This window comes from Rhipicephalus microplus, chromosome X (genome assembly GCF_043290135.1).
Source record: "Rhipicephalus microplus isolate Deutch F79 chromosome X, USDA_Rmic, whole genome shotgun sequence".
Taxonomy (NCBI): Eukaryota; Metazoa; Arthropoda; class Arachnida; order Ixodida; family Ixodidae; genus Rhipicephalus; species Rhipicephalus microplus.
The window spans coordinates 345,478,908-345,539,855 of record NC_134710.1 but is presented as its reverse complement, the minus strand read 5'-3'; the positions used below and the strand labels follow the sequence as shown (position 1 = coordinate 345,539,855).

The 60,948-nt window shown below is 42.7% G+C and overlaps 1 protein-coding gene and 4 pseudogenes across 1 annotated transcript in view; all 5 read left to right on the top strand.

Moving 5' to 3' along the window:
- Window positions 1-4,550: 4,550 nt before the first annotated feature.
- On the top strand, window positions 4,551-5,896 carry LOC142777273 (CCR4-NOT transcription complex subunit 7 pseudogene; annotated as a pseudogene).
- A 12,279-nt stretch (window positions 5,897-18,175) lies between these two features.
- Window positions 18,176-19,386, top strand: LOC142777272 (CCR4-NOT transcription complex subunit 7 pseudogene; annotated as a pseudogene).
- Window positions 19,387-31,638: 12,252 nt separating this feature from the next.
- Window positions 31,639-32,985, top strand: LOC119162336 (CCR4-NOT transcription complex subunit 7 pseudogene; annotated as a pseudogene).
- A 12,182-nt stretch (window positions 32,986-45,167) lies between these two features.
- On the top strand, window positions 45,168-46,450 carry LOC119182235 (CCR4-NOT transcription complex subunit 7 pseudogene; annotated as a pseudogene).
- Window positions 46,451-58,623: 12,173 nt separating this feature from the next.
- Window positions 58,624-60,948, top strand: part of LOC119182236 (CCR4-NOT transcription complex subunit 7) — an 11,354-nt gene continuing 9,029 nt past the window's right edge. Inside the window, 3 exon segments of the mRNA XM_075876707.1 lie at window positions 58,624-59,053; window positions 59,055-59,244; window positions 59,246-59,423. Of these exon segments, the coding sequence (XP_075732822.1) occupies window positions 58,887-59,053; window positions 59,055-59,244; window positions 59,246-59,423 (535 nt within the window). The 5' untranslated portion in view covers window positions 58,624-58,886.

Genomic DNA, 60,948 nt, shown 5'->3' with positions numbered 1-60,948 from the left:
CTGCATGATTTTTCGTGGGTGATGTTTTGTAGGGCTCTATTCCATTCTCTCAGGGTAGGGTATCCAACGAGATTTGTTCCTGCTAGGCTTCTGATTTTATGTTCCTTTCTTTCTAACTCTGTTTATACTCACTCATAGAATTTAAGTGTTTTGTTAAACTTTGGCTTCTTTCTCTGTTAGGTGGCTTATTCATGAGCTGTAGTAAAAGTCTTCTGCCACCTTACTATAGATGTTGAGACTTCTTATTATGTTACTCTATCTGTTGGAGTGTGCATTCGTAATTAGTTTCCTGTTGTCATGCTCCATCCTTTCTTTCAATTTTCCATTCATTTCTTTGGTGCTATAAATCCCCATGTCGGCAATTTTCGTTTTGTTAATCAGCCAATTTAGCTCAGTTAATTCAACTTTAGATCTTGAGTGGGTAGCTTTTGTAGATTTTTTTCGTTTTTTGTGATTTGGGAGAGTTTGCTTACTTCTTGCCCTGGTGCTTTAACCAACTGCAGTTTCATTTATAGAATCAGTGTAGTTATGGTTTTGTTTATTTCCTCTATGTCATGATTTTTCTCTTGTTCTAAGACCTCGCATACGCGTGTTCTAAGGCAGTGCTGAAAATGGGCGTGACTGTGGCTCTGCTCCATTTTCAAAGGAGCCTTGCAATTTCTCTGCAAGTTATAATGTTAAAAATAATAAATATGGTATTTTTGGGTGCCTTAAAGTTCCGCATTCAATTTTGGTGGGCTTACTAATGATGATGACTATAGAGTTCAAGCATGTGAAGAGATCGTTTTGGTAAAACATATAAAATGAATAATTAAAGACGAAAACGTAATAATTGTATAGTTTGTATAGAAACGAATTATATAGTTTGTAAAAAACCCAGACGCGTGCCAGATGATGATGATGATCCATGATACTCTGGCGCACACCCACAAAGGGGGATCGGCCAAGAACCGGACGGCAGGATCTTAACTAAAAGGCTAATGGTTTTTCAAACACAACGTAATTTTGGGCTGAAAAAAAATATATAAAGAAAGCCGAAAATCGAGAAAGGAGTATATCTGAGCAGGGAGCGATGCAGTCCATCAGATGTGCTTTGAGACAGAGGTAATGGTGGGTCTAAAATGATATATATATTTATATATATATATATATATATATATATATATATATATATATATATATATATATATATATGCAGATTAACTTGGCAATCGCTTTGTTTCAATTATGTATTCAAATACCACAGAGCAGACGTCCCTGTGGCTATAACCGAATTTAATGCTGCCAAATGACAAAATTACTGCCACATTTATTTCTAATCCCAATTTCCTAAGTGGAGCTACCAGGTATCTTATCCGCTGATGAGAATATCGGCGACAGAACAAAAAGAAGTGATCTATCGTTTCCATTTCTTCGCAAGTCTGACATAAAGGTGACGCCTTTAGACTAACTTTATGCAAAAAATATTTCAGTTGCGGAATTCTGCAACGCAATCTTGTAAAAGTAACTTCCAAGTGCCGTGTTGCACACCACTGTCTATTCCAGCGGCATCTTAGATGTGCGAAATATCGATATTTATCCAATGAGTAGCAGTCGTATTCATTCAAACAGAGGTTACTAAACCTTATTGCTGCCGCGTAAGCCGTATCAGGGAAAATCGGGATAAGGGGACCGCTAAGAGATACTGTGGCTTGTGCATCCGCCATCTCATTGAGATATATGCCACGATGGCCTGGTACATGTAAGAGCAGCAGTTTTTTCAAGTTTGTCGGTATGAGTTGTCGGAACATGCGCATAAGTGTTAAAAGACGTGCAATCATCTCGCGCTTGCTGCGTCGTCGTCGTCGGTAGTGCCCGAATGCCGTGTGCTTTGTCGCTGAAAGTCAAGCTGCTCATCAACGTCCGTGAAGATATGGTTACCGTCGACCGTTTCAAATTAAAACTGAGTACTTGGGTATACCGACGCTTCGACAACGTCTCATAATAAATTCACTTCCGTCTGCCATACTCGCCGCGTGCATTTCGCGTCTCAGTAGTGTGCTTCTGGCCACATTAACACGTCACAACTTCCTCGCTCGAAGGGGGGCCCTGCAGCGCGCCAGTACGTGCCAGAAGAATCAGGCGCTAAGAAGACGACGACGCACCAAGCATGCACGAAATGGTTGCGCCTGTTCTGGATCGCGTATGCCAAAATAGATTCCGACAAAATAAATATAATGTGTGGCATAACATCGACAACGTCTGTCTGCCTGTTCCCGCAGAGCGAAACTGGGTCCTAAATGGCACCGTTGAACTCGCCGAGATGATAAGGTGGACGTACGTATAGATGCATGGACGGACACCCGGATGGATGGACGGACGGGAAGATACAGAGTTGAGTACAAGGGTCGACGGACAGACAGATATGGTCGGACGAACAGAGTACGGCCTTGTTTTCAAAGCATATAAAGCATACGCGTGCTATGAATGCTGCAAATGCGGTATATGCCACAAATGTTTTCGGTCCGACGAAAAGCTAGCTACGACGACGGCGGCGACAGTGGACATCGTGAGAGCTTATGCAGATTCCCTTTTAAAAATTGAAGCATCACATGTGTATTAGTCGTTTCCGCTACGGTTGCTGAACGACATTTTGATGCTTGCCGTATTTTCGACAGTACTTTCTCGAAATGTAAAATGCCGCCATAGTTTAAATAGACATTCAATAAGAGCACACGAAGATCAATATGTCAGTCACATAAAACAGGAGCCTCGGAACCTGCGTGCGAATCACAACGGGTTTAAGATTTAGCTATAAACAGTGAACTACAGAGTTCTCACGTCGGCAAACACATCACTGCTGATGGTGGGGAATTTTGTTTGTATGCTGTGTCAAAAAATAATAAATAAACACATAGGTATAACACTGGCTAGAAATGAAACTGAATGGTGGTGTTTTTAGCACTCGGCGACTTAAAACGGCTGTGAACCACTCAACCGCAGCCAGCAGTCCAGCGGCTGCTCAGGCAGTGAGGGCTATTCTCTCTGTAACACCTTTAGGCGAGACACATATGGTTACTTGTGTTAATATGGGCTTACAAACCTATAACTAGCAACATCTGCGAATGATACAGCGTTTGCGAAGGCAAGTCCAGTACAAAGTGTCTTTACTCATGATTAAGAGGCTGCAAATCTGCGCGCTGGCAGTGCGCGCATTGAAGATTTGAATCAGTAAGGGCGACCGCTGTAGCAGATGATGCGCTTGTCTCCAACCTGAACGAAGCAAGCACATCGAGGACTGTAGCTTGCCTTATCCCACTCTGCTGTGAAGGCGCGCTCGGCATATCTCCACACTTGCGCGAACGAAGAGGACGTTTTTTTTTTTCCATGTGCATTCGTTTATTCTAAAACGAGACTCAGCTGCCCGCAGCAGGATGCCAAAGCATTTGGATGTTTATGAACCATCACGACGACGATGACGCCAACACAACATTTTCGCTGCCAGTGTTCTCCTTATTTACTGCACTTATTCAAATGTAACGCGAGTTTCTGTCGAACGTATTGCTACCTAATGTCGACCCTCACGCACTACAATTGAATACCGAAATTTATTTTTTCCTCTCGCGCGTAATTAAAAATTCCTCGCATTGCAACAGAGTATATACTGTATATTGTCGTACCAACAAATACTTGAACAAAAGCCCGAAATTTATGGCCAAATAGCAGGACTTAGCCGCAAAATAGAAGAGGACAACGGATGGTGTAGACAGAAATCTTTTTCGAGGTGCGGCAAGCGATGCGTGGACCTGGTGCGCAACCCCTGAGGTAAACCACTGGGATTGGGTACAGCTCATGCGGCCCTAGTTCCCTGCAGATGAAGTCTTACTGCCTGTAGAGTTCTAGCCAGCAGAGTAGAGTTTACACACGCAAAATAGCCTAGTAGCTATGATTTTTATCGTGGGGGGGGGGGGGGGTACTTGTTGAAGCCTTTGAAAACACCCATTTTTAATAATTGCCCTAAAGAAACACCCCGTCCCCCCCCCCATCCAAATATGGGGGGTGGAAACATCACCGTCCTGGCTACAGGCGTGCACAGGATACTTTAATCTACTAGAGACAACCGCGAAACTATACAAAATACACTAAATTTAAAATACAATTCCAGTTTCGCGCGACAAAACATAGAAGCAGATCATTGATTCTATGTAAGATTTGTTTGTAATTCTTTATATAGTGCAGCCCGTTCGCGCTCCCTTGTCCAATTTTCTTTTTTTAAAGCTACAAAAAAAAAACATTAAGTTCTGCGCTCAGAATTAAAAGTGAAAAATAAACACCTTCGCCGACTGCTTTCATTTAGTCTTACAATATGGTTATTGTTTGAAAGAGCTGCGAAAACGAAACTGCCCGTCCATTAGCGCCACTAATACTTACCAGACGTTTTCATAATAAAGTGATGACAAACTACTCTTTTTTTTTCTTTACAACAGTCAGCAAGGACAACTAGTGAAAATCAGGAAAATTTGGCAAATAAAGTAAAAAAATGAAATATTTTGTTTTCGCGCCAGGTAACCAGCTCGAAGTTTGTAAGAAGTCTCCCTCTGGAAGGCTAACTGAAGAGGAAGAAACGCCATTCGCATCTTCCACGTTGGCGATTAGGATTCAATGCCTTCGTGCGTGTGCACCGTGTGTAGTCTCAGCGAAGCGTTCAGTGAGCTGAGATTGAGGCCTATAGAAGCTCCAGCAGCTCCAATATCAGGCAAAGCACTCTGTCCATAGATGACGATCCCTACGAAATCCGCGATGTTTGGGCCTGCAATCAAGGAAGAGTTCTGCACCATGAGTGAGTTTGAGGCCTATAGAAGCTCCAGCAGCTCCAATAATAGGCCAAGCACTCAGTCCATAGATGACGATCCCTACGAAATCCGCGATGTTTGGGCCTGCAATCCAGGAAGAGTTCTGCACCATGAGTGAGTTTGAGGCCTATAGAAGCTCCAGCAGCTCCAATAACAGGCCAAGCACTCCGTCCATAGATGACGATAACTACGAAATCCGCGATGTTTGGGCCTGCAATCGAGGAAGAGTTCTGCACCATCAGGCGCCTGGTCCAAAGGTACAACTACATCGCAATGGATACTGAGTTCCCTGGCGTCATAGCGCAGCACGTACGAAAGTTCAAGAGCCTCATCGACTATCAAAATCAAGCGCTGCGTTGCAACGTGGACTCTCTCAAGATTATCCAGGCGGGTCTGAGTTTTTTTGACAAGAACGGCAACCAGCCGGAAGGCCTGTCCACCTGGCAATTCAACTTCAAGTTCTGCTTGTCGAAAGACGTTTTCGCGCAAGACTCGACCAACTTCCTGGTGAGGGCTGGTGTAATGTTTCGCAGGCATGATGAGAAAGGCATTGAGGAGTTTGAGTTTGCCCAGTTACTTATGACTTCAGGATTTGTTCTCTCTGACGAAGTTAAGTGCCTCACTTTTCACACTGCCCACGACTTCGGTTACAGGATGAAGACACTGACCGGAGGGAGCCTGCCCATAGCTGAGGCAGATTTCTTTGAGACGCCAAAGTTGTATTTTCCATCTATTTACGATGTCAAGTACCTAATAAAGGGTTGCAGAAACCTCAGGGGAGGCTTGCAGGAAGTGGCTGTGCAGCTCCAGATACGGCAGTCAAACGTTCCAGGTTCACGCAAATCGAGGTCTTCCCGTCTCCAGGAACATCGTGAACTATCTTATAGAGGCCTGCTCTTACTAGACTATCGCTCGTGGTGCATACCCACAAACGGTACTTACCTTTGCAAACCTTTTCGTTCTCGTTACGAATAGATATATTTTGTTTTGCTACATGTTCCATCAGCTGATGTTTTCATATGTACTTTTGTCACCTTGTTATTAAAACTTTTCCCTGCTGTGTAGTTCGTATGTCATCCCACTGTTGTTACACATGCCATGTTTTTGATTGCTCCTTAGTTTTCTATTCTGTCTATAGATAATAAGGCCAAGCTTGAACACTGCAAGTGTTTAAACATTGGCAGTGTGAATGATCTTACGTGAATGAATTTCATTTCGGCTTCAAGCAGCATTCGTCGGGCTTTATCTGCCATCATAAACTTTGTTAAAAAAGTATACCTTCCTGCTTCGGCGCAGCTCTCTCTCGGGCTCTCTTCGATTTTGTCATATGCAGAGAGAGGGAGACAAGCACAGAAATTTTTTGGCGGGGGAGGGAGGGGGGCGGCTTTGCGAGCGCGCCGCGAGATGGCGCAGCATGTACAGCAAAATTAAAGTAACGTATCTTAATCTTAAAAATATCGTTCTTCAGCTAGTTTGTAACTCGTCATATTGTAAGTAATTCACCGAAACTTGGCATCATTAAAAATGTTTATACATTCACACATGCTACCACTCACAAATTTGTGTTGCGGCGTGCTTTTATTGAGTGGTAGCGTGCGTGCATGAGTGAGTGTTTCTATAGGCACACCAAGTTGTTTATGTATATGTTCCCTTTAGGGAACACCCCGAGGCGGTGGTATAGTGGCTAAAGTACGCGGCTGCTGACCCGCAGGTAGCGGGGTTGAAACCCGGCTGCGGTGGCTGCATTTCCGATGGAGGTGGAAATGTTGTAGGCCCGTGTGCTCAGATTTGGGTGCACGTTAAAGAACCCCAGGTGGTTGAAATTTCCGGGGCCCTCCACTACAGCGTCTTTGGTACTCATATGGTTGCTTTGGGACGGTAAACACCACATATCAATCAAATCCCTTTGGCGAACCTGAGTTGCCCAGTTTCCCCATGCCGCTCTTTCGCGATTCTTTACAGCTGCGAAGAAGCCAACTTGTCGATCGCTCGTTTCTGGGCACCGCCGGTCCGCAGGTGCGCTCGCATTTCGAGCTCATTTCGATTAAAAAAGAAGCGTATTACGAATAAATTTTCAGGAGCCCTTACCTTATCGGGAGAATAGAGGTTTTTAGCAAGCTATACGGAAAAAAGGTACGGAAATACGACACGGTACCGTTCCGTATGCGCGTACGATGCTCGCGCATGCGCATTTGTCAGTTGGTTCCGTATTGCCGCCATTCCGTAACATGTTTCCGTACTTTGCTAAAAACCTCTATTGAGTACAAGTTCTCGGCGGAAGTGAGACGGCTGATTGATTACGTGCGTGGTTAGAGGGCGCGCTTACGCGCTGTTGGCATCCGGCCTAACGACTCGCGGTCTGCTCCGAAACTGGAGGTCCTGCATTTATGTGTAGGCAAGAATGTGGCAACGACTCGCTGTGATTAAACTTAGCTTGCTGCTTGGCGGCGACGCCAGCGGGTCATGCGTGGCACGGTGGACATGACTCTAAAAGTTCTCGGACATTTTAATGCCATTAGCGTATAACTTTAGTCTTTATTTATTACGCAGCTTTAGAATACCGTTTGCAAGCGCTGCGGGCGTTGCGGGGCGAGGCGGGCGTGATAAGAGTTTTAGAATAGTGTTTGCCCTGCTGCAAACCGCAACGCACGATCGCATATTGACGGCTGGTTCATGTGAGCTGTAGTGTTGAATAACTCCCGCCTAGGCGTGATCACATTTGTGCAGACATACTTCCGAATGAGATTTAGGGTCTTATGCACTGTAGTGACAACACCACTGTGACACGGGTTCTTTTTGTTTGCTATGTCGTACCCTTTTATATTGCATTTAGGTGACGGCTGCATCGTATTTGATCCGATTAGTTTGGGCTGTTAGCAGTGACTAATACTGGTGTCACTCAAATACATTTGATCGAGATCGACAGGTAAGTCGCTGCTGCACCAGATCGAGTTCGGCGCAGACGCCCTGGCTGATTGCAATCGAAAATGCCCGTGTGACACGGGGTTGATCGCACGTGCGAATGCTCAAACCCTTTCTGTGCGCTCTTGTGGTCTCTAGCTTCTTGGCTGCTGGTTGCGTGAGTGGACGAGCATGCACGAAAAACAGTTTACTACATATACAAAGCTTCTTTATCAAAATTATGCAGAAAAGGTGCATCATACTGGGTAGCTAGGTCTGTAATAATGAGACGTACACAAATAAGCACATGTACACACAACGACTGAAAGCTGGGCCAGTTGGTTACTTGAACGTAATTTAACACAGCGCACAACTATGCGGGCACAAGAGCAATTTGTCCTTTCTCTAGTGTTCGTGTGGTCCTCCTGCCCTGTGTTACAATACGTTAAAGCACATGTATGTGTTTGGTCTTGCTAAATTAAGTATCACATGGAAAATTGAAGAACTTTTCATTCTTTGCGAAGTACAATGTCATTTTGGGTCTTATTACTTGTTTCCCTACGTGTTATTTTTTAAGCAAAAGGATGTGATGTTTACTTCATTATCAGATTAGCACATTTGTCGCCGCTTAGTAGTCAGTGCACGGTACAAGCTTTTGGTCTTCGTTGGTGCGTGTGCGCAGTAATAAATAGCATCAAGTTATATTTCTCAACAGTTCTATATTATAAATAAATTCATTTCTTGAGATAGGCACAATGATAAAGTAATATGATTTTTGTATTGAACGAAATTTCTCAAAATTTTGTTGAGCCTTGTAAAAGACAAGTCCACTTGTGAAAATGTCGTCTTCAGCACCCACCCCCCGTTACCAAGTTTTCATTGCTCCTGAATGTGCAGTTTTTACTAATAAATACTAATAAAACTCTACCTAGCAAAACCATCTTGCGAATTTCTAATCTAACAAAGAATTTCCATTCACCTGCAAAAATCTGTAAATTGCAATGTTGTCTAAAAATCAATTTAAAGTTTTTTTAATGCGACTAGATAAAAAAGCAGTGATTTTTTTTATAATTTTGTAGCAACAAATTTGAGCATGCACTTTGACACTACCACATTGAAATATTTATGTGCCCTCGCTTTACTTCTATGGAGCTGCACGCCGTAACCCTGTGCAGAAGAACAATGGATACAGCTTTTGGTAGTGCTCTTACATTCCAGATGGTGGCAGAGGTGTTGGTGGTTGCTTTCGTTATTTAATGACTTATGCAACAAAAGGCACTGATCACTCCTAGCCTTTTTTTAGCTTGGAATGCTCGCACAAACACTGCATTCATTCTCCTTCTCATTGCATATCGGTCACTTGTCAAAGCCTCATGTCTCCCTGGTCTGCATCACCCACACACGGTGTCCTTCTACTATGTCAAATTTGCCCCTACGAATTTTCAAGACACAAAGGTCAGGCTAGAAGTACTCTTTGCTATTCTAATTGGTCCATGTTTTTGTAGGAGCCACAAAGATATGGCTGTTTTTAATCACAAAGAAAAGTGAGAAAAGGGGTCTAGGGGAGCTCAAAGTTTTGACAATTGATTCACCATATCCTGCATTAAAATTATAGGCACACGAGTGGAGTAAGCTAGGGTCACATTGAGAGTATACTAACTAATCACAATCTGGTAAATTGTTCTCTACCTACCAGAAAGACAAAGTATCACTGGTACCTAATGAACCTCGTGATTTTATACAGAATGCATCCATGCATTCTCGAGTAGTAGTGTCCCTGGTTCTGCCAACAGTCCGAACCATATCCAGGTATGGCTCACACTTATGAGAATCGCAATGAGTCAGCAAATGTGCCCCATCTTTATCTTTTAACGAAAGCTCATGTTTGTGTGCATGCTCATTCACGCATATTTTTGCCCGGCCAACATTCATCTTTTGCCGTAGGGTAGTCGCAATTCATAAACGACCAGGTTGACACATTTTGTGCATGACTTGGCGTGCCTCTTGCCGTACCAACCTTTGTTGCTTCCATTAGGTAGTATACTAGTATACATGAGAAAGCTGAGATGATTTTTGTGGCACAGAAAAAAGAATCGCATGCCATCTCTGTTTGCAACTATTTTTAGGTCGTGTGCAGCTCGGTGCATACACGGTACAACCTCAGGTCTTACTGTTCTGCTCTCTTGGTCTACCCCAGTACCGTAGTGTTCTCTCATGATAGTCTGGTGGAGCAACTCAGCTACAGCGTTAAGGAACATGCAAAGAAACCAACCACAGACGACCAATTCAATTGGTTTTGAAAAGTTTTCTGCATAACATGTGAGCACGACACTGCACATGCATAGCCTGGGCATTGTAGAGCTGTGGCCCTTTTCACAGTTTTGGAATGCATCAACTTGTATGGAAGCGATTCTTTTGCACACCTAAACAAAAAAGCCAACAGCCGTGATGGCTCTGCAAGGTAATGCGCTAAGCCGAAAACTGCAAAGAGCCACAAGCCTTCAACTCATGTGTAAACACCAATCCTTTTTCAGTCTGCGAAAGCCTGCTAGAACATTGTTAACAATGGGCTAATGTGTGACGGTTGATAGTTGTTTCGAAATAATAAAAAATTTATCATCACACACAAGAACTTTCAAAACCTCCCACTAAACAAAATGTTTGTGTAATGTAACAAAACAAGTTACGGTCAAACATAAAAATTTGCACAACACAAGAGCAACATATGAGCCTACGAAAATGCCTCGTCTTTGAATATAAAATCGCTAATAAAGTTGACCTTAACACAAAACTTGAGAAGGGCCATAAAAGCTTATAATGCTATGCCCGCAGCATTCCTGAAGGAAACCCCACCACTCTCGTTTATGAAACTTGCTATGTAGAAAAACAATTCACTGTGCAGGACAGAGTAAAATAGGTCCTCAACTTCAACCAAGAACAAGTACTCATCGATGGATTCTTTGAAGAAAGTGGATGATGCAAGAGAAATTCTCAGTTTAAAATGAGTCTCTCCTGACGACCGAGTCTAGCCGCTTTATTAAAAACTGACTAATACATTCTGCCAGATAACTCAATCACTCATAATTGTACTGAATGAAACACTCGGCTTATGCATCTTGGCCATAAAAAACACAGAAAGGGTGTTCTTTTTGCTAGCTGCAGTATGCGATAGACTCTGCTAGTTGTGTAAGTTTCAAGTTTTTACTCAGAGCCACTGCCTTGCTTTTCAAAATTCTGGTTTTGATGACTTTTAACTTGATGAAGTTCATGTAGACTGCTTGTCCTGCCACGAAGTTGCACAAATCTACATACATTGCAACGGAGCCACTACTTTTATCCACTTAAAATGGACACAAAGTTTTGCACTTGAAGAATAACAACACCCACCAATGTATGCTCCTGACGAAGAGGGTTTTTTCCCTGCTCTTGCTAGAGCTTAGATACTGTCTTGTGAGCAATAGCCCTAACTGCGGCATCGATGTTAGCCGACTTGTTGATGCAATACCAGTAATTAGTGAGCCAGCAACAGAGGTTCGTGGCTAAGTTTTGGGCCTTTGTTGAGTACATAGCGTAATGTTTCTGCAATGTCAACGTTTCCCAACCCAGTGAGGCCTTGCCAGGTCGTGCTAACCGGCTTCTTCAGTATGAAGCAAAAAGCATGCCTCACCTTCAGGTTCCACTTTGCCTGGGTGATGTAGGCTGCCGAACGCTTGGCATCGCCAAACTTCTTCAGTGCCAGCCACTCCAGGTCCAAACTGAAGCAAAGTGCAAAGAGCAGGTAAAGAAAGCACACCTGCTGCCACAAATCATGATTTTGTATACTTTCGTAACATGACCAAATGTAGGTGTGACTTCCCCAAAAAAAGAGCATGGCCTTTCAGGGAAGTCATGCCTTCATTTGGTTGTGTTAGTAAGTATGTAAAATTTTCAAATTCGAATTGTGAAGGCAGGTGGGCTTATTTTTTTACCTCCTTCATGCAATGTGCTTTAGTTTAGAACTGGAGTGGCTGGTGTTAAAGAAGTTTTGCAGTGCCAACCGTATCATAATTGACCAGGCACAATAACAACTGCCTAGTCAGGCATGCGTTATCAGTTGAAACGCGTCATCATTCAGAATTCACATGCTGAAAGCGCCCTGAGGAACCATGCATCTTTGGTTAAACAGGCACACCTTTCAACATGGTCACTCTTGTGCAAAGCAGCCCAGCATGTCTATTAGGTCACGCGGGTTCTTCGGCACACCACGTCATAGCCCACAACTTCCACAAGGTACCACAGATCAAGCATGGCTGCAGATGCACTATACAGAGTCAGAGTCATGGCTGTATATGGTTCTGCTAAATGTTCCAGATATGTTTCAGCGTTGCTAGAAACCTGTTGAAAAGCAGTTGGTAGTAACTCTACAATACGTAAGCAGTAGCACTGCAATGGGAGTTGAATAACTTGTTGGTATTGAAACCAATCTGTGATGTGCAACAGCTCGATAACACATGCTCTTCTTGTATATCAGCCTTTTTTTATGTCCAATGCTATACGAAGGCTTCCCCCATTTACCTACAATTTTCCCAACCCTGTGCAAGCTTATTCAATCTTATGCGTGCAAATTTTTAATTCATCATCCTATCAAGTCCTCTGCTTTTTTCAGCAATATTTTCTATCTTTTCGTAGCCACACAATCTCTCTGATTGGTCTTTCCCTCGCATTGCTCGACCCGCCTAGATCCAATCTTTTTTTTTCTTATGTCTGCTAGAATGTCATCTACTAGCCCTGTTTGTTCTTCATTCAGCTCTGCTTTTTTAATATCCCTATGTTATGCTAACCATTCTCTGTTTCTATTTTGCATAGCTCTTGATTTGTTCTAGACTTTTTTTTTTCTTCTCTTTTTTTTTTACTATCATTCAAATTTTTGCACCATATGTTAGTACTCGCAGCATATAATAGTTGACCACTTTCTGCTTTAGGGATAGTTCTAAATTGCCTCTTGTCATTTGGGAATGTCTGCCATCAAAGCTTGAGCCCATCCATATTGTTCGGTGAATTTCCTTTTGATGAATTGCGTGTCCAGTGAATTTCTGACTTAAATACAAATAGATTGTAGGGATTTTAGTGTGCCGTTGCAAACTCTTGCCCTCTTGTTTTGTCTCTTAACATTAGATCCTTGTCTTTTACCTATTTATCTGTAACCCTACTTAAACACTTTCTCAGTTTAGACCCTCAGCTCATTGTAGTTCATGGGCACCACTGCTGAAAAGCAAAACATCATTTGTAAAGTGTAAGTACCGAGATATTCCTTGTCAATGTTTATTCATGTTTCTTATCAACATGGTGGCTCAAATACTTCTGCTGAGCAAGCTGCAAATATTGCTCAGATATTGCCTCCTTGCCAGATCCACTTCAGAAATAAAATTTTTCTGCTCTGCGACAGCTCCTCCCCCATAAAGGGGCTTTTCTAGTCGCCCCTCGAGACCTTAATAAAGTTCACTGTCTGTATGTCTGCTGTGGACTCTTTGTTGATGTTGGCTAGGGTATTCATGCATGCATTATGCACTAGCTACTCTAAAACTGCTGGTATCTGTACCGAGTCGAATGCCTTTTATTAGTCTTTGCAAGCTAAGTAAATGGATGTGTTTCGTTTGGCAATTTTTACAGTTTGACAGCGCATGGCTATGATCCACAGTGGGACATCTGTTGATCTGTGTATAATTCTTTAAATCTTTCATATTTCTTTTTTTCTGTATTTGTTTAGTATTCACATTTTTACAGTTAGGTTGTACATTTGATTCGCCAGTACGTGAGGCATTGTGCAGAAAGTGTCACAACCTTGTTAAACAGGAGATCTCCTTCATCTTTGATCGGGTCAACAATTTCGCTGCATGATTTTTCGTGGGTGATGTTTTGTAGGGCTCTATTCCATTCTCTCAGGGTAGGGTATCCAACGAGATTTGTTCCTGCTAGGCTTCTGATTTTATGTTCCTTTCTTTCTAACTCTATTTATACTCACTCATAGAATTTAAGTGTTTTGTTAAACTTTGGCTTCTTTCTCTGTTAGGTGGCTTATTCATGAGCTGTAGTAAAAGTCTTCTGCCACCTTACTATAGATGTTGAGACTTCTTATTATGTTACTCTATCTGTTAGAGTGTGCATTCGTAATTAGTTTCCTGTTGTCATGCTCCATCCTTTCTTTCAATTTTCCATTCATTTCTTTGGTGCTATAAATCCCCATGTCGGCAATTTTCGTTTTGTTAATCAGCCAATTTAGCTCAGTTAATTCAACTTTAGATCTTGAGTGGGTAGCTTTTGTAGATTTTTTTCGTTTTTTGTGATTTGGGAGAGTTTGCTTACTTCTTGCCCTGGTGCTTTAACCAACTGCAGTTTCATTTATAGAATCAGTGTAGTTATGGTTTTGTTTATTTCCTCTATGTCATGATTTTTCTCTTGTTCTAAGACCTCGCATACGCGTGTTCTAAGGCAGTGCTGAAAATGGGCGTGACTGTGGCTCTGCTCCATTTTCAAAGGAGCCTTGCAATTTCTCTGCAAGTTATAATGTTAAAAATAATAAAAATGGTATTTTTGGGTGCCTTAAAGTTCCGCATTCAATTTTGGTGGGCTTACTAATGATGATGACTATAGAGTTCAAGCATAGAAGAGATCGTTTTGGTAAAACATATAAAATGAATAATTAAAGACGAAAACGTAATAATTGTATAGTTTGTATAGAAACGAATTATATAGTTTGTAAAAAACCCAGACGCGTGCCAGATGATGATGATGATCCATGATACTCTGGCGCACACCCACAAAGGGGGATCGGCCAAGAACCGGACGGCAGGATCTTAACTAAAAGGCTAATGGTTTTTCAAACACAACGTAATTTTGGGCTGAAAAAAAATATATAAAGAAAGCCGAAAATCGAGAAAGGAGTATATCTGAGCAGGGAGCGATGCAGTCCATCAGATGTGCTTTGAGACAGAGGTAATGGTGGGTCTAAAATGATATATATATATATATATATATATATATATATATATATATATATATATATATATATATATATATATATATATATATATATATATGCAGATTAACTTGGCAATCGCTTTGTTTCAATTATGTATTCAAATACCACAGAGCAGACGTCCCTGTGGCTATAACCGAATTTAATGCTGCCAAATGACAAAATTACTGCCACATTTATTTCTAATCCCAATTTTCTAAGTGGAGCTACCAGGTATCTTATCCGCTGATGAGAATATCGGCGACAGAACAAAAAGAAGTGATCTATCGTTTCCATTTCTTCGCAAGTCTGACATAAAGGTGACGCCTTTAGACTAACTTTATGCAAAAAATATTTCAGTTGCGGAATTCTGCAACGCAATCTTGTAAAAGTAACTTCCAAGTGCCGTGTTGCACACCACTGTCTATTCCAGCGGCATCTTAGATGTGCGAAATATCGATATTTATCCAATGAGTAGCAGTCGTATTCATTCAAACAGAGGTTACTAAACCTTATTGCTGCCGCGTAAGCCGTATCAGGGAAAATCGGGATAAGGGGACCGCTAAGAGATACTGTGGCTTGTGCATCCGCCATCTCATTGAGATATATGCCACGATGGCCTGGTACATGTAAGAGCAGCAGTTTTTTCAAGTTTCTCGGTATGAGTTGTCGGAACATGCGCATAAGTGTTAAAAGACGTGCAATCATCTCGCGCTTGCTGCGTCGTCGTCGTCGGTAGTGCCCGAATGCCGTGTGCTTTGTCGCTGAAAGTCAAGCTGCTCATCAACGTCCGTGAAGATATGGTTACCGTCGACCGTTTCAAATTAAAACTGAGTACTTGGGTATACCGACGCTTCGACAACGTCTCATAATAAATTCACTTCCGTCTGCCATACTCGCCGCGTGCATTTCGCGTCTCAGTAGTGTGCTTCTGGCCACATTAACACGTCACAACTTCCTCGCTCGAAGGGGGGCCCTGCAGCGCGCCAGTACGTGCCAGAAGAATCAGGCGCTAAGAAGACGACGACGCACCAAGCATGCACGAAATGGTTGCGCCTGTTCTGGATCGCGTATGCCAAAATAGATTCCGACAAAATAAATATAATGTGTGGCATAACATCGACAACGTCTGTCTGCCTGTTCCCGCAGAGCGAAACTGGGTCCTAAATGGCACCGTTGAACTCGCCGAGATGATAAGGTGGACGTACGTATAGATGCATGGACGGACACCCGGATGGATGGACGGACGGGAAGATACAGAGTTGAGTACAAGGGTCGACGGACAGACAGATATGGTCGGACGAACAGAGTACGGCCTTGTTTTCAAAGCATATAAAGCATACGCGTGCTATGAATGCTGCAAATGCGGTATATGCCACAAATGTTTTCGGTCCGACGAAAAGCTAGCTACGACGACGGCGGCGACAGTGGACATCGTGAGAGCTTATGCAGATTCCCTTTTAAAAATTGAAGCATCACATGTGTATTAGTCGTTTCCGCTACGGTTGCTGAACGACATTTTGATGCTTGCCGTATTTTCGACAGTACTTTCTCGAAATGTAAAATGCCGCCATAGTTTAAATAGACATTCAATAAGAGCACACGAAGATCAATATGTCAGTCACATAAAACAGGAGCCTCGGAACCTGCGTGCGAATCACAACGGGTTTAAGATTTAGCTATAAACAGTGAACTACAGAGTTCTCACGTCGGCAAACACATCACTGCTGATGGTGGGGAATTTTGTTTGTATGCTGTGTCAAAAAATAATAAATAAACACATAGGTATAACACTGGCTAGAAATGAAACTGAATGGTGGTGTTTTTAGCACTCGGCGACTTAAAACGGCTGTGAACCACTCAACCGCAGCCAGCAGTCCAGCGGCTGCTCAGGCAGTGAGGGCTATTCTCTCTGTAACACCTTTAGGCGAGACACATATGGTTACTTGTGTTAATATGGGCTTACAAACCTATAACTAGCAACATCTGCGAATGATACAGCGTTTGCGAAGGCAAGTCCAGTACAAAGTGTCTTTACTCATGATTAAGAGGCTGCAAATCTGCGCGCTGGCAGTGCGCGCATTGAAGATTTGAATCAGTAAGGGCGACCGCTGTAGCAGATGATGCGCTTGTCTCCAACCTGAACGAAGCAAGCACATCGAGGACTGTAGCTTGCCTTATCCCACTCTGCTGTGAAGGCGCGCTCGGCATATCTCCACACTTGCGCGAACGAAGAGGACGTTTTTTTTTTTTTTCCATGTGCATTCGTTTATTCTAAAACGAGACTCAGGCGCCCGCAGCAGGATGCCAAAGTATTTCGATGTTTATGAACCATCACGACGACGATGACGCCAACACAACATTTTCGCTGCCAGTGTTCTCCTTATTTACTGCACTTATTCAAATGTAACGCGAGTTTCTGTCGAACGTATTGCTACCTAATGTCGACCCTCACGCGCTACAATTGAATACCGAAATTCATTTTTTCCTCTCGCGCGTAATTAAAAATTCCTCGCATTGCAACAAAGTATATACTGTATATTGTCGTACCAACAAAGACTTGAACAAAAGCCCGAAATTTATGGCCAAATAGCAGGACTTAGCCGCAAAATAGAAGAGGACAACGGATGGTGTAGACAGAAATCTTTTTCGAGGTGCGGCAAGCGATGCGTGGACCTGGTGCGCAACCCCTGAGGTAAACCACTGGGATTGGGTACAGCTCATGCGGCCCTAGTTCCCTGCAGATGAAGTCTTACTGCCTGTAGAGTTCTAGCCAGCAGAGTAGAGTTTACACACGCAAAATAGCCTAGTAGCTATGATTTTTATCGTGGGGGGGGGGGGGGGTACTTGTTGAAGCCTTTGAAAACACCCATTTTTAATAATTGCCCTAAAGAAACACCCCGTCCCCCCCCCCATCCAAATATGGGGGGTGGAAACATCACCGTCCTGGCTACAGGCGTGCACAGGATACTTTAATCAACTAGAGACAACCGCGAAACTATACAAAATACACTAAATTTAAAATACAATTCCAGTTTCGCGCGACAAAACATAGAAGCAGATCATTGATTCTATGTAAGATTTGTTTGTAATTCTTTATATAGTGCAGCCCGTTCGCGCTCCCTTGTCCAATTTTCTTTTTTTAAAGCTACAAAAAAAAACATTAAGTTCTGCGCTCAGAATTAAAAGTGAAAAATAAACACCTTCGCCGACTGCTTTCATTTAGTCTTACAATATGGTTATTGTTTGAAAGAGCTGCGAAAACGAAACTGCCCGTCCATTAGCGCCACTAATACTTACCAGACGTTTTCATAATAAAGTGATGACAAACTACTCTTTTTTTTTCTTTACAACAGTCAGCAAGGACAACTAGTGAAAATCAGGAAAATTTGGCAAATAAAGTAAAAAAATGAAATATTTTGTTTTCGCGCCAGGTAACCAGCTCGAAGTTTGTAAGAAGTCTCCCTCTGGAAGGCTAACTGAAGAGGAAGAAACGCCATTCGCATCTTCCACGTTGGCGATTAGGATTCAATGCCTTCGTGCGTGTGCACCGTGTGTAGTCTCAGCGAAGCGTTCAGTGAGCTGAGATTGAGGCCTATAGAAGCTCCAGCAGCTCCAATAATAGGCCAAGCACTCAGTCCATAGATGACGATCCCTACGAAATCCGCGATGTTTGGGCCTGCAATCCAGGAAGAGTTCTGCACCATGAGTGAGTTTGAGGCCTATAGAAGCTCCAGCAGCTCCAATAATAGGCCAAGCACTCCGTCCATAGATGACGATAACTACGAAATCCGCGATGTTTGGGCCTGCAATCGAGGAAGAGTTCTGCACCATCAGGCGCCTGGTCCAAAGGTACAACTACATCGCAATGGATACTGAGTTCCCTGGCGTCATAGCGCAGCACGTACGAAAGTTCAAGAGCCTCATCGACTATCAAAATCAAGCGCTGCGTTGCAACGTGGACTCTCTCAAGATTATCCAGGCGGGTCTGAGTTTTTTTGACAAGAACGGCAACCAGCCGGAAGGCCTGTCCACCTGGCAATTCAACTTCAAGTTCTGCTTGTCGAAAGACGTTTTCGCGCAAGACTCGACCAACTTCCTGGTGAGGGCTGGTGTAATGTTTCGCAGGCATGATGAGAAAGGCATTGAGGAGTTTGAGTTTGCCCAGTTACTTATGACTTCAGGATTTGTTCTCTCTGACGAAGTTAAGTGCCTCACTTTTCACACTGCCCACGACTTCGGTTACAGGATGAAGACACTGACCGGAGGGAGCCTGCCCATAGCTGAGGCAGATTTCTTTGAGACGCCAAAGTTGTATTTTCCATCTATTTACGATGTCAAGTACCTAATAAAGGGTTGCAGAAACCTCAGGGGAGGCTTGCAGGAAGTGGCTGTGCAGCTCCAGATACGGCAGTCAAACGTTCCAGGTTCACGCAAATCGAGGTCTTCCCGTCTCCAGGAACATCGTGAACTATCTTATAGAGGCCTGCTCTTACTAGACTATCGCTCGTGGTGCATACCCACAAACGGTACTTACCTTTGCAAACCTTTTCGTTCTCGTTACGAATAGATATATTTTGTTTTGCTACATGTTCCATCAGCTGATGTTTTCATATGTACTTTTGTCACCTTGTTATTAAAACTTTTCCCTGCTGTGTAGTTCGTATGTCATCCCACTGTTGTTACACATGCCATGTTTTTGATTGCTCCTTAGTTTTCTATTCTGTCTATAGATAATAAGGCCAAGCTTGAACACTGCAAGTGTTTAAACATTGGCAGTGTGAATGATCTTACGTGAATGAATTTCATTTCGGCTTCAAGCAGCATTCGTCGGGCTTTATCTGCCATCATAAACTTTGTTAAAAAAGTATACCTTCCTGCTTCGGCGCAGCTCTCTCTCGGGCTCTCTTCGATTTTGTCATATGCAGAGAGAGGGAGACAAGCACAGAAATTTTTTGGCGGGGGAGGAGGGGGGCGGCTTTGCGAGCGCGCCGCGAGATGGCGCAGCATGTACAGCAAAATTAAAGTAACGTATCTTAATCTTAAAAATATCGTTCTTCAGCTAGTTTGTAACTCGTCATATTGTAAGTAATTCACCGAAACTTGGCATCATTAAAAATGCTTATACATTCACACATGCTACCACTCACAAATTTGTGTTGCGGCGTGCTTTTATTGAGTGGTAGCGTGCGTGCATGAGTGAGTGTTTCTATAGGCACACCAAGTTGTTTATGTATATGTTCCCTTTAGGGAACACCCCGAGGCGGTGGTATAGTGGCTAAAGTACGCGGCTGCTGACCCGCAGGTAGCGGGGTTGAAACCCGGCTGCGGTGGCTGCATTTCCGATGGAGGTGGAAATGTTGTAGGCCCGTGTGCTCAGATTTGGGTGCACGTTAAAGAACCCCAGGTGGTTGAAATTTCCGGGGCCCTCCACTACAGCGTCTTTGGTACTCATATGGTTGCTTTGGGACGGTAAACACCACATATCAATCAAATCCCTTTGGCGAACCTGAGTTGCCCAGTTTCCCCATGCCGCTCTTTCGCGATTCTTTACAGCTGCGAAGAAGCCAACTTGTCGATCGCTCGTTTCTGGGCACCGCCGGTCCGCAGGTGCGCTCGCATTTCGAGCTCATTTCGATTAAAAAAGAAGCGTATTACGAATAAATTTTCAGGAGCCCTTACCTTATCGGGAGAATAGAGGTTTTTAGCAAGCTATACGGAAAAAAGGTACGGAAATACGACACGGTACCGTTCCGTATGCGCGTAGGATGCTCGCGCATGCGCATTTGTCAGTTGGTTCCGTATTGCCGCCATTCCGTAACATGTTTTCGTACTTTGCTAAAAACCTCTATTGAGTACAAGTTCTCGGCGGAAGTGAGACGGCTGATTGATTACGTGCGCGGTTAGAGGGCGCGCTTACGCGCTGTTGGCATCCGGCCTAACGACTCGCGGTCTGCTCCGAAACTGGAGGTCCTGCATTTATGTGTAGGCAAGAATGTGGCAACGACTCGCTGTGATTAAACTTAGCTTGCTGCTTGGCGGCGACGCCAGCGGGTCATGCGTGGCACGGTGGACATGACTCTAAATGTTCTCGGACATTTTAATGCCATTAGCGTATAACTTTAGTCTTTATTTATTACGCAGCTTTAGAATACCGTTTGCAAGCGCTGCGGGCGTTGCGGGGCGAGGCGGGCGTGATAAGAGTTTTAGAATAGTGTTTGCCCTGCTGCAAACCGCAACGCACGATCGCATATTGACGGCTGGTTCATGTGAGCTGTAGTGTTGAATAACTCCCGCCTAGGCGTGATCACATTTGTGCAGACATACTTCCGAATGAGATTTAGGGTCTTACGCACTGTAGTGACAACACCACTGTGACACGGGTTCTTTTTGTTTGCTATGTCGTACCCTTTTATATTGCATTTAGGTGACGGCTGCATCGTATTTGATCCGATTAGTTTGGGCAGTTAGCAGTGACTAATACTGGTGTCACTCAAATACATTTGATCGAGATCGACAGGTAAGTCGCTGCTGCACCAGATCGAGTTCGGCGCAGACGCCCTGGCTGATTGCAATCGAAAATGCCCGTGTGACACGGGGTTGATCGCACGTGCGAATGCTCAAACCCTTTCTGTGCGCTCTTGTGGTCTCTAGCTTCTTGGCTGCTGGTTGCGTGAGTGGACGAGCATGCACGAAAAACAGTTTACTACATATACAAAGCTTCTTTATCAAAATTATGCAGAAAAGGTGCATCATACTGGGTAGCTAGGTCTGTAATAATGAGACGTACACAAATAAGCACATGTACACACAACGACTGAAAGCTGGGCCAGTTGGTTACTTGAACGTAATTTAACACAGCGCACAACTATGCGGGCACAAGAGCAATTTGTCCTTTCTCTAGTGTTCGTGTGGTCCTCCTGCCCTGTGTTACAATACGTTAAAGCACATGTATGTGTTTGCTCTTGCTAAATTAAGTATCACATGGAAAATTGAAGAACTTTTCATTCTTAGCGAAGTACAATGTCATTTTGGGTCTTATTACTTGTTTCCCTACGTGTTATTTTTTAAGCAAAAGGATGTGATGTTTACTTCATTATCAGATTAGCACATTTGTCGCCGCTTAGTAGTCAGTGCACGGTACAAGCTTTTGGTCTTCGTTGGTGCGTGTGCGCAGTAATAAATAGCATCAAGTTATATTTCTCAACAGTTCTATATTATAAATAAATTCATTTCTTGAGATAGGCACAATGATAAAGTAATATGATTTTTGTATTGAACGAAATTTCTCAAAATTTTGTTGAGCCTTGTAAAAGACAAGTCCACTTGTGAAAATGTCGTCTTCAGCACCCACCCCCCGTTACTAGGTTTTCATTGCTCCTGAATGTGCAGTTTTTACTAATAAATACTAATAAAACTCTACCTAGCAAAACCATCTTGCGAATTTCTAATCTAACAAAGAATTTCCATTCACCTGCAAAAATCTGTAAATTGCAATGTTGTCTAAAAATCAATTTAAAGTTTTTTTAATGCGACTAGATAAAAAAGCAGTGATTTTTTTTATAATTTTGTAGCAACAAATTTGAGCATGCACTTTGACACTACCACATTGAAATATTTATGTGCCCTCGCTTTACTTCTATGGAGCTGCACGCCGTAACCCTGTGCAGAAGAACAATGGATACAGCTTTTGGTAGTGCTCTTACATTCCAGATGGTGGCAGAGGTGTTGGTGGTTGCTTTCGTTATTTAATGACTTATGCAACAAAAGGCACTGATCACTCCTAGCCTTTTTTTAGCTTGGAATGCTCGCACAAACACTGCATTCATTCTCCTTCTCATTGCATATCGGTCACTTGTCAAAGCCTCATGTCTCCCTGGTCTGCATCACCCACACACGGTGTCCTTCTACTATGTCAAATTGGCCCCTACGAATTTTCAAGACACAAAGGTCAGGCTAGAAGTACTCTTTGCTATTCTAATTGGTCCATGTTTTTGTAGGAGCCACAAAGATATGGCTGCTTTAATCACAAAGAAAAGTGAGAAAAGGGGTCTAGGGGAGCTCAAAGTTTTGACAATTGATTCACCATATCCTGCATTAAAATTATAGGCACACGAGTGGAGTAAGCTAGGGTCACATTGAGAGTATACTAACTAATCACAATCTGGTAAATTGTTCTCTACCTACCAGAAAGACAAAGTATCACTGGTACCTAATGAACCTCGTGATTTTATACAGAATGCATCCATGCATTCTCGAGTAGTAGTGTCCCTGGTTCTGCCAACAGTCCGAACCATATCCAGGTATGGCTCACACTTATGAGAATCGCAATGAGTCAGCAAATGTGCCCCATCTTTATCTTTTAACGAAAGCTCATGTTTGTGTGCATGCTCATTCACGCATATTCTTGCCCGGCCAACATTCATCTTTTGCCGTAGGGTAGTCGCAATTCATAAACGACCAGGTTGACACATTTTGTGCATGACTTGGCATGCCTCTTGCCGTACCAACCTTTGTTGCTTCCATTAGGTAGTATACTAGTATACATGAAAAAGCTGAGATGATTTTTGTGGCACAGAAAAAAGAATTGCATGCCATCTCTGTTTGCAACTATTTTTAGGTCGTGTGCAGCTCGGTGCATACACGGTACAACCTCAGGTCTCACTGTTCTGCTCTCTTGGTCTACCCCAGTACCGTAGTGTTCTCTCATGATAGTCTGGTGGAGCAACTCAGCTACAGCGTTAAGGAACATGCAAAGAAACCAACCACAGACGACCAATTCAATTGGTTTTGAAAAGTTTTCTGCATAACGTGTGAGCACGACACTGCACATGCATAGCCTGGGCATTGTAGAGCTGTGGCCCTTTTCACAGTTTTGGAATGCATCAACTTGTATGGAAGCGATTCTTTTGCACACCTAAACAAAAAAGCCAACAGCCGTGACGGCTCTGCAAGGTAATGGGCTAAGCCGAAAACTGCAAAGAGCCACAAGCCTTCAACTCATGTGTAAACACCAATCCTTTTTCAGTCTGCGAAAGCCTGCTAGAACATTGTTAACAATGGGCTAATGTGTGACGGTTGATAGTTGTTTCGAAATAATAAAAAATTTATCATCACACGCAAGAACTTTCAAAACCTCCCACTAAACAAAATGTTTGTGTAATGTAACAAAACAAGTTACGGTCAAACATAAAAATTTGCACAACACAAGAGCAACATATGAGCCTACGAAAATGCCTCGTCTTTGAATATAAAATCGCTAATAAAGTTGACCTTAACACAAAACTTGAGGAGGGCCATAAAAGCTTATATTGCTATGCCCGCAGCATTCCTGAAGGAAACCGCACCACTCTCGTCTATGAAACTTCCTATGTAGAAAAACAATTCACTGTGCAGGACAGAGTAAAATAGGTCCTCAACTTCAACCAAGAACAAGTACTCATCGATGGATTCTTTGAAGAAAGTGGATGATGCAAGGGAAATTCTCAGTTTAAAATGAGTCTCTCCTGACGACCGAGTCTAGCCGCTTCATTAAAAACTGACTAATACATTCTGCCAGATAACTCAATCACTCACAATTGTACTGAATGAAACACTCGGCTTATGCATCTTGGCCATAAAAAACACAGAAAGGGTGTTCTTTTTGCTAGCTGCAGTATGCGATAGACTCTGCTAGTTGTGTAAGTTTCAAGTTTTTACTCAGAGCCACTGCCTTGCTTTTCAAAATTTGGGTTTTGATGACTTTTAACTTGATGAAGTTCATGTAGACTGCTTGTCCTGCCACGAAGTTGCACAAATCTACATACATTGCAACGGAGCCACTACTTTTATCCACTTAAAATGGACACAAAGTTTTGCACTTGAAGAATAACAACACCCACCAATGTATGCTCCTGACGAAGAGGGTTTTTTCCCTGCTCTTGCTAGAGCTTAGATACTGTCTTGTGAGCAATAGCCCTAACTGCGGCATCGATGTTAGCCGACTTGTTGATGCAATACCAGTAATTAGTGAGCCAGCAACAGAGGTTCGTGGCTAAGTTTTGGGCCTTTGTTGAGTACATAGCGTAATGTTTCTGCAATGTCAACGTTTCCCAACCCAGTGAGGCCTTGCCAGGTCGTGCTAACCGGCTTTTTCAGTATGAAGCAAAAAGCATGCCTCACCTTCAGGTTCAACTTTGCCTGGGTGATGTAGGCTGCCGAACGCTTGGCATCGCCAAACTTCTTCAGTGCCAGCCACTCCAGGTCCAAACTGAAGCAAAGTGCAAAGAGCAGGTAAAGAAAGCACACCTGCTGCCACAAATCATGATTTTGTATACTTTCGTAACATGACCAAATGTAGGTGCGACTTCCCCAAAAAAAGAGCATGGCCTTTCAGGGAAGTCATGCCTTCATTTGGTTGTGTTAGTAAGTATGTAAAATTTTCAAATTCGAATTGTGAAGGCAGGTGGGTTTATTTTTTTACCTCCTTCATGCAATGTGCTTTAGTTTAGAACTGGAGTGGCTGGTGTTAAAGAAGTTTTGCAGTGCCAACCGTATCATAATTGACCAGGCACAATAACAACTGCCTAGTCAGGCATGCGTTATCAGTTGAAACGCGTCATCATTCAGAATTCACATGCTGAAAGCGCCCTGAGGAACCATGCATCTTTGGTTAAACAGGCACACCTTTCAACATGGTCACTCTTGTGCAAAGCAGCCCAGCATGTCTATTAGGTCACGCGGGTTCTTCGGCACACCACGTCAGAGCCCACAACTTCCACAAGGTACCACAGATCAAGCATGGCTGCAGATGCACTATACAGAGTCAGAGTCATGGCTGTATATGGTTCTGCTAAATGTTCCAGATATGTTTCAGCGTTGCTAGAAACCTGTTGAAAAGCAGTTGGTAGTAACTCTACAATACGTAAGCAGTAGCACTGCAATGGGAGTTGAATAACTTGTTGGTATTGAAACCAATCTGTGATGTGCAACAGCTCGATAACACATGCTCTTCTTGTATATCAGCCTTTTTTTATGTCCAATGCTATACGAAGGCTTCCCCCATTTACCTACAATTTTCCCAACCCTGTGCAAGCTTATTCGATCTTATGCGTTCAAATTTTTAATTCATCATCCTATCAAGTCCTCTGCTTTTTTCAGCAATATTTTCTATCTTTTCGTAGCCACACAATCTCTCTGATTGGTCTTTCCCTCACATTGCTCGACCCGCCTAGATCCAATCTTTTTTTTTCTTATGTCTGCTAGAATGTCATCTACTAGCCCTGTTTGTTCTTCATTCAGCTCTGCTTTTTTAATATCCCTATGTTATGCTAACCATTCTCTGTTTCTATTTTGCATAGCTCTTGATTTGTTCTAGACTTTTTTTTTCTTCTCTTTTTTTTTTACTATCATTCAAATTTTTGCACCATATGTTAGTACTCGCAGCATATAATAGTTGACCACTTTCTGCTTTAGGGATAGTTGTAAATTGCCTCTTGTCATTTGGGAATGTCTGCCATCAAAGCTTGAGCCCATCCATATTGTTCGGTGAATTTCCTTTTGATGAATTGCGTGTCCAGTGAATTTCTGACTTAAATACAAATAGATTGTAGGGATTTTAGTGTGCCGTTGCAAACTCTTGCCCTCTTGTTTTGTCTCTTAACATTAGATCCTTGTCTTTTACTTATTTATCTGTAACCCTACTTAAACACTTTCTCAGTTTAGACCCTCAGCTCATTGTAGTTCATGGGCACCACTGCTGAAAAGCAAAACATCATTTGTAAAGTGTAAGTACCGAGATATTCCTTGTCAATGTTTATTCATGTTTCTTATCAACATGGTGGCTCAAATACTTCTGCTGAGCAAGCTGCAAATATTGCTCAGATATTGCCTCCTTGCCAGATCCACTTCAGAAATAAAATTTTTCTGCTCTGCGACAGCTCCTCCCCCATAAAGGGGCTTTTCTAGTCGCCCCTCGAGACCTTAATAAAGTTCACTGTCTGTATGTCTGCTGTGGACTCTTTGTTGATGTTGGCTAGGGTATTCATGCATGCATTATGCACTAGCTACTCTAAAACTGCTGGTATCTGTACCGAGTCGAATGCCTTTTATTAGTCTTTGCAAGCTAAGTAAATGGATGTGTTTCGTTTGGCAATTTTTACAGTTTGACAGCGCATGGCTATGATCCACAGTGGGACATCTGTTGATCTGTGTATAATTCTTTAAATCTTTCATATTTCTTTTTTTCTGTATTTGTTTAGTATTCACATTTTTACAGTTAGGTTGTACATTTGATTCGCCAGTACGTGAGGCATTGTGCAGAAAGTGTCACAACCTTGTTAAACAGGAGATCTCCTTCATCTTTGATCGGGTCAACAATTTCGCTGCATGATTTTTCGTGGGTGATGTTTTGTAGGGCTCTATTCCATTCTCTCAGGGTAGGGTATCCAACGAGATTTGTTCCTGCTAGGCTTCTGATTTTATGTTCCTTTCTTTCTAACTCTGTTTATACTCACTCATAGAATTTAAGTGTTTTGTTAAACTTTGGCTTCTTTCTCTGTTAGGTGGCTTATTCATGAGCTGTAGTAAAAGTCTTCTGCCACCTTACTATAGATGTTGAGACTTCTTATTATGTTACTCTATCTGTTGGAGTGTGCATTCGTAATTAGTTTCCTGTTGTCATGCTCCATCCTTTCTTTCAATTTTCCATTCATTTCTTTGGTGCTATAAATCCCCATGTCGGCAATTTTCGTTTTGTTAATCAGCCAATTTAGCTCAGTTAATTCAACTTTAGATCTTGAGTGGGTAGCTTTTGTAGATTTTTTTCGTTTTTTGTGATTTGGGAGAGTTTGCTTACTTCTTGCCCTGGTGCTTTAACCAACTGCAGTTTCATTTATAGAATCAGTGTAGTTATGGTTTTGTTTATTTCCTCTATGTCATGATTTTTCTCTTGTTCTAAGACCTCGCATACGCGTGTTCTAAGGCAGTGCTGAAAATGGGCGTGACTGTGGCTCTGCTCCATTTTCAAAGGAGCCTTGCAATTTCTCTGCAAGTTATAATGTTAAAAATAATAAATATGGTATTTTTGGGTGCCTTAAAGTTCCGCATTCAATTTTGGTGGGCTTACTAATGATGATGACTATAGAGTTCAAGCATGTGAAGAGATCGTTTTGGTAAAACATATAAAATGAATAATTAAAGACGAAAACGTAATAATTGTATAGTTTGTATAGAAACGAATTATATAGTTTGTAAAAAACCCAGACGCGTGCCAGATGATGATGATGATCCATGATACTCTGGCGCACACCCACAAAGGGGGATCGGCCAAGAACCGGACGGCAGGATCTTAACTAAAAGGCTAATGGTTTTTCAAACACAACGTAATTTTGGGCTGAAAAAAAATATATAAAGAAAGCCGAAAATCGAGAAAGGAGTATATCTGAGCAGGGAGCGATGCAGTCCATCAGATGTGCTTTGAGACAGAGGTAATGGTGGGTCTAAAATGATATATATATTTATATATATATATATATATATATATATATATATATATATATATATATATATATATATATGCAGATTAACTTGGCAATCGCTTTGTTTCAATTATGTATTCAAATACCACAGAGCAGACGTCCCTGTGGCTATAACCGAATTTAATGCTGCCAAATGACAAAATTACTGCCACATTTATTTCTAATCCCAATTTCCTAAGTGGAGCTACCAGGTATCTTATCCGCTGATGAGAATATCGGCGACAGAACAAAAAGAAGTGATCTATCGTTTCCATTTCTTCGCAAGTCTGACATAAAGGTGACGCCTTTAGACTAACTTTATGCAAAAAATATTTCAGTTGCGGAATTCTGCAACGCAATCTTGTAAAAGTAACTTCCAAGTGCCGTGTTGCACACCACTGTCTATTCCAGCGGCATCTTAGATGTGCGAAATATCGATATTTATCCAATGAGTAGCAGTCGTATTCATTCAAACAGAGGTTACTAAACCTTATTGCTGCCGCGTAAGCCGTATCAGGGAAAATCGGGATAAGGGGACCGCTAAGAGATACTGTGGCTTGTGCATCCGCCATCTCATTGAGATATATGCCACGATGGCCTGGTACATGTAAGAGCAGCAGTTTTTTCAAGTTTGTCGGTATGAGTTGTCGGAACATGCGCATAAGTGTTAAAAGACGTGCAATCATCTCGCGCTTGCTGCGTCGTCGTCGTCGGTAGTGCCCGAATGCCGTGTGCTTTGTCGCTGAAAGTCAAGCTGCTCATCAACGTCCGTGAAGATATGGTTACCGTCGACCGTTTCAAATTAAAACTGAGTACTTGGGTATACCGACGCTTCGACAACGTCTCATAATAAATTCACTTCCGTCTGCCATACTCGCCGCGTGCATTTCGCGTCTCAGTAGTGTGCTTCTGGCCACATTAACACGTCACAACTTCCTCGCTCGAAGGGGGGCCCTGCAGCGCGCCAGTACGTGCCAGAAGAATCAGGCGCTAAGAAGACGACGACGCACCAAGCATGCACGAAATGGTTGCGCCTGTTCTGGATCGCGTATGCCAAAATAGATTCCGACAAAATAAATATAATGTGTGGCATAACATCGACAACGTCTGTCTGCCTGTTCCCGCAGAGCGAAACTGGGTCCTAAATGGCACCGTTGAACTCGCCGAGATGATAAGGTGGACGTACGTATAGATGCATGGACGGACACCCGGATGGATGGACGGACGGGAAGATACAGAGTTGAGTACAAGGGTCGACGGACAGACAGATATGGTCGGACGAACAGAGTACGGCCTTGTTTTCAAAGCATATAAAGCATACGCGTGCTATGAATGCTGCAAATGCGGTATATGCCACAAATGTTTTCGGTCCGACGAAAAGCTAGCTACGACGACGGCGGCGACAGTGGACATCGTGAGAGCTTATGCAGATTCCCTTTTAAAAATTGAAGCATCACATGTGTATTAGTCGTTTCCGCTACGGTTGCTGAACGACATTTTGATGCTTGCCGTATTTTCGACAGTACTTTCTCGAAATGTAAAATGCCGCCATAGTTTAAATAGACATTCAATAGGAGCACACGAAGATCAATATGTCAGTCACATAAAACAGGAGCCTCGGAACCTGCGTGCGAATCACACCGGGTTTAAGATTTAGCTATAAGCAGCGAACCACAGAGTTCTCACGTCAGCAAACACATCACTGCTGATGGTGGGAAATTTTGTTTGTATGCTGTGTCAAAAATAATAAATAAACACATAGGTATAACACTTGCTAGAAATGAAACTGAATGCTGGTGTTTTTAGCACTCGGCGATTTAAAACGGCCGTGAACCACTCAACCGCAGCCAGCAGTCCAGCGGCTGCTCAGGCAGTGAGGGCTATTCTCTCTGTAACACCTTTAGGCGAGACACGTTTGGTTACTTGTGTTAATATGGGCTTACAAACCTATAACTAGCAACATCTGCGAATGATACAGCGTTTTCAAAGGCAAGTCCAGTACAAAGTGTCTTTACTCATGATTAAGAGGCTGCAAATCTGCGCGCTGGCAGTGCGCGCATTGAAGATTTGAATCAGTAAGGGCGACCGCTGTAGCAGATGATGCGCTTGTCTCCAACCTGAACGAAGCAAGCACATCGAGGACTGTAGCTTGCCTTATCCCACTCTGCTGTGAAGGCGCGCTCGGCATATCTCCACACTTGCGCGAACGAAGAGGACGTTTTTTTTTTTCCATGTGCATTCGTTTATTCTAAAACGAGACTCAGCTGCCCGCAGCAGGATGCCAAAGCATTTGGATGTTTATGAACCATCACGACGACGATGACGCCAACACAACATTTTCGCTGCCAGTGTTCTCCTTATTTACTGCACTTATTCAAATGTAACGCGAGTTTCTGTCGAACGTATTGCTACCTAATGTCGACCCTCACGCACTACAATTGAATACCGAAATTTATTTTTTCCTCTCGCGCGTAATTAAAAATTCCTCGCATTGCAACAGAGTATATACTGTATATTGTCGTACCAACAAATACTTGAACAAAAGCCCGAAATTTATGGCCAAATAGCAGGACTTAGCCGCAAAATAGAAGAGGACAACGGATGGTGTAGACAGAAATCTTTTTCGAGGTGCGGCAAGCGATGCGTGGACCTGGTGCGCAACCCCTGAGGTAAACCACTGGGATTGGGTACAGCTCATGCGGCCCTAGTTCCCTGCAGATGAAGTCTTACTGCCTGTAGAGTTCTAGCCAGCAGAGTAGAGTTTACACACGCAAAATAGCCTAGTAGCTATGATTTTTATCGTGGGGGGGGGGGGGGGTACTTGTTGAAGCCTTTGAAAACACCCATTTTTAATAATTGCCCTAAAGAAACACCCCGTCCCCCCCCCCATCCAAATATGGGGGGTGGAAACATCACCGTCCTGGCTACAGGCGTGCACAGGATACTTTAATCTACTAGAGACAACCGCGAAACTATACAAAATACACTAAATTTAAAATACAATTCCAGTTTCGCGCGACAAAACATAGAAGCAGATCATTGATTCTATGTAAGATTTGTTTGTAATTCTTTATATAGTGCAGCCCGTTCGCGCTCCCTTGTCCAATTTTCTTTTTTTAAAGCTACAAAAAAAAAAACATTAAGTTCTGCGCTCAGAATTAAAAGTGAAAAATAAACACCTTCGCCGACTGCTTTCATTTAGTCTTACAATATGGTTATTGTTTGAAAGAGCTGCGAAAACGAAACTGCCCGTCCATTAGCGCCACTAATACTTACCAGACGTTTTCATAATAAAGTGATGACAAACTACTCTTTTTTTTTCTTTACAACAGTCAGCAAGGACAACTAGTGAAAATCAGGAAAATTTGGCAAATAAAGTAAAAAAATGAAATATTTTGTTTTCGCGCCAGGTAACCAGCTCGAAGTTTGTAAGAAGTCTCCCTCTGGAAGGCTAACTGAAGAGGAAGAAACGCCATTCGCATCTTCCACGTTGGCGATTAGGATTCAATGCCTTCGTGCGTGTGCACCGTGTGTAGTCTCAGCGAAGCGTTCAGTGAGCTGAGATTGAGGCCTATAGAAGCTCCAGCAGCTCCAATATCAGGCAAAGCACTCTGTCCATAGATGACGATCCCTACGAAATCCGCGATGTTTGGGCCTGCAATCAAGGAAGAGTTCTGCACCATGAGTGAGTTTGAGGCCTATAGAAGCTCCAGCAGCTCCAATAATAGGCCAAGCACTCAGTCCATAGATGACGATCCCTACGAAATCCGCGATGTTTGGGCCTGCAATCCAGGAAGAGTTCTGCACCATGAGTGAGTTTGAGGCCTATAGAAGCTCCAGCAGCTCCAATAACAGGCCAAGCACTCCGTCCATAGATGACGATAACTACGAAATCCGCGATGTTTGGGCCTGCAATCGAGGAAGAGTTCTGCACCATCAGGCGCCTGGTCCAAAGGTACAACTACATCGCAATGGATACTGAGTTCCCTGGCGTCATAGCGCAGCACGTACGAAAGTTCAAGAGCCTCATCGACTATCAAAATCAAGCGCTGCGTTGCAACGTGGACTCTCTCAAGATTATCCAGGCGGGTCTGAGTTTTTTTGACAAGAACGGCAACCAGCCGGAAGGCCTGTCCACCTGGCAATTCAACTTCAAGTTCTGCTTGTCGAAAGACGTTTTCGCGCAAGACTCGACCAACTTCCTGGTGAGGGCTGGTGTAATGTTTCGCAGGCATGATGAGAAAGGCATTGAGGAGTTTGAGTTTGCCCAGTTACTTATGACTTCAGGATTTGTTCTCTCTGACGAAGTTAAGTGCCTCACTTTTCACACTGCCCACGACTTCGGTTACAGGATGAAGACACTGACCGGAGGGAGCCTGCCCATAGCTGAGGCAGATTTCTTTGAGACGCCAAAGTTGTATTTTCCATCTATTTACGATGTCAAGTACCTAATAAAGGGTTGCAGAAACCTCAGGGGAGGCTTGCAGGAAGTGGCTGTGCAGCTCCAGATACGGCAGTCAAACGTTCCAGGTTCACGCAAATCGAGGTCTTCCCGTCTCCAGGAACATCGTGAACTATCTTATAGAGGCCTGCTCTTACTAGACTATCGCTCGTGGTGCATACCCACAAACGGTACTTACCTTTGCAAACCTTTTCGTTCTCGTTACGAATAGATATATTTTGTTTTGCTACATGTTCCATCAGCTGATGTTTTCATATGTACTTTTGTCACCTTGTTATTAAAACTTTTCCCTGCTGTGTAGTTCGTATGTCATCCCACTGTTGTTACACATGCCATGTTTTTGATTGCTCCTTAGTTTTCTATTCTGTCTATAGATAATAAGGCCAAGCTTGAACACTGCAAGTGTTTAAACATTGGCAGTGTGAATGATCTTACGTGAATGAATTTCATTTCGGCTTCAAGCAGCATTCGTCGGGCTTTATCTGCCATCATAAACTTTGTTAAAAAAGTATACCTTCCTGCTTCGGCGCAGCTCTCTCTCGGGCTCTCTTCGATTTTGTCATATGCAGAGAGAGGGAGACAAGCACAGAAATTTTTTGGCGGGGGAGGGAGGGGGGCGGCTTTGCGAGCGCGCCGCGAGATGGCGCAGCATGTACAGCAAAATTAAAGTAACGTATCTTAATCTTAAAAATATCGTTCTTCAGCTAGTTTGTAACTCGTCATATTGTAAGTAATTCACCGAAACTTGGCATCATTAAAAATGCTTATACATTCACACATGCTACCACTCACAAATTTGTGTTGCGGCGTGCTTTTATTGAGTGGTAGCGTGCGTGCATGAGTGAGTGTTTCTATAGGCACACCAAGTTGTTTATGTATATGTTCCCTTTAGGGAACACCCCGAGGCGGTGGTATAGTGGCTAAAGTACGCGGCTGCTGACCCGCAGGTAGCGGGGTTGAAACCCGGCTGCGGTGGCTGCATTTCCGATGGAGGTGGAAATGTTGTAGGCCCGTGTGCTCAGATTTGGGTGCACGTTAAAGAACCCCAGGTGGTTGAAATTTCCGGGGCCCTCCACTACAGCGTCTTTGGTACTCATATGGTTGCTTTGGGACGGTAAACACCACATATCAATCAAATCCCTTTGGCGAACCTGAGTTGCCCAGTTTCCCCATGCCGCTCTTTCGCGATTCTTTACAGCTGCGAAGAAGCCAACTTGTCGATCGCTCGTTTCTGGGCACCGCCGGTCCGCAGGTGCGCTCGCATTTCGAGCTCATTTCGATTAAAAAAGAAGCGTATTACGAATAAATTTTCAGGAGCCCTTACCTTATCGGGAGAATAGAGGTTTTTAGCAAGCTATACGGAAAAAAGGTACGGAAATACGACACGGTACCGTTCCGTATGCGCGTACGATGCTCGCGCATGCGCATTTGTCAGTTGGTTCCGTATTGCCGCCATTCCGTAACATGTTTCCGTACTTTGCTAAAAACCTCTATTGAGTACAAGTTCTCGGCGGAAGTGAGACGGCTGATTGATTACGTGCGTGGTTAGAGGGCGCGCTTACGCGCTGTTGGCATCCGGCCTAACGACTCGCGGTCTGCTCCGAAACTGGAGGTCCTGCATTTATGTGTAGGCAAGAATGTGGCAACGACTCGCTGTGATTAAACTTAGCTTGCTGCTTGGCGGCGACGCCAGCGGGTCATGCGTGGCACGGTGGACATGACTCTAAAAGTTCTCGGACATTTTAATGCCATTAGCGTATAACTTTAGTCTTTATTTATTACGCAGCTTTAGAATACCGTTTGCAAGCGCTGCGGGCGTTGCGGGGCGAGGCGGGCGTGATAAGAGTTTTAGAATAGTGTTTGCCCTGCTGCAAACCGCAACGCACGATCGCATATTGACGGCTGGTTCATGTGAGCTGTAGTGTTGAATAACTCCCGCCTAGGCGTGATCACATTTGTGCAGACATACTTCCGAATGAGATTTAGGGTCTTATGCACTGTAGTGACAACACCACTGTGACACGGGTTCTTTTTGTTTGCTATGTCGTACCCTTTTATATTGCATTTAGGTGACGGCTGCATCGTATTTGATCCGATTAGTTTGGGCAGTTAGCAGTGACTAATACTGGTGTCACTCAAATACATTTGATCGAGATCGACAGGTAAGTCGCTGCTGCACCAGATCGAGTTCGGCGCAGACGCCCTGGCTGATTGCAATCGAAAATGCCCGTGTGACACGGGGTTGATCGCACGTGCGAATGCTCAAACCCTTTCTGTGCGCTCTTGTGGTCTCTAGCTTCTTGGCTGCTGGTTGCGTGAGTGGACGAGCATGCACGAAAAACAGTTTACTACATATACAAAGCTTCTTTATCAAAATTATGCAGAAAAGGTGCATCATACTGGGTAGCTAGGTCTGTAATAATGAGACGTACACAAATAAGCACATGTACACACAACGACTGAAAGCTGGGCCAGTTGGTTACTTGAACGTAATTTAACACAGCGCACAACTATGCGGGCACAAGAGCAATTTGTCCTTTCTCTAGTGTTCGTGTGGTCCTCCTGCCCTGTGTTACAATACGTTAAAGCACATGTATGTGTTTGGTCTTGCTAAATTAAGTATCACATGGAAAATTGAAGAACTTTTCATTCTTTGCGAAGTACAATGTCATTTTGGGTCTTATTACTTGTTTCCCTACGTGTTATTTTTTAAGCAAAAGGATGTGATGTTTACTTCATTATCAGATTAGCACATTTGTCGCCGCTTAGTAGTCAGTGCACGGTACAAGCTTTTGGTCTTCGTTGGTGCGTGTGCGCAGTAATAAATAGCATCAAGTTATATTTCTCAACAGTTCTATATTATAAATAAATTCATTTCTTGAGATAGGCACAATGATAAAGTAATATGATTTTTGTATTGAACGAAATTTCTCAAAATTTTGTTGAGCCTTGTAAAAGACAAGTCCACTTGTGAAAATGTCGTCTTCAGCACCCACCCCCCGTTACCAAGTTTTCATTGCTCCTGAATGTGCAGTTTTTACTAATAAATACTAATAAAACTCTACCTAGCAAAACCATCTTGCGAATTTCTAATCTAACAAAGAATTTCCATTCACCTGCAAAAATCTGTAAATTGCAATGTTGTCTAAAAATCAATTTAAAGTTTTTTTAATGCGACTAGATAAAAAAGCAGTGATTTTTTTTATAATTTTGTAGCAACAAATTTGAGCATGCACTTTGACACTACCACATTGAAATATTTATGTGCCCTCGCTTTACTTCTATGGAGCTGCACGCCGTAACCCTGTGCAGAAGAACAATGGATACAGCTTTTGGTAGTGCTCTTACATTCCAGATGGTGGCAGAGGTGTTGGTGGTTGCTTTCGTTATTTAATGACTTATGCAACAAAAGGCACTGATCACTCCTAGCCTTTTTTTAGCTTGGAATGCTCGCACAAACACTGCATTCATTCTCCTTCTCATTGCATATCGGTCACTTGTCAAAGCCTCATGTCTCTCTGGTCTGCATCACCCACACACGGTGTCCTTCTACTATGTCAAATTTGCCCCTACGAATTTTCAAGACACAAAGGTCAGGCTAGAAGTACTCTTTGCTATTCTAATTGGTCCATGTTTTTGTAGGAGCCACAAAGATATGGCTGTTTTTAATCACAAAGAAAAGTGAGAAAAGGGGTCTAGGGGAGCTCAAAGTTTTGACAATTGATTCACCATATCCTGCATTAAAATTATAGGCACACGAGTGGAGTAAGCTAGGGTCACATTGAGAGTATACTAACTAATCACAATCTGGTAAATTGTTCTCTACCTACCAGAAAGACAAAGTATCACTGGTACCTAATGAACCTCGTGATTTTATACAGAATGCATCCATGCATTCTCGAGTAGTAGTGTCCCTGGTTCTGCCAACAGTCCGAACCATATCCAGGTATGGCTCACACTTATGAGAATCGCAATGAGTCAGCAAATGTGCCCCATCTTTATCTTTTAACGAAAGCTCATGTTTGTGTGCATGCTCATTCACGCATATTTTTGCCCGGCCAACATTCATCTTTTGCCGTAGGGTAGTCGCAATTCATAAACGACCAGGTTGACACATTTTGTGCATGACTTGGCGTGCCTCTTGCCGTACCAACCTTTGTTGCTTCCATTAGGTAGTATACTAGTATACATGAGAAAGCTGAGATGATTTTTGTGGCACAGAAAAAAGAATCGCATGCCATCTCTGTTTGCAACTATTTTTAGGTCGTGTGCAGCTCGGTGCATACACGGTACAACCTCAGGTCTTACTGTTCTGCTCTCTTGGTCTACCCCAGTACCGTAGTGTTCTCTCATGATAGTCTGGTGGAGCAACTCAGCTACAGCGTTAAGGAACATGCAAAGAAACCAACCACAGACGACCAATTCAATTGGTTTTGAAAAGTTTTCTGCATAACATGTGAGCACGACACTGCACATGCATAGCCTGGGCATTGTAGAGCTGTGGCCCTTTTCACAGTTTTGGAATGCATCAACTTGTATGGAAGCGATTCTTTTGCACACCTAAACAAAAAAGCCAACAGCCGTGATGGCTCTGCAAGGTAATGCGCTAAGCCGAAAACTGCAAAGAGCCACAAGCCTTCAACTCATGTGTAAACACCAATCCTTTTTCAGTCTGCGAAAGCCTGCTAGAACATTGTTAACAATGGGCTAATGTGTGACGGTTGATAGTTGTTTCGAAATAATAAAAAATTTATCATCACACACAAGAACTTTCAAAACCTCCCACTAAACAAAATGTTTGTGTAATGTAACAAAACAAGTTACGGTCAAACATAAAAATTTGCACAACACAAGAGCAACATATGAGCCTACGAAAATGCCTCGTCTTTGAATATAAAATCGCTAATAAAGTTGACCTTAACACAAAACTTGAGAAGGGCCATAAAAGCTTATAATGCTATGCCCGCAGCATTCCTGAAGGAAACCCCACCACTCTCGTTTATGAAACTTGCTATGTAGAAAAACAATTCACTGTGCAGGACAGAGTAAAATAGGTCCTCAACTTCAACCAAGAACAAGTACTCATCGATGGATTCTTTGAAGAAAGTGGATGATGCAAGAGAAATTCTCAGTTTAAAATGAGTCTCTCCTGACGACCGAGTCTAGCCGCTTTATTAAAAACTGACTAATACATTCTGCCAGATAACTCAATCACTCATAATTGTACTGAATGAAACACTCGGCTTATGCATCTTGGCCATAAAAAACACAGAAAGGGTGTTCTTTTTGCTAGCTGCAGTATGCGATAGACTCTGCTAGTTGTGTAAGTTTCAAGTTTTTACTCAGAGCCACTGCCTTGCTTTTCAAAATTCTGGTTTTGATGACTTTTAACTTGATGAAGTTCATGTAGACTGCTTGTCCTGCCACGAAGTTGCACAAATCTACATACATTGCAACGGAGCCACTACTTTTATCCACTTAAAATGGACACAAAGTTTTGCACTTGAAGAATAACAACACCCACCAATGTATGCTCCTGACGAAGAGGGTTTTTTCCCTGCTCTTGCTAGAGCTTAGATACTGTCTTGTGAGCAATAGCCCTAACTGCGGCATCGATGTTAGCCGACTTGTTGATGCAATACCAGTAATTAGTGAGCCAGCAACAGAGGTTCGTGGCTAAGTTTTGGGCCTTTGTTGAGTACATAGCGTAATGTTTCTGCAATGTCAACGTTTCCCAACCCAGTGAGGCCTTGCCAGGTCGTGCTAACCGGCTTCTTCAGTATGAAGCAAAAAGCATGCCTCACCTTCAGGTTCCACTTTGCCTGGGTGATGTAGGCTGCCGAACGCTTGGCATCGCCAAACTTCTTCAGTGCCAGCCACTCCAGGTCCAAACTGAAGCAAAGTGCAAAGAGCAGGTAAAGAAAGCACACCTGCTGCCACAAATCATGATTTTGTATACTTTCGTAACATGACCAAATGTAGGTGTGACTTCCCCAAAAAAAGAGCATGGCCTTTCAGGGAAGTCATGCCTTCATTTGGTTGTGTTAGTAAGTATGTAAAATTTTCAAATTCGAATTGTGAAGGCAGGTGGGCTTATTTTTTTACCTCCTTCATGCAATGTGCTTTAGTTTAGAACTGGAGTGGCTGGTGTTAAAGAAGTTTTGCAGTGCCAACCGTATCATAATTGACCAGGCACAATAACAACTGCCTAGTCAGGCATGCGTTATCAGTTGAAACGCGTCATCATTCAGAATTCACATGCTGAAAGCGCCCTGAGGAACCATGCATCTTTGGTTAAACAGGCACACCTTTCAACATGGTCACTCTTGTGCAAAGCAGCCCAGCATGTCTATTAGGTCACGCGGGTTCTTCGGCACACCACGTCATAGCCCACAACTTCCACAAGGTACCACAGATCAAGCATGGCTGCAGATGCACTATACAGAGTCAGAGTCATGGCTGTATATGGTTCTGCTAAATGTTCCAGATATGTTTCAGCGTTGCTAGAAACCTGTTGAAAAGCAGTTGGTAGTAACTCTACAATACGTAAGCAGTAGCACTGCAATGGGAGTTGAATAACTTGTTGGTATTGAAACCAATCTGTGATGTGCAACAGCTCGATAACACATGCTCTTCTTGTATATCAGCCTTTTTTTATGTCCAATGCTATACGAAGGCTTCCCCCATTTACCTACAATTTTCCCAACCCTGTGCAAGCTTATTCAATCTTATGCGTGCAAATTTTTAATTCATCATCCTATCAAGTCCTCTGCTTTTTTCAGCAATATTTTCTATCTTTTCGTAGCCACACAATCTCTCTGATTGGTCTTTCCCTCACATTGCTCGACCCGCCTAGATCCAATCTTTTTTTTTCTTATGTCTGCTAGAATGTCATCTACTAGCCCTGTTTGTTCTTCATTCAGCTCTGCTTTTTTAATATCCCTATGTTATGCTAACCATTCTCTGTTTCTATTTTGCATAGCTCTTGATTTGTTCTAGACTTTTTTTTTTCTTCTCTTTTTTTTTTACTATCATTCAAATTTTTGCACCATATGTTAGTACTCGCAGCATATAATAGTTGACCACTTTCTGCTTTAGGGATAGTTCTAAATTGCCTCTTGTCATTTGGGAATGTCTGCCATCAAAGCTTGAGCCCATCCATATTGTTCGGTGAATTTCCTTTTGATGAATTGCGTGTCCAGTGAATTTCTGACTTAAATACAAATAGATTGTAGGGATTTTAGTGTGCCGTTGCAAACTCTTGCCCTCTTGTTTTGTCTCTTAACATTAGATCCTTGTCTTTTACCTATTTATCTGTAACCCTACTTAAACACTTTCTCAGTTTAGACCCTCAGCTCATTGTAGTTCATGGGCACCACTGCTGAAAAGCAAAACATCATTTGTAAAGTGTAAGTACCGAGATATTCCTTGTCAATGTTTATTCATGTTTCTTATCAACATGGTGGCTCAAATACTTCTGCTGAGCAAGCTGCAAATATTGCTCAGATATTGCCTCCTTGCCAGATCCACTTCAGAAATAAAATTTTTCTGCTCTGCGACAGCTCCTCCCCCATAAAGGGGCTTTTCTAGTCGCCCCTCGAGACCTTAATAAAGTTCACTGTCTGTATGTCTGCTGTGGACTCTTTGTTGATGTTGGCTAGGGTATTCATGCATGCATTATGCACTAGCTACTCTAAAACTGCTGGTATCTGTACCGAGTCGAATGCCTTTTATTAGTCTTTGCAAGCTAAGTAAATGGATGTGTTTCGTTTGGCAATTTTTACAGTTTGACAGCGCATGGCTATGATCCACAGTGGGACATCTGTTGATCTGTGTATAATTCTTTAAATCTTTCATATTTCTTTTTTTCTGTATTTGTTTAGTATTCACATTTTTACAGTTAGGTTGTACATTTGATTCGCCAGTACGTGAGGCATTGTGCAGAAAGTGTCACAACCTTGTTAAACAGGAGATCTCCTTCATCTTTGATCGGGTCAACAATTTCGCTGCATGATTTTTCGTGGGTGATGTTTTGTAGGGCTCTATTCCATTCTCTCAGGGTAGGGTATCCAACGAGATTTGTTCCTGCTAGGCTTCTGATTTTATGTTCCTTTCTTTCTAACTCTATTTATACTCACTCATAGAATTTAAGTGTTTTGTTAAACTTTGGCTTCTTTCTCTGTTAGGTGGCTTATTCATGAGCTGTAGTAAAAGTCTTCTGCCACCTTACTATAGATGTTGAGACTTCTTATTATGTTACTCTATCTGTTAGAGTGTGCATTCGTAATTAGTTTCCTGTTGTCATGCTCCATCCTTTCTTTCAATTTTCCATTCATTTCTTTGGTGCTATAAATCCCCATGTCGGCAATTTTCGTTTTGTTAATCAGCCAATTTAGCTCAGTTAATTCAACTTTAGATCTTGAGTGGGTAGCTTTTGTAGATTTTTTTCGTTTTTTGTGATTTGGGAGAGTTTGCTTACTTCTTGCCCTGGTGCTTTAACCAACTGCAGTTTCATTTATAGAATCAGTGTAGTTATGGTTTTGTTTATTTCCTCTATGTCATGATTTTTCTCTTGTTCTAAGACCTCGCATACGCGTGTTCTAAGGCAGTGCTGAAAATGGGCGTGACTGTGGCTCTGCTCCATTTTCAAAGGAGCCTTGCAATTTCTCTGCAAGTTATAATGTTAAAAATAATAAAAATGGTATTTTTGGGTGCCTTAAAGTTCCGCATTCAATTTTGGTGGGCTTACTAATGATGATGACTATAGAGTTCAAGCATAGAAGAGATCGTTTTGGTAAAACATATAAAATGAATAATTAAAGACGAAAACGTAATAATTGTATAGTTTGTATAGAAACGAATTATATAGTTTGTAAAAAACCCAGACGCGTGCCAGATGATGATGATGATCCATGATACTCTGGCGCACACCCACAAAGGGGGATCGGCCAAGAACCGGACGGCAGGATCTTAACTAAAAGGCTAATGGTTTTTCAAACACAACGTAATTTTGGGCTGAAAAAAAATATATAAAGAAAGCCGAAAATCGAGAAAGGAGTATATCTGAGCAGGGAGCGATGCAGTCCATCAGATGTGCTTTGAGACAGAGGTAATGGTGGGTCTAAAATGATATATATATATATATATATATATATATATATATATATATATATATATATATATATGCAGATTAACTTGGCAATCGCTTTGTTTCAATTATGTATTCAAATACCACAGAGCAGACGTCCCTGTGGCTATAACCGAATTTAATGCTGCCAAATGACAAAATTACTGCCACATTTATTTCTAATCCCAATTTTCTAAGTGGAGCTACCAGGTATCTTATCCGCTGATGAGAATATCGGCGACAGAACAAAAAGAAGTGATCTATCGTTTCCATTTCTTCGCAAGTCTGACATAAAGGTGACGCCTTTAGACTAACTTTATGCAAAAAATATTTCAGTTGCGGAATTCTGCAACGCAATCTTGTAAAAGTAACTTCCAAGTGCCGTGTTGCACACCACTGTCTATTCCAGCGGCATCTTAGATGTGCGAAATATCGATATTTATCCAATGAGTAGCAGTCGTATTCATTCAAACAGAGGTTACTAAACCTTATTGCTGCCGCGTAAGCCGTATCAGGGAAAATCGGGATAAGGGGACCGCTAAGAGATACTGTGGCTTGTGCATCCGCCATCTCATTGAGATATATGCCACGATGGCCTGGTACATGTAAGAGCAGCAGTTTTTTCAAGTTTCTCGGTATGAGTTGTCGGAACATGCGCATAAGTGTTAAAAGACGTGCAATCATCTCGCGCTTGCTGCGTCGTCGTCGTCGGTAGTGCCCGAATGCCGTGTGCTTTGTCGCTGAAAGTCAAGCTGCTCATCAACGTCCGTGAAGATATGGTTACCGTCGACCGTTTCAAATTAAAACTGAGTACTTGGGTATACCGACGCTTCGACAACGTCTCATAATAAATTCACTTCCGTCTGCCATACTCGCCGCGTGCATTTCGCGTCTCAGTAGTGTGCTTCTGGCCACATTAACACGTCACAACTTCCTCGCTCGAAGGGGGGCCCTGCAGCGCGCCAGTACGTGCCAGAAGAATCAGGCGCTAAGAAGACGACGACGCACCAAGCATGCACGAAATGGTTGCGCCTGTTCTGGATCGCGTATGCCAAAATAGATTCCGACAAAATAAATATAATGTGTGGCATAACATCGACAACGTCTGTCTGCCTGTTCCCGCAGAGCGAAACTGGGTCCTAAATGGCACCGTTGAACTCGCCGAGATGATAAGGACGTACGTATAGATGCATGGACGGACACCCGGATGGATGGACGGACGGGAAGATACAGAGTTGAGTACAAGGGTCGACGGACAGACAGATATGGTCGGACGAACAGAGTACGGCCTTGTTTTCAAAGCATATAAAGCATACGCGTGCTATGAATGCTGCAAATGCGGTATATGCCACAAATGTTTTCGGTCCGACGAAAAGCTAGCTACGACGACGGCGGCGACAGTGGACATCGTGAGAGCTTATGCAGATTCCCTTTTAAAAATTGAAGCATCACATGTGTATTAGTCGTTTCCGCTACGGTTGCTGAACGACATTTTGATGCTTGCCGTATTTTCGACAGTACTTTCTCGAAATGTAAAATGCCGCCATAGTTTAAATAGACATTCAATAAGAGCACACGAAGATCAATATGTCAGTCACATAAAACAGGAGCCTCGGAACCTGCGTGCGAATCACAACGGGTTTAAGATTTAGCTATAAACAGTGAACTACAGAGTTCTCACGTCGGCAAACACATCACTGCTGATGGTGGGGAATTTTGTTTGTATGCTGTGTCAAAAAATAATAAATAAACACATAGGTATAACACTGGCTAGAAATGAAACTGAATGGTGGTGTTTTTAGCACTCGGCGACTTAAAACGGCTGTGAACCACTCAACCGCAGCCAGCAGTCCAGCGGCTGCTCAGGCAGTGAGGGCTATTCTCTCTGTAACACCTTTAGGCGAGACACATATGGTTACTTGTGTTAATATGGGCTTACAAACCTATAACTAGCAACATCTGCGAATGATACAGCGTTTGCGAAGGCAAGTCCAGTACAAAGTGTCTTTACTCATGATTAAGAGGCTGCAAATCTGCGCGCTGGCAGTGCGCGCATTGAAGATTTGAATCAGTAAGGGCGACCGCTGTAGCAGATGATGCGCTTGTCTCCAACCTGAACGAAGCAAGCACATCGAGGACTGTAGCTTGCCTTATCCCACTCTGCTGTGAAGGCGCGCTCGGCATATCTCCACACTTGCGCGAACGAAGAGGACGTTTTTTTTTTTTTTCCATGTGCATTCGTTTATTCTAAAACGAGACTCAGGCGCCCGCAGCAGGATGCCAAAGTATTTCGATGTTTATGAACCATCACGACGACGATGACGCCAACACAACATTTTCGCTGCCAGTGTTCTCCTTATTTACTGCACTTATTCAAATGTAACGCGAGTTTCTGTCGAACGTATTGCTACCTAATGTCGACCCTCACGCGCTACAATTGAATACCGAAATTCATTTTTTCCTCTCGCGCGTAATTAAAAATTCCTCGCATTGCAACAAAGTATATACTGTATATTGTCGTACCAACAAAGACTTGAACAAAAGCCCGAAATTTATGGCCAAATAGCAGGACTTAGCCGCAAAATAGAAGAGGACAACGGATGGTGTAGACAGAAATCTTTTTCGAGGTGCGGCAAGCGATGCGTGGACCTGGTGCGCAACCCCTGAGGTAAACCACTGGGATTGGGTACAGCTCATGCGGCCCTAGTTCCCTGCAGATGAAGTCTTACTGCCTGTAGAGTTCTAGCCAGCAGAGTAGAGTTTACACACGCAAAATAGCCTAGTAGCTATGATTTTTATCGTGGGGGGGGGGGGGGGGGGGTACTTGTTGAAGCCTTTGAAAACACCCATTTTTAATAATTGCCCTAAAGAAACACCCCGTCCCCCCCCCCCATCCAAATATGGGGGGTGGAAACATCACCGTCCTGGCTACAGGCGTGCACAGGATACTTTAATCAACTAGAGACAACCGCGAAACTATACAAAATACACTAAATTTAAAATACAATTCCAGTTTCGCGCGACAAAACATAGAAGCAGATCATTGATTCTATGTAAGATTTGTTTGTAATTCTTTATATAGTGCAGCCCGTTCGCGCTCCCTTGTCCAATTTTCTTTTTTTAAAGCTACAAAAAAAAAACATTAAGTTCTGCGCTCAGAATTAAAAGTGAAAAATAAACACCTTCGCCGACTGCTTTCATTTAGTCTTACAATATGGTTATTGTTTGAAAGAGCTGCGAAAACGAAACTGCCCGTCCATTAGCGCCACTAATACTTACCAGACGTTTTCATAATAAAGTGATGACAAACTACTCTTTTTTTTTCTTTACAACAGTCAGCAAGGACAACTAGTGAAAATCAGGAAAATTTGGCAAATAAAGTAAAAAAATGAAATATTTTGTTTTCGCGCCAGGTAACCAGCTCGAAGTTTGTAAGAAGTCTCCCTCTGGAAGGCTAACTGAAGAGGAAGAAACGCCATTCGCATCTTCCACGTTGGCGATTAGGATTCAATGCCTTCGTGCGTGTGCACCGTGTGTAGTCTCAGCGAAGCGTTCAGTGAGCTGAGATTGAGGCCTATAGAAGCTCCAGCAGCTCCAATAATAGGCCAAGCACTCAGTCCATAGATGACGATCCCTACGAAATCCGCGATGTTTGGGCCTGCAATCCAGGAAGAGTTCTGCACCATGAGTGAGTTTGAGGCCTATAGAAGCTCCAGCAGCTCCAATAATAGGCCAAGCACTCCGTCCATAGATGACGATAACTACGAAATCCGCGATGTTTGGGCCTGCAATCGAGGAAGAGTTCTGCACCATCAGGCGCCTGGTCCAAAGGTACAACTACATCGCAATGGATACTGAGTTCCCTGGCGTCATAGCGCAGCACGTACGAAAGTTCAAGAGCCTCATCGACTATCAAAATCAAGCGCTGCGTTGCAACGTGGACTCTCTCAAGATTATCCAGGCGGGTCTGAGTTTTTTTGACAAGAACGGCAACCAGCCGGAAGGCCTGTCCACCTGGCAATTCAACTTCAAGTTCTGCTTGTCGAAAGACGTTTTCGCGCAAGACTCGACCAACTTCCTGGTGAGGGCTGGTGTAATGTTTCGCAGGCATGATGAGAAAGGCATTGAGGAGTTTGAGTTTGCCCAGTTACTTATGACTTCAGGATTTGTTCTCTCTGACGAAGTTAAGTGCCTCACTTTTCACACTGCCCACGACTTCGGTTACAGGATGAAGACACTGACCGGAGGGAGCCTGCCCATAGCTGAGGCAGATTTCTTTGAGACGCCAAAGTTGTATTTTCCATCTATTTACGATGTCAAGTACCTAATAAAGGGTTGCAGAAACCTCAGGGGAGGCTTGCAGGAAGTGGCTGTGCAGCTCCAGATACGGCAGTCAAACGTTCCAGGTTCACGCAAATCGAGGTCTTCCCGTCTCCAGGAACATCGTGAACTATCTTATAGAGGCCTGCTCTTACTAGACTATCGCTCGTGGTGCATACCCACAAACGGTACTTACCTTTGCAAACCTTTTCGTTCTCGTTACGAATAGATATATTTTGTTTTGCTACATGTTCCATCAGCTGATGTTTTCATATGTACTTTTGTCACCTTGTTATTAAAACTTTTCCCTGCTGTGTAGTTCGTATGTCATCCCACTGTTGTTACACATGCCATGTTTTTGATTGCTCCTTAGTTTTCTATTCTGTCTATAGATAATAAGGCCAAGCTTGAACACTGCAAGTGTTTAAACATTGGCAGTGTGAATGATCTTACGTGAATGAATTTCATTTCGGCTTCAAGCAGCATTCGTCGGGCTTTATCTGCCATCATAAACTTTGTTAAAAAAGTATACCTTCCTGCTTCGGCGCAGCTCTCTCTCGGGCTCTCTTCGATTTTGTCATATGCAGAGAGAGGGAGACAAGCACAGAAATTTTTTGGCGGGGGAGGAGGGGGGCGGCTTTGCGAGCGCGCCGCGAGATGGCGCAGCATGTACAGCAAAATTAAAGTAACGTATCTTAATCTTAAAAATATCGTTCTTCAGCTAGTTTGTAACTCGTCATATTGTAAGTAATTCACCGAAACTTGGCATCATTAAAAATGCTTATACATTCACACATGCTACCACTCACAAATTTGTGTTGCGGCGTGCTTTTATTGAGTGGTAGCGTGCGTGCATGAGTGAGTGTTTCTATAGGCACACCAAGTTGTTTATGTATATGTTCCCTTTAGGGAACACCCCGAGGCGGTGGTATAGTGGCTAAAGTACGCGGCTGCTGACCCGCAGGTAGCGGGGTTGAAACCCGGCTGCGGTGGCTGCATTTCCGATGGAGGTGGAAATGTTGTAGGCCCGTGTGCTCAGATTTGGGTGCACGTTAAAGAACCCCAGGTGGTTGAAATTTCCGGGGCCCTCCACTACAGCGTCTTTGGTACTCATATGGTTGCTTTGGGACGGTAAACACCACATATCAATCAAATCCCTTTGGCGAACCTGAGTTGCCCAGTTTCCCCATGCCGCTCTTTCGCGATTCTTTACAGCTGCGAAGAAGCCAACTTGTCGATCGCTCGTTTCTGGGCACCGCCGGTCCGCAGGTGCGCTCGCATTTCGAGCTCATTTCGATTAAAAAAGAAGCGTATTACGAATAAATTTTCAGGAGCCCTTACCTTATCGGGAGAATAGAGGTTTTTAGCAAGCTATACGGAAAAAAGGTACGGAAATACGACACGGTACCGTTCCGTATGCGCGTAGGATGCTCGCGCATGCGCATTTGTCAGTTGGTTCCGTATTGCCGCCATTCCGTAACATGTTTCCGTACTTTGCTAAAAACCTCTATTGAGTACAAGTTCTCGGCGGAAGTGAGACGGCTGATTGATTACGTGCGCGGTTAGAGGGCGCGCTTACGCGCTGTTGGCATCCGGCCTAACGACTCGCGGTCTGCTCCGAAACTGGAGGTCCTGCATTTATGTGTAGGCAAGAATGTGGCAACGACTCGCTGTGATTAAACTTAGCTTGCTGCTTGGCGGCGACGCCAGCGGGTCATGCGTGGCACGGTGGACATGACTCTAAATGTTCTCGGACATTTTAATGCCATTAGCGTATAACTTTAGTCTTTATTTATTACGCAGCTTTAGAATACCGTTTGCAAGCGCTGCGGGCGTTGCGGGGCGAGGCGGGCGTGATAAGAGTTTTAGAATAGTGTTTGCCCTGCTGCAAACCGCAACGCACGATCGCATATTGACGGCTGGTTCATGTGAGCTGTAGTGTTGAATAACTCCCGCCTAGGCGTGATCACATTTGTGCAGACATACTTCCGAATGAGATTTAGGGTCTTACGCACTGTAGTGACAACACCACTGTGACACGGGTTCTTTTTGTTTGCTATGTCGTACCCTTTTATATTGCATTTAGGTGACGGCTGCATCGTATTTGATCCGATTAGTTTGGGCAGTTAGCAGTGACTAATACTGGTGTCACTCAAATACATTTGATCGAGATCGACAGGTAAGTCGCTGCTGCACCAGATCGAGTTCGGCGCAGACGCCCTGGCTGATTGCAATCGAAAATGCCCGTGTGACACCGGGTTGATCGCACGTGCGAATGCTCAAACCCTTTCTGTGCGCTCTTGTGGTCTCTAGCTTCTTGGCTGCTGGTTGCGTGAGTGGACGAGCATGCACGAAAAACAGTTTACTACATATACAAAGCTTCTTTATCAAAATTATGCAGAAAAGGTGCATCATACTGGGTAGCTAGGTCTGTAATAATGAGACGTACACAAATAAGCACATGTACACACAACGACTGAAAGCTGGGCCAGTTGGTTACTTGAACGTAATTTAACACAGCGCACAACTATGCGGGCACAAGAGCAATTTGTCCTTTCTCTAGTGTTCGTGTGGTCCTCCTGCCCTGTGTTACAATACGTTAAAGCACATGTATGTGTTTGCTCTTGCTAAATTAAGTATCACATGGAAAATTGAAGAACTTTTCATTCTTAGCGAAGTACAATGTCATTTTGGGTCTTATTACTTGTTTCCCTACGTGTTATTTTTTAAGCAAAAGGATGTGATGTTTACTTCATTATCAGATTAGCACATTTGTCGCCGCTTAGTAGTCAGTGCACGGTACAAGCTTTTGGTCTTCGTTGGTGCGTGTGCGCAGTAATAAATAGCATCAAGTTATATTTCTCAACAGTTCTATATTATAAATAAATTCATTTCTTGAGATAGGCACAATGATAAAGTAATATGATTTTTGTATTGAACGAAATTTCTCAAAATTTTGTTGAGCCTTGTAAAAGACAAGTCCACTTGTGAAAATGTCGTCTTCAGCACCCACCCCCCGTTACTAGGTTTTCATTGCTCCTGAATGTGCAGTTTTTACTAATAAATACTAATAAAACTCTACCTAGCAAAAACAATCTTGCGAATTTCTAATCTAACAAAGAATTTCCATTCACCTGCAAAAATCTGTAAATTGCAATGTTGTCTAAAAATCAATTTAAAGTTTTTTTAATGCGACTAGATAAAAAAGCAGTGATTTTTTTTATAATTTTGTAGCAACAAATTTGAGCATGCACTTTGACACTACCACATTGAAATATTTATGTGCCCTCGCTTTACTTCTATGGAGCTGCACGCCGTAACCCTGTGCAGAAGAACAATGGATACAGCTTTTGGTAGTGCTCTTACATTCCAGATGGTGGCAGAGGTGTTGGTGGTTGCTTTCGTTATTTAATGACTTATGCAACAAAAGGCACTGATCACTCCTAGCCTTTTTTTAGCTTGGAATGCTCGCACAAACACTGCATTCATTCTCCTTCTCATTGCATATCGGTCACTTGTCAAAGCCTCATGTCTCCCTGGTCTGCATCACCCACACACGGTGTCCTTCTACTATGTCAAATTTGCCCCTACGAATTTTCAAGACACAAAGGTCAGGCTAGAAGTACTCTTTGCTATTCTAATTGGTCCATGTTTTTGTAGGAGCCACAAAGATATGGCTGTTTTTAATCACAAAGAAAAGTGAGAAAAGGGGTCTAGGGGAGCTCAAAGTTTTGACAATTGATTCACCATATCCTGCATTAAAATTATAGGCACACGAGTGGAGTAAGCTAGGGTCACATTGAGAGTATACTAACTAATCACAATCTGGTAAATTGTTCTCTACCTACCAGAAAGACAAAGTATCACTGGTACCTAATGAACCTCGTGATTTTATACAGAATGCATCCATGCATTCTCGAGTAGTAGTGTCCCTGGTTCTGCCAACAGTCCGAACCATATCCAGGTATGGCTCACACTTATGAGAATCGCAATGAGTCAGCAAATGTGCCCCATCTTTATCTTTTAACGAAAGCTCATGTTTGTGTGCATGCTCATTCACGCATATTTTTGCCCGGCCAACATTCATCTTTTGCCGTAGGGTAGTCGCAATTCATAAACGACCAGGTTGACACATTTTGTGCATGACTTGGCGTGCCTCTTGCCGTACCAACCTTTGTTGCTTCCATTAGGTAGTATACTAGTATACATGAGAAAGCTGAGATGATTTTTGTGGCACAGAAAAAAGAATCGCATGCCATCTCTGTTTGCAACTATTTTTAGGTCGTGTGCAGCTCGGTGCATACACGGTACAACCTCAGGTCTCACTGTTCTGCTCTCTTGGTCTACCCCAGTACCGTAGTGTTCTCTCATGATAGTCTGGTGGAGCAACTCAGCTACAGCGTTAAGGAACATGCAAAGAAACCAACCACAGACGACCAATTCAATTGGTTTTGAAAAGTTTTCTGCATAACATGTGAGCACGACACTGCACATGCATAGCCTGGGCATTGTAGAGCTGTGGCCCTTTTCACAGTTTTGGAATGCATCAACTTGTATGGAAGCGATTCTTTTGCACACCTAAACAAAAAAGCCAACAGCCGTGACGGCTCTGCAAGGTAATGCGCTAAGCCGAAAACTGCAAAGAGCCACAAGCCTTCAACTCATGTGTAAACACCAATCCTTTTTCAGTCTGCGAAAGCCTGCTAGAACATTGTTAACAATGGGCTAATGTGTGACGGTTGATAGTTGTTTCGAAATAATAAAAAATTTATCATCACAGACAAGAACTTTCAAAACCTCCCACTAAACAAAATGTTTGTGTAATGTAACAAAACAAGTTACGGTCAAACATAAAAATTTGCACAACACAAGAGCAACATATGAGCCTACGAAAATGCCTCGTCTTTGAATATAAAATCGCTAATAAAGTTGACCTTAACACAAAACTTGAGAAGGGCCATAAAAGCTTATAATGCTATGCCCGCAGCATTCCTGAAGGAAACCCCACCACTCTCGTTTATGAAACTTCCTATGTAGAAAAACAATTCACTGTGCAGGACAGAGTAAAATAGGTCCTCAACTTCAACCAAGAACAAGTACTCATCGATGGATTCTTTGAAGAAAGTGGATGATGCAAGAGAAATTCTCAGTTTAAAATGAGTCTCTCCTGACGACCGAGTCTAGCCGCTTTATTAAAAACTGACTAATACATTCTGCCAGATAACTCAATCACTCACAATTGTACTGAATGAAGCACTCGGCTTATGCATCTTGGCCATAAAAAGCACAGAAAGGGTGTTCTTTTTGCTAGCTGCAGTATGCGATAGACTCTGCTAGTTGTGTAAGTTTCAAGTTTTTACTCAGAGCCACTGCCTTGCTTTTCAAAATTCTGGTTTTGATGACTTTTAACTTGATGAAGTTCATGTAGACTGCTTGTCCTGCCACGAAGTTGCACAAATCTACATACATTGCAACGGAGCCACTACTTTTATCCACTTAAAATGGACACAAAGTTTTGCACTTGAAGAATAACAACACCCACCAATGTATGCTCCTGACGAAGAGGGTTTTTTCCCTGCTCTTGCTAGAGCTTAGATACTGTCTTGTGAGCAATAGCCCTAACTGCGGCATCGATGTTAGCCGACTTGTTGATGCAATACCAGTAATTAGTGAGCCAGCAACAGAGGTTCGTGGCTAAGTTTTGGGCCTTTGTTGAGTACATAGCGTAATGTTTCTGCAATGTCAACGTTTCCCAACCCAGTGAGGCCTTGCCAGGTCGTGCTAACCGGCTTCTTCAGTATGAAGCAAAAAGCATGCCTCACCTTCAGGTTCCACTTTGCCTGGGTGATGTAGGCTGCCGAACGCTTGGCATCGCCAAACTTCTTCAGTGCCAGCCACTCCAGGTCCAAACTGAAGCAAAGTGCAAAGAGCAGGTAAAGAAAGCACACCTGCTGCCACAAATCATGATTTTGTATACTTTCGTAACATGACCAAATGTAGGTGTGACTTCCCCAAAAAAAGAGCATGGCCTTTCAGGGAAGTCATGCCTTCATTTGGTTGTGTTAGTAAGTATGTAAAATTTTCAAATTCGAATTGTGAAGGCAGGTGGGCTTATTTTTTTACCTCCTTCATGCAATGTGCTTTAGTTTAGAACTGGAGTGGCTGGTGTTAAAGAAGTTTTGCAGTGCCAACCGTATCATAATTGACCAGGCACAATAACAACTGCCTAGTCAGGCATGCGTTATCAGTTCAAACGCGTCATCATTCAGAATTCACATGCTGAAAGCGCCCTGAGGAACCATGCATCTTTGGTTAAACAGGCACACCTTTCAACATGGTCACTCTTGTGCAAAGCAGCCCAGCATGTCTATTAGGTCACGCGGGTTCTTCGGCACACCACGTCAGAGCCCACAACTTCCACAAGGTACCACAGATCAAGCATGGCTGCACATGCACTATACAGAGTCAGAGTCATGGCTGTATATGGTTCTGCTAAATGTTCCAGATATGTTTCAACGTTGCTAGAAACCTGTTGAAAAGCAGTTGGTAGTAACTCTACAATACGTAAGCAGTAGCACTGCAATGCGAGTTGAATAACTTGTTGGTATTGAAACCAATCTGTGATGTGCAACAGCTCGATAACACATGCTCTTCTTGTATATCAGCCTTTTTTTATGTCCAATGCTATACGAAGGCTTCCCCCATTTACCTACAATTTTCCCAACCCTGTGCAAGCTTATTCAATCTTATGCGTGCAAATTTTTAATTCATCATCCTATCAAGTCCTCTGCTTTTTTCAGCAATATTTTCTATCTTTTCGTAGCCACACAATCTCTCTGATTGGTCTTTCCCTCACATTGCTCGACCCGCCTAGATCCAATCTTTTTTTTTCTTATGTCTGCTAGAATGTCATCTACTAGCCCTGTTTGTTCTTCATTCAGCTCTGCTTTTTTAATATCCCTATGTTATGCTAACCATTCTCTGTTTCTATTTTGCATAGCTCTTGATCTGTTCTAGACTTTTTTTTCTTCTCTTTTTTTTTTTACTATCATTCAAATTTTTGCACCATATGTTAGTACTCGCAGCATATAATAGTTGACCACTTTCTGCTTTAGGGATAGTTGTAAATTGCCTCTTGTCATTTGGGAATGTCTGCCATCAAAGCTTGAGCCCATCCATATTGTTCGGTGAATTTCCTTTTGATGAATTGCGTGTCCAGTGAATTTCTGACTTAAATACAAATAGATTGTAGGGATTTTAGTGTGCCGTTGCAAACTCTTGCCCTCTTGTTTTGTCTCTTAACATTAGATCCTTGTCTTTTACTTATTTATCTGTAACCCTACTTAAACTCTTTCTCAGTTTAGACCCTCAGCTCATTGTAGTTCATGGGCACCACTGCTGAAAAGCAAAACATCATTTGTAAAGTGTAAGTACCGAGATATTCCTTGTCAATGTTTATTCATGTTTCTTATCAACATGGTGGCTCAAATACTTCTGCTGAGCAAGCTGCAAATATTGCTCAGATATCGCCTCCTTGCCAGATCCACTTCAGAAATAAAATTTTTCTGCTCTGCGACAGCTCCTCCCCCATAAAGGGGCTTTTCTAGTCGCCCCTCGAGACCTTAATAAAGTTCACTGTCTGTATGTCTGCTGTGGACTCTTTGTTGATGTTGGCTAGGGTATTCATGCATGCATTATGCACTAGCTACTCTAAAACTGCTGGTATCTGTACCGAGTCGAATGCCTTTTATTAGTCTTTGCAAGCTAAGTAAATGGATGTGTTTCGTTTGGCAATTTTTACAGTTTGACAGCGCATGGCTATGATCCACAGTGGGACATCTGTTGATCTGTGTATAATTCTTTAAATCTTTCATATTTCTTTTTTTCTGTATTTGTTTAGTATTCACATTTTTACAGTTAGGTTGTACATTTGATTCGCCAGTACGTGAGGCATTGTGCAGAAAGTGTCACAACCTTGTTAAACAGGAGATCTCCTTCATCTTTGATCGGGTCAACAATTTCGCTGCATGATTTTTCGTGGGTGATGTTTTGTAGGGCTCTATTCCATTCTCTCAGGGTAGGGTATCCAACGAGATTTGTTCCTGCTAGGCTTCTGATTTTATGTTCCTTTCTTTCTAACTCTGTTTATACTTACTCATAGAATTTAAGTGTTTTGTTAAACTTTGGCTTCTTTCTCTGTTAGGTGGCTTATTCATGAGCTGTAGTAAAAGTCTTCTGCCACCTTACTATAGATGTTGAGACTTCTTATTATGTTACTCTATCTGTTGGAGTGTGCATTCGTAATTAGTTTCCTGTTGTCATGCTCCATCCTTTCTTTCAATTTTCCATTCATTTCTTTGGTGCTATAAATTCCCATGTCGGCAATTTTCGTTTTGTTAATCAGCCAATTTAGCTCAGTTAATTCAACTTTAGATCTTGAGTGGGTAGCTTTTGTAGATTTTTTTCGTTTTTTGTGATTTGGGAGAGTTTGCTTACTTCTTGCCCTGGTGCTTTAACCAACTGCAGTTTCATTTATAGAATCAGTGTAGTTATGGTTTTCTTTATTTCCTCTATGTCATGATTTTTCTCTTGTTCTAAGACCTTGCATACGCGTGTTCTAAGGCAGTGCTGAAAATGGGCGTGACTGTGGCTTTGCTCCATTTTCAAAGGAGCCTTGCAATTTCTCTGCAAGTTATAATGTTAAAAATAATAAAAATGGTATTTTTGGGTGCCTTAAAGTTCCGCATTCAATTTTGGTGGGCTTACTGATGATGATGACTATAGAGTTCAAGCATGTGAAGAGATCGTTTTGGTAAAACATATAAAATGAATAATTAAAGACGAAAACGTAAAAATTGTATAGTTTGTATAGAAACGAATTATATAGTTTGTAAAAAAGCCAGACGCGTGCCAGATGATGATGATGATCCTTGATACTCTGGCGCACACCCACAAAGGGGGATCGGCCAAGAACCAGGATCTTAACTAAAAGGCTAATGGTTTTTCAAACACAACGTAATTTTGGGCTGAAAAAAAAATATATAAAGAACGCCGAAAATCGAGAAAGGAGTATATCTGAGCAGGGAGCGATGCAGTCCATCAGATGTGCTTTGAGACAGAGGTAATGGTGGGTCTAAAATGATATATATATATATATATATATATATATATATATATATATATATATATATATGCAGATTAACTTGGCAATCGCTTTGTTTCAATTATGCATTCAAATACCACAGAGCAGACGTCCCTGTGGCTATAACCGAATTTAATGCTGCCAAATGACAAAATTACTGCCACATTTATTTCTAATCCCAATTTTCTAAGTGGAGCTACCAGGTATCTTATCCGCTGATGAGAATATCGGCGACAGAACAAAAAGAAGTGATCTATCGTTTCCATTTCTTCGCAAGTCTGACATAAAGGTGACGCCTTTAGACCAACTTTATGCAAAAAATATTTCAGTTGCGGAATTCTGCAACGCAATCTTGTAAAAGTAACTTCCAAGTGCCGTGTTGCACACCACTGTCTATTCCAGCGGCATCTTAGATGTGCGAAATATCGATATTTATCCAATGAGTAGCAGTCGTATTCATTCAAACAGAGGTTACTAAACCTTATTGCTGTCGCGTAAGCCGTATCAGGGAAAATGGGATAAGGGGACCGCTAAGAGATACTGTGGCTTGTGCATCCGCCATCTCATTGAGATATATGCCACGATGGCCTGGTACATGTAAGAGCAGCAGTTTTTTCAAGTTTGTCGGTATGAGTTGTCGGAACATGCGCATAAGTGTTAAAAGACGTGCAATCATCTCGCGCTTGCTGCGTCGTCGTCGTCGGTAGTGCCCGAATGCCGTGTGCTTTGTCGCTGAAAGTCAAGCTGCTCATCAACGTCCGTGAAGATATGGTTTCCGTCGACCGTTTCAAATTAAAACTGAGTACTTGGGTATACCGACGCTTCGACAACGTCTCATAATAAATTCACTTCCGTCTGCCATACTCGCCGCGTCCATTTCGCGTCTCAGTAGTGTGCTTCTGGCCACATTAACACGTCACAAATTCCTCGCTCGAAGGGGGGCCCTGCAGCGCGCCAGTACGTGCCAGAAGAATCCAGCGCTAAGAAGACGACGACGCACCAAGCATGCACGAAATGGTTGCGCCTGTTCTGGATCGCGTATACCAAAATAGATTCCGACAAAATATATATAATGTGTGGCATAACATCGACAACGTCTGTCTGCCTGTTCCCACAGAGCGAAACTGGGTCCTAAATGGCACCGTTGAACTCGCCGAGATGATAAGGTGGACGTACGTATAGATGCATGGACGGACACCCGGATGGATGGACGGACGGGAAGATACAGAGTTGAGTACAAGGGTCGACGGACAGACAGACAGATATGGTCGGACGAACAGAGTACGGCCTTGTTTTCAAAGCATATAAAGCATACGCGTGCTATGAATGCTGCAAATGCGGTATATGCCACAAATGTTTTTGGTCCGACGGAAAGCTAGCTACGACAACGGCGGCGACAGTGGACATCGTGAGAGCTTATGCAGATTCGCTTTTAAAAATTGAAGCATCACATGTGTATTAGTCGTTTCCGCTACGGTTGCTGAACGACATTTTGATGCTTGCCGTATTTTCGACAGTACTTTCTAGAAATGTGAAATGCCGCCATAGTTTAAATAGACATTCAATAGGAGCACACGAAGATCAATATGTCAGTCACATAAAACAGGAGCCTCGGAACCTGCGTGCGAATCACACCGGGTTTAAGATTTAGCTATAAGCAGCGAACCACAGAGTTCTCACGTCAGCAAACACATCACTGCTGATGGTGGGAAATTTTGTTTGTATGCTGTGTCAAAAATAATAAATAAACACATAGGTATAACACTTGCTAGAAATGAAACTGAATGCTGGTGTTTTTAGCACTCGGCGATTTAAAACGGCCGTGAACCACTCAACCGCAGCCAGCAGTCCAGCGGCTGCTCAGGCAGTGAGGGCTATTCTCTCTGTAACACCTTTAGGCGAGACACGTTTGGTTACTTGTGTTAATATGGGCTTACAAACCTATAACTAGCAACATCTGCGAATGATACAGCGTTTTCAAAGGCAAGTCCAGTACAAAGTGTCTTTACTCATGATTAAGAGGCTGCAAATCTGCGCGCTGGCAGTGCGCACATTGAAGATTAATTACAATCAGTAAGGGCGACCGCTGTAGCAGATGATGCGCTTGTCTCCAACCTGAACGAGGCAAGCACATCGAGTACTGTAGCTTGCCTTATCCCACTGTGCTGCGAAGGCGCGCTCGGCATATCTCCACACTTGCGCGAACGAAGAGGACGTTTTTTTTTTCCATATGCATTCGTTTATTCTAAAACGAGACTCAGCTGCCCGCAGCAGGATGCCAAAGCATTTGGATGTTTATGAACCATCACGACGACGATGACGCCAACACAACATTTTCGCTGCCAGTGTTCTCCTTATTTACTGCACTTATTCAAATGTAACGCGAGTTTCTGTCGAACGTATTGCTACCTAATGTCGACCCTCACGCACTACAATTGAATACCGAAATTTATTTTTTCCTCTCGCGCGTAATTGAAAATTCCTCGCATTGCAACAGAGTATATACTGTATATTGTCGTACCAACAAATACTTGAACAAAAGCCCGAAATTTATGGCCAAATAGCAGGACTTGGCCGCAAAAGAGAAGAGGACAACAGATGGTGTAGACGGAAATCTTTTTCGAGGTGCGGCAAGCGATGCGTGGACCTGGTGCGCAACACCGGAGGTACACCATTGGGGTTGGGTACAGCTCATGCGGCCCCAGTTCCCTGCAGATGAAGTCTTACTGCCTGTAGAGTTCTAGCCAGCAGAGTAGAGTTTACACACGCAAAATTGGCCTAGTAGCTTTGATTTCTTTCGTGTGAGGGTGGGGGTACTTGTTGAAGGCTTTGAAAACACCCATTTTTAGTAATTGCCCTTAAAGAAACACCCTCCCCCCATCCAAATATGGGGGGTGGAAACATCACCGTCCTGGCTACAGGCGTGCACGGGATACTTTAATCGACTAGAGACAACCGCGAAACTATACAAAATACACTAAATTTAAAATACAATTATAGTTTCGCACCACAAAACATAGAAGCGGATCATTAATTCTATGTAAGTTTTGTTTGTAATTCTTTATGTAGTGCAGCCCATTCGCGCTCCCTTGTCCAATTTTCTTTTCTTAAAGCTACAAAAAAAAAACAAATTCTGCGATCAGAATTCAAAGTGCAAAATAAACACCTTCGCCGACTGCTTTTATTTAGGCTTACAATATGGTTATTGTTTGAAAGAGCTGCGAAAACGAAACCGCCCGTCCAATAGCGCCACTAATGCTTACCAGACGTTTTCATAATAAAGTGATGACAAACTACTCTTTTTTTTTCTTTACAACAGTCAGCAAGGACGAGTGCAAATCGGGAAAATTTGGCAAATAAAGTAAAAAAAACGAAATATTATTTTTTTTCGCGCCAGTTAACCAGCTCGAAGTTTGTAAGAAGTCTCCCGCAGGAAGGATAACTGAAGAGGAAGAAACGCCATTCGCTTCTTCCACGTTGGCGATTAGGATTCAATGCCTTCGTGCGTGTGCACCGTGTGTAGTCTCAGCGAAGCGTTGAGTGAGCTGAGTGAGTTTGAGGCCTATAGAAGCTCCAGCAGCTCCAATAACAGGCAAAGCACTCTGTCCATAGATGACGATCCCTACGAAATCCGCGATGTTTGGGCCTGCGATCGAGGAAGAGTTCTGCACCATGAGTGAGTTTGAGGCCTATAGAAGCTCCAGCAGCTCCAATAACAGGCAAAGCACTCTGTCCATAGATGACGATCCCTACGAAATCCGCGATGTTTGGGCCTGCAATCGAGGAAGAGTTCTGCACCATCAGGCGCTTGGTCCAAAGCTACAACTACATCGCAATGGATACTGAGTTCCCTGGCGTCATAGCGCAGCACGTACGAAAGTTCAAGAGCCTCATCGACTATCAATATCAAGCGCTGCGTTGCAACGTGGACTCTCTCAAGATTATCCAGGCGGGTCTCAGTTTTTTTTTTTTTTTTTGACCAGAACGGCAACAAGCCGGAAGGCCTTTCCACCTGGCAATTCAAGTTCAAGTTCTGCTTGTCGAAAGACGTGTTCGCGCAAGACTCGATCAACTTCCTGGTGAGGGCTGGTGTAATGTTTCGCAGGCATGAAGAGGAAGGGATTGAGGAGTTTGAGTTTGCCCAGTTACTTCCCAAGTAACCACGGATATCTGTTATGAATACGTCGAGACGTCCGTCTCGGATATTCTGGACATCCATCAGATATCCGCGGACTTACAATGTACGTCCAATAGACATACTGTGAATGTACAAAGGTAACAAATTTGTACGTTCGCTCGTCATCCGTCTTGGACAGCCGACACGGACATTAAAAGGATCAGGGGATATATTATACATATACACAGGTACATATATGTTCATAATAGATATGTATACTGATTTCTTATTCATTGCGCATAAATAATCTACCCCCTAATGGTCCTTAGAATGTCCATGCGGCCTGTCCGAGGCTGATGTTGAGTGAGCACAAATACCTAGCTATATATATATATATATGTGTGTGTGTGTGGTAATATCGAGGGTCCTTGAGGTTTTGTGCACTCTCGCAATTGATGCTTGAACGTCTTTCATAAGAACCCTTTTGCTGCAGATTAAATATCAAAGCGCTAAAATTATTTCTGGTGCAATGCTAAATTAAAACAAGCTTCATGGACACAAATAAGGTGACGACTAGGGATTCGGAGTGCCAATTACCCGCTGTGTATTGATGGTATAAGCTAGAAAAAACAATCATGCACAGCGACGTGAAAGAGTACAGCGAACTTCCGTGCCACTGTGCATGCTTAGAAGCTTATTTATTTTCAAGCTTTTACCATCGATAAAACAGAATAAAATATGTTTGGCAAACTTAGGCATCAACTTGCCCAGGAACAAGTGCTAAAGCGTAAGATGATTGGGCTCACACAAGGTCTCAGATGCAATAAAATGTTTATTATCATTAGGTCAAATCATGTACTCTAGTAATAATGAATAAATAAATTAAGCAAACACTACGATGTTCAACTTGAACATCGTACTTGATTTAATAATCAAGTACGATGTTCAAGTTGAAGTGTGAACACAATGATGAGAATAGAAGCACAGCTCCACACAATTCTAGCAGTGAAGGTAATACAATGAAAGAAGTTAACTGTAATTATTTCATTTTGTAATATCAAAATGAAAACTTACAGGGTCATAAAGACACAAGCTTTGGTACAAACAAAAAATGTCAAGAACATTTAGCAAGAAATAAAAAAGGTTTAAGTTAAAAACTGACAAAATCCAGTATGATGCAAAACACCATTCCAATACAATACTGCAGAACAGGCGACAAATATGACTGTTGCAAAAATACAAAAACAAACATGAAATGGGAAATACCAAAAAAATGTATCAGACAAATTCACATCATGGAAAGCACAGGGCTGAATTCCATCACATGCTGAAAATGGATGACACAGTTTTATTGTTTATTAAGTATAATAAACATTAATCATACATAAAACTGTCATTCGCCCAGAAGCATTTTAGAGCTCTACATAGAACAATGCAATGGGACAAATAAGATACCCTTATGACATGGATATCTCTTAAACACTATGAACAGTCCTCACATAGACATCAGTTTTAATTCAAGCACAACCAATACACCTCTTTATCTTTGGAGAATGT